Source organism: Neltuma alba, unplaced genomic scaffold (genome assembly GCF_004799145.2).
Source record: "Neltuma alba isolate B1F8T4 unplaced genomic scaffold, ASM479914v2 tig00007811_pilon, whole genome shotgun sequence".
Classification (NCBI taxonomy): domain Eukaryota; kingdom Viridiplantae; phylum Streptophyta; class Magnoliopsida; order Fabales; family Fabaceae; genus Neltuma; species Neltuma alba.
In genome coordinates, this window is record NW_021634870.1 from 1,421 (window position 1) to 71,169 (window position 69,749).

Below are 69,749 nucleotides of genomic sequence, written 5' to 3' on the forward strand. Positions count from 1 at the left end.
AAACAATAAAAATTACTACCACCTCCGATTCTAATTATAAGAGCCAGTTGACTAATTTGAGGAGATTAAGGAAGCAAGTTGAGTTAGTTATTTGTCTTAAATAGGTGTTGTCTTTCCTAAAATATTTTTACTAATCAAGTGTATTGACTAGAACTATCATTATTAGAATGGCTACTTTGGAAAAAAAAATATAAATATGAGAGATAAAGTGGATTGGGATCTTATATGTAGAACCAAAATAAAAGTCAAACAAGGTCTTATATTAAAGATCGGAACTAGTATTTTATTTACTTTTGAAACCGACTGTATCCGTGCAGTGTGAAAACATCCTTCAAAAAGCTCTCATGTGATCATGCATTCTTCCTCCCATGTGGCCGAACTGAACCCTAATTAATTAAATGACATGCCTAAAATAATTTTCACCCATTTTTCCTATCATGCCAAACATACATTAAATTTAATTTATTTCTGTTTTCATTTTCATTTCATCTGTGAACCAAATGGAGCCATAAAGAAATTTAAGCACTGATTAATGATTTGGGCACCTCTTAGAAGCATTTTTTAAATTGTCATCGAAAAAAGAAAGCACTTTTTAAATATTTTTCATGTTTTATGATATAAAATTCATTTATTTATGGCCTGTTTAGAATGACTTATAAGTAACTTTTAATCGTGATTTATGATTAATAAGATAAATATCTGAGAGAAGTTTTGTTTCAATTTACATAAGATATATTTATAAGTAATTCTAAATATGATTCGACCTTTACTTCCTATAATGCAAAACCAATTCTTTGCTGCCAATCGTTATCCCAGCCATAAAGATTAAGCCTGGGCAAACTTAACCCAACTCAATTTGACTACCATGGTCCCCCATTTTACCAGGTAGACTGGGCTATTGCTTAGTCGTATTTCGAATTACTATCTCCACATAGTTGACAAGTGTAAAAAAAAAATCAGTTGATTAATTTAAAAATTAAAAAAATAAATAAAACGCTTTAAATATTTATATTTATTATTATTTTTCTAATCTAACTGATTCAATTTATAAATTGATATATAATTTAATAGTACGTATAAATATTGCAAAGAAATCATATAACAGAAACTATAATTAAGTTATTAATTTTTTTCAAATTAGTCACTTGCTATTATCGTCTTATATTGACAACAGAGGATGGTATCAAAATGTTAACGATCTTTGTAGTTCTCCATAAGCAACGGACAAATGAAATCGGAAGTTTAATCTTCTATTTTCGTTATTAAGAATCTTAAACGTTGATCGATCTCAACAAAGGCTCTGCGTTCATGCTGCTATTCTTTGTTCATGTCAATGCTAGCCGATCGAAGGAACGAGGAACAAATCGAAGGAAAGGGACCTATTCAAGAAAACGATAAAATTAAACGAATTAATATAATCTTTAATCCCTTAAATTTGTTATCATTTTAGTTTTGGTTTCTAAGTTTCAAATCATATATTTTAGTCTCTCTAGGAACAAAATGATCCAAGTTTTAAAAAATAAATTAAGTTAGTTATTTGTAATAAATGGGTATTGTCTTTCTTAAAAATCCTTGCTAATTGAGTGTATTGCTAGAGCTATCATTGTTAGAAGGACTATCTTAAAAAAATACATGAATACAAGAAACAAAGTGGATTAAGATCTTATATTTAAGACTAAAATAAAAATCAAATAAGAGATTATATTAAGGACCGGAAGTAGTATTAACTCAAATTGGATACTTTCATATTCCAAACTACATAATTCGACGAGTTCCTCATACTAAACAATCTTAAAAGATATTCATCACCTTCATAATCCTCCATTTTGACACAATCATAATTTCAAAGTCGAAAAACTCACAATTTAAACAAACTCACGTGATAAGGATATAAACTCAATTATAACTCATAAAAATTTATTTTTATTAATAAATTGATATTAAAAATATATAATTAAATAATTAAAATGTAATTGAAATTAAATCCATTAATACTCATAATTTACCGTATTCAAGAAAAAAAATTTCTATAAAATTCACATATAAAATTACTAAATATAGTCTAAAAATTTAGCATAATTTTAAGAGTAAGTTGATGTAGGGGGTGTTTGGCTTTTTGCCAAACACCCCATTTTTTTTTAAAACCAAGGTTTTAGGCAAAACCTTGGTTTCAGATAAGCAGGTGGGGCGCAGCTTCTGAAGAGGGACAATTATGAGGAGGGACAATTATTGGCTACGGAGGGAACAAGCACGCGGGGGTACTCATCAGCTCAAGGGTACAATTATTTGACAAAATAAATCATTTTTTTAAAAACATATTTATTTATTTTATTAATATATATACACACTAATTTCTTATTATTTATATTATTTATGCCATATTTATTATGTTGCCAAAATATATATTATTAATAAATTTATTACTTCAAATAAACATATATTATGAATATATATTTATGTAATTATCATTTAAACTTATGTCCTTTTTAGTAATTTCTACATATCAAAAAGCACTTCTGACAATAATTATCCAAACACTCTCACTTTATCAAAATACTTTTCCAGAAAATCTATTCTTTCAAAATTTATTCTCTCCAGAATCTATTCTCCAGAAGCTATTCTGCAAACCATGGTTTTGTCTCATCCAAACACCCCGTAATTTTGTAAGTTAAAAAACGTAAAAACAACAAATTCATTAAGTAAACTAGTAAATTCAACCAGTTTACAAAAACAACAAGTAACATAATTTTATAAGCTGAAAATATAAAATATTAAACTCAAAAGTTAACTCACGAATTTGATAACAATGGATAATTCTTAGTTCTTACATCACCTCGGACACTATTTCAGAGGGATAAGGATATCACCATCAGATCAAAACATAAGCCCCTGAAGTTCAGTGTCGATGACACCTTACCCATAGATGCTAAATCGATAACATGTTCTGCAACAAAACGAGGAGCGAAAATACTGCGCCAGAATATTACAGTCACTAAATTGACCAAGCGACCCAGATCTCCCCAAAACACGTAACCCAGCATCTCCAACCCACCAGGCACATACAAGTAGAACTCTTGCCTACGGTTGTCAAAGCCTCAGATCTCCCCAGATAAATCTGCTTATCACTGCTGCAAGACCCGACAATAGGTTCATTTGGATGAAATACACACTCATTAACAGATCCAGTATGGCCAGGAAGCTTGTACAAGATGCGTCGTGTAGTGGTATCCCATATGTAGACCATTCGATCTGAGCTACCAGCTGTGACCTTGCTTCCATCGGGTGACCAGCTGCATTTCAACAAGTTCTTTTCAAAGTTGTGTTGGTGCCCTTCAATACCTTCACGCAGCGATTTTGAGGGGCATAAGGGCGCATATCCCATATGCAAAGCTTGCAATCCATGCCATTCGTAAGAAGATAGGAACCATCAGGACTCAATTGCATGCCAGTTATCATATCTTGATGACCCTGAAGTGTCATTACTACCTCACCTTTACGCAAATCCCAAACTTTGACATCATTATCAATACCACCGGTGAATACCTTATCTGATGCATCGGAGAAACTGACAGCTGTAATTTGGTATTTATCTGGAAATGTCTGGATGGAACCCCTTTGCCGCATATCCCACAGCTTAGCAGTCCCATCATCAGAACCACTGACAACAAGAGGCGGCCCCCTCCGAGAAGGGCAACATGAATTCACGTATGACAGATGTTCAGCCATCTTTTTTTATTTGTTTTCCTGTTTCCACATCCCATGCCCTCAGAGTTTTGTCAGGGCTGGCTGACACTATCTGAGTCCCATCTGTAGTCCAATGAAGATCTAGAACAGCGTTTTTGTGACCTTTTAATACGATGAAGTTTTTGCAATCCCCATGTACATTCCAGAGGAAAATTTCTCTGTCATGAGATCCAGATGCAATCACTGTTCCTGCTGAGTTGAACTTCATGGTGTATATAGCACTGTGATGACCTGTCAGCAACATGATTGGTGAGTCCAAACTTGATGTCCGCATCTTTCCATTTGGCCCAGGGGCTTGTGGAGCCCTATATGGGACAGTAGACCACTCCATTGGCCTTGAACCAACAGGTAACAATGCATTTTCACCTTCAGCTGGAACAACTTGCATGCTGTCCTTTCGTTAGAATTGAAGATAACTAGCCACTAATTGTATAAGCTCCGGTTGTTAAATGCTGAAAATAAAAATCAAAATAATCAGCAATATATTAAAATATCAAAAATAGGGGAGCCACATCGTTAATAAACAATAAACAGTGGAGCTCATCTCGTGCTATCACTGCTATGTGCGAATGCACAGAACACATGCTGGTTAAAAAATATTTTTTTCATTAAATAGTACTAACACCAAAACAATAAGGCTACAATGTCATCCTTGGACAATTGATTTAATTCTTCAGGCCTTCAATTTCCAATGTCATCATTGTTCTTGTTCTTGTTCTTGTTCTTCTTGTTTGTCAATAAGGAAGTGGTTTTATCGAAGAGAAAAGATAAGATATTACCCAACCAGAAATAAAACCTTGAATCAATAGAAAACGTAAAAGCATTGCAAAACTAATAAGTTTAGGATTTTTAAAAAAAAGAAATTCCAGCACTTGATAAAGAAGCCAAAAAATAATTATCTACCCAGGATGGTGAAAGAAACTTCTGACTATAGACTCTAAAATTCTATTCTACTAATAGAAACCACAAACTTGGGAAAAAAAAATGCATAGTACTAAAGGACTTTATGCTTCTTATTGTTCCCAAAGCCCTTGAACTTAATAGACAAGCAATGCTGCAGATCAGCTGAACAACATCTTTGCATATCAGATGCAAATACAAACCAGAGGATCCCATAAAATGCAAATTGCAAGGTTTTCTTCTCCAACATTTGGAAAGAATTAGGTGAAACAACTCTAAAGTATTAAGAGACACCCAATTATCACCAGAAAGGTCGTTCTAAGGTACTGCATTTGATAGAAAAATGATAACTTCTTTAAAAGCCTTCCTCACCCAAATCCCCTCGTAAAGAGACGAAAACAAACTTAAAAAGTCGATTAACAGCTTGTGAACCAAACAGGAATCTCACATATCAGACAAAGGTCATGCCTGCAAAGGATCATTTCTTGCAGAAAGAAACACCGAGAACAGGATCACAGAATGATGTATAACGTCAGAATGATAGAATATGTAGGGAAGCAGCCATGTCCTAATAAATGAACAGTTGACAGAAAACTGCGCTAAACAAATCAAAATAAAAGTAACATAGAAAAAGAAACAACTAATATAAAGAGCAGGAAGATCTGAAGCCTCTTTAGGTTTTCATTTCAAGCATGCTCAATCTTAGAAGTAACTCGTGAAAGAGCAGGAAGGTGTCATCTCTATCACAAATAGGAAACACGTTACAAGCCCAGCTAATGAACAGCATACATAAAATCAACATCAAGCAAGGCACTTAAAAAAAATAAAATATTGAGGGACTAGTTCAAGATTCAAGGGTCAAATCATATACTTTATCTGTCGTCAAATTAGTCATGATTAAATTAATATAATTTACATATTTCAAAATATTATATTAAAAATGATAAAAATAGTCGTCCATAATCATAAAAATAACAATTAAATCCCAATAAAGGGAAAAAATAACCATCTAGAACAAAGCAATATTCATACATAATTATAAAGCAAAGCTACACAACATTCATCCAAAAACGTGTGTGTGCGCGTGCGCGTGCGTGCGTGTGTGTGAACATTCATCCACCACAAAACATGCAATCACAAAAATAATTCAGAGAAACACATTTTCAGCAGCAATTACAACAGCAAATAATTGATAGAGCATTCAATCAGCATGCCACTTAACAACAACAATTAAAAAACTTTACAGATCAGTGGGAAATAATTCATAGCACCAAATAAGATATTCAGCCATCAAAGGATCCCGCAAAATATGCCAATACAGTATCTGGCAATCGAAGAACAAAATACAAGATATGCTAATACACTAGTCGGCCATCAAAGACTCGTACAGTAGCAGAGCTCACAAGCACAATCAGTAGCGTCTTCCATATCTTCCATGTACACGAAATTACATCTTTTCACATAATCAAAGCTGGGCGTACATAATTCGGCCATCTTCATTCTATATTAGTTCTTCCTGTTCGAGCAGAGTTATGTTATATTCTTCTATATTAGTTGTTCGTTCTCTATATTTCGCACAAGACTTCACTCGAAGGGAAAGAAATGCCAAAGATATATACACTAGCGATTACCTGCTTCTTTTTCGCAGAGTAGTACGAAGGTAGAAGGGTATACGCACACCGGCAAAAGAGAAAAAAAGGAGATGCCAAAGCCACCGATAACGACGAAACAGAAAGGAGGCCGGAGACGGCAACGATGGAACCTCGAGTTGAATGAAATATCGGGGGAGCTAGGGATTGTGAAATTTCTGGAGTGCGACTGCAAGGAAACCTGGCAGTACCGCCGCATGGGTTAACGAAATGAAAATGGGTAATGAATTTTTTTTTTTTACTCCGTTGTGGATATTTAAGTTTATATAAAATTTTAGTTTATTTAAAAAAATATCTTTTCAGTCCATTAATCTTAATATTCTTTACCCAAAATTTTGTAAAACATATTGCTATTTAGAAAAAAAATCAAATTTTAGACATTTAAAAGTATTTTGTTAGGAGAGTTTCCCTAAAAAATATTTTATTAATATTTAAAATTTCAATGTCAAAATTTTTATACACGATGTCGAAGTTGGAAATTTTAAAGACACTATAAAATTAAAAAATTTAAATAAAATCTTATGTAAAATTTTAAAAAAAATTCAATATGCACTTCTGCTTTAATATTTTTATTCGATTTTATTGAAGTAATAATTTTCTTACCATTCATGAAAATATTATCATTCTTAAGTTAATGGTTAGCTTATGTGTGTTTAGAAATATGTTTCTTCAAAATTATAAATACTCCTCCGGTCCTTATTATAAGACCCCATTTGACTTTTTATTTGGTCCTAATTATAAGACCCCAATCCATTTTGTCTCTTATATTTATATATTTTTTTCCAAGATAATCCTTCTAATAATAATAGTTTTAGCCAATATACTTAATTAGCAAGGATATTTTAGGAATGACAACACTTATTATTATAAATAACCAACTTAACTTACTTCCTTAATCTCCTCAAATAAGTCAATTGGGTCTTATAATTAGGACCGGAGGAGTACTATTTATGTATAATTATGAAACTTCATAGCCATTGGTTTGTAGAATTAGTAGAAATATAATAAAGTGTAATGGGTGAGAATACAATGTTATGTAACTAAACGAGTTTGTTTGGCATTAAAAACTTAAGTTGAAATGTTAAATTCATTTTTTAACAAAAGGTAAACAGTACAATTACCTCCTTCTATTTAACTTTTAAATAGATAAACCTCTTGGGAAAAAAAAATAGAAAAAGTGATTTTGGTAAGCTAAATGTGAAACAGCCATTTTATTTAGGAAGATTTTTCTAAAAGATAAAAAGTAATCTCTTTATATTACCCAAACCCAACTAAATATCTAAATAATTTTTTATATCAAGATTACATGTAATTTTCTTTTCATGCAATCGGCTATTAAAATGTCACTGATAAAAATTAAATTCTAGGAATTGAACGGATGGTTGAAGCAAATTTAAGGGTGGAAATTTTCGTTATTCCAAATCAAAATAACAAATTGAATTGAAATTGTTAAAAACTTAAGTTGAAATGTTAAATTCATTTTTTTAAAAATGGTAAAAGAGTACAATTACCTCCTTCTATTTAACTTTTAAAAAAAAGAGAAAAAGTGACTTTGGAGGTCCTACTTTCCCTTCCAAATGTCTGGAAGTCTTATTATTCTAGATTATAAGTTTGGATTGATAGAAGCGGATCATATTCTTGCTCAGTCCTCCTATCCCTTGTTTTTCACTTGACAGGAAATATTAGCGTTGTTTTATGGCTTTTTTTTTTTTCAGTGGCGTCAAGACAATTTCTTTATCTTATTTTCTTAAGTTTTTCGGTTTTCATAATAGTATTCTAACAATATTTAATTTGTAAAGTTTTTTTTGCTCAATGTCATCTTGTCTCGAATAAAAAATAACAATCATTATTTACATATTTATAAGAAATGACTATTTTTAGGGGAAGAAAACTACTTCGAGTTACTGTTGGCTTATGATTAATGTATCAAAATCACTTTTTTTCCTGAGCCACCGACTCATAGGCAGTGGCTTGGTTAAGGGAACCCACCGGAGCCGTAGCGAAAGCATGTCTTCATAGGGCAATTATTACTGCTTATGGACCCGAACCTGGGTGATCTATCCATGACCAGTAATAAACACTTCATTTTTGTTTGTTTTTGCAGTTTTTGTTCTGGTTTGTTTTCCTGTTTTGATTGTTTTGTTTGTTTCTTTTATTTGTGTTTTATAAAAATTTACCCTTAACTTTAGCGTTTCCCACAGGAAAAAGGAGACAAAGACATCAGCGCATGACATGAAAAAAAATGTTTTCTGGTGTACATATGAAAAAACTATTTGTTTGACACTGGTGAATGGAATTTTTTTTTACCATCGAAATTTATTGTTTTGGCCCAAAAAATTAACCATTTTTTTAATCAAACAATGCGAGTAAAACTTGAAAACTAAAATCTAATCAACATCAAACTAGCAACTCAAAAGAGAATATCAATAACGTAAGCGGTGCTCTAACAAGATTTTCAAGTAAAAAAATCAAACTTATAAACACGATTGTGATCCAAGCCTGCCCGAGTCAATTAAAACTCAGTTGACGGATATTTAACTACTGGGTTTATATTAAGGTTGTATATTTAAGACCAAATTGAAAATCAAACTAAGTACTACTACTCCTCCGGTCCTAATTATAAGACCCAATTGACTTATTTGAAAAAATTAAGGAAGTAAGTTAAGTTGGTTATTTATAATAAATAAGTGTTGTCATTCATAAAATATCCTTGTTAATTAAGTATATTGGCTAAAACTATTATTATTAGAAGGATTATCTTGGAAAAAAATACATAAATATAAGAGACAAAATGGATTGGGGTCTTATAATTAGGACCAAATAAAAAGTCAAATGGGGTCTTATACTCCTCCGGTCCTTATTATAAGACCCCATTTGACTTTTTATTTGGTCCTAATTATAAGACCCCAATCCATTTTGTCTCTTATATTTATGTATTTTTTTCCAAGATAATCCTTCTAATAATAATAGTTTTAGCCAATATACTTAATTAGCAAGGATATTTTAGGAATGACAACACTTATTTATTATAAATAACCAACTTAACTTACTTCCTTAATCTCCTCAAATAAGTCAATTGGGTCTTATAATTAGGACCGGAGGAGTATTAAAGATTGGAAGTGGTATAATGACAATAATTGGGTATGTGGACGTAGCTATAAACACCAGGCTGTCCCTCTTACCATTGTTCAGATTCTCGGGACCTCAATGATCTAAACTTGTGTTGGACAAGAAATTTTTGAAAAATTGTCGTTTATTATGATTGTATTGAAGCCATCAATTTAATTTTGGAAGGTTGTAATGGTAATTACTCCTTAGAAAATACTCCTCCGGTCCTTATTATAAGACCCAATTTGACTTTTTATTTGGTCCTAATTATAAGACCCAATCTATTTTGTCTCTTATATTTATGCATTTTTTTCCAAGATAATCCTTCTAATAATGATAGTTTTAGCTAATATACTAATTAGCAAGGATATTTTAGGAATGACAACACTTATTTATTATAAATAACCAACTTAACTTACTTCCTTAATCTCCTCAAATAAGTCAATTGGGTCTTATAATTAGGACCGGAGGAGTATTATCGATAACATTAAATTAGTTATGCATAGAGATTGGTAGGTGATAGAGGATAAGAACTTGGCCAACCATTTATTAAAGTTATTGTACATGGAAAACAGTGTTTTCATCCTTAGCATCCACCATCTTCCAAGCAAAAGGCGGAACTTGATGACTAGAGCTAGGTGTACTCTGCTGTTGTTTGTGCCCTTGAGTATTAACAGTAAGTAGAGACCTCGTGGGCGTTATGTTTTCACACTCGCACAAAATCGGTGAAAGAGCATTGTTTGACTTGCGAATACAACGAATGGTGATATGAGTATGACGGCGATCCAGCTAGGCTGCTCCAAAACCATGAGAATGGCATGCAATGTTTGAATCACTTCTCTGCAAACTCAAGTTTGCGCCCTTCAAACTGATGTTTGCAGAATCTAAAAGTTGAGCTCGCAAACTCCAGCTTGGGACGTTTCTTGGGTTTCTCAACAGGGCACCTAACATGTCAAAACTACTGTTTTAAAAGCCGGATCGAAGATTGAACCGGAAAAATCAGCGGGTCACGGTTTTTACGATTCAACCGATCGAACCGTCAGTCGAACCGTTAATATAATAATTAAATTAAAAAATAATATTATATACATATATGATAATATATGAATAAGGAATATAATATTAAATTCTAAATAGCACAACAAATATGTCAAATTATGAGCACAATAAGCAATAAATTAATATCTAAAAAAATTTTATAAACAAAAGAATAAAATTAGATGCATAAAAATTTAATTTATACTATATAAAATTTAATTATAAATTATTCTGTAAGCTTTATTAAGAAAAAAATTATAAAACATTTAATATATATTTCTTAATTTGTTTAGAAAATAGCGTAGACTTAATTATTAGGAGGCAGAAAATAATTTATTTAATAATATTAAATTATTTTTACAGCTCCTAATGCTTTGAGGCTTTGAGCCTTTCACCGAAGTTTTATTTTTGCTCCGTTTTGGTTTTTAAAATCAAATCAAAGGCACCCACGTGGTGAGAGAAGAAGTTCACTCTTGTAAGTTGTAACCTTATCTTTGTGATTGAAGTCGTGGCCATTCAACTTTCTGTGTTTCTGTCTGTCGCCACTGGTGTTTATGCAGGTTTTTCATTTTGTGATTATCATATCGTTCCAAAGATAGATTTCAGTTTGTGATTGAAATACATCTGAGTTAGTTATTTGCTCAAATTTGACCTCTATTTTCTCTGTTATTTTTTTTTGGATTTTTTCTTTCTTCTTCTACCCCGCTTTCTTCGTCATCTTCTTCAACTTTTTTTATTGTTCAGACCGTCCGGTTTTGCTATCCCTGCCCCGGTTTCCGACTCAAATACCGGTTCTGAACGGTTGAAAATGGTCTAACTATATAAACAGTCTAATCATGTGAACCAAACCGTTGAACACACTGGTTGGCAGCCAGAACGGTCCGACCGTCCTGTCCGATCCGATTTTCTCATCACTGGTCAAACAGTGGAGACGCCTCCCAATTCCCAAAGAAAAATAATTCATTGCCAGGCAATTTCAAATGATTATTGTCCAACTCAAGATGTCCCCCGTCGCTCGGATAAACCCAGACAATGATCCTTCTAAAACATAAATACGCCATACAAAATTAAATTCCTGTAAAGAACGTACACATAGACTATACGAAACTAACGCTGATCAGAATTCACATTCTAACACAAACAAAAAAATGAAAGTAAAATTAGATCTTCGGTACACAGCCAGGTATATGATATCACTATATTAGCTCTTGATGTTTCCAAAGAATCTTGAAAGGGGAACTGGACCATCTGCGTCTTCATTTTCATCATCCGCAACCTTGCTTCTTGACTTGTGCTTCTTCTCCTTCTTTGACCTCTTAGAAGTGGACTTAGATCTTCTCGATGCTCTCTCATCATCACTACTAGAAGAATATGAAGATGATCCAGAAGAACTAGATTCAGAAGACCTTCTCGAATGCTGTAACAGTAGCAGGGGAAATGAGCATGCATCCAACAGAATATGAACAACACAAATTACTGCCCAACATCGTTTGGATCATTCGAACAAGTATTCATTAAGCGATTCATCAAAAAGGCAACGAAATTGGATTTGATTATTGATCAATTAAAACCGAAAAAACAAAAAAAAGCAATATAAGCTGAATACATTTGCCGCCAAACTTTGACCGCCAATTATTTTGCAAAGTTCTCAACAACTTGCTATGAAGTGACAATAACATTTAAAATCCAGTTTGAATTTTCCCAACAGGGCTACCTGAAGAAACGTAATGCAATAACTAGCACGCCTATTGGCAACAGAACGAGTGTCAGTGAGGAAGTACAAGGTTTGGTAGAAAGCCAACTAGCACTCCCACCCCAGTCAGAGGAAAAAATAGAGAAGACATTTTAAAGGAAAAGAGACAAAGCATCAGATACAATTTTATTTTATTTTTTAGTCTTTTCTTAGATCTAAACAACAAAATAATCAGAACCTCCAAAGCAGACCTAAATGACACGAGATGTATGACAAATTCAAATCAATTCACAAGCAAGCCTTAAAAAAATATAACATTTGCAGGCCTTAACTTTCACTCTAAATGCCTCAGAGCATCTTTATTCTGGATTCATCAATCTGCTCTGGTAAATTCTGGGACCAACTCTGCACTGGGCATTCACTGTTTTGGAAAACGGTTCACACAAATTTCTTCTAACTCTGAGAAGCCCCTCGCTATCAATTGGTAGGAAATTCTCATACTTATTCACGATTTCTCTTCCGTTAGTGTTAATGTTATTTCTAAAGATGATTTTTGAATTTTAGTTCCTTTTCTGTTGGTTGGCTTACGATATGTAATCTTTAAACTTATTTCATTTAATATATTTCATTTTGTCGAAAATAAAAAAATTACACCTACACCATAATTAATCCAATATGCATCATGGTAATGAGAAACTACGAGGAAATATGGTCAGTAGTTACGGTCTTCAAAACACAAACGAAAAAGGCAACAAGTCATATGATAAAATGAAGTGTCAGATTAGAACAGGACTTCCCAGTTCTTATGTGAACAAGTTAAATTTAAATTGATGGCATCTTTAGGAGTCAAAGTACCTTTCTCTTTTTGCTGCTGTGCTTCTTTGGAAATTTGTACCTTTTATCTGCAAAGTACATAACATGTAATCATCGCCATTAAAAGCTGAAGATAGAGCAGAGCATCAGTAAAACACACCAAATGTCTGCACGTTAAACCTCCATACCTTTTCCATGTTTAGATTTGCTAGCAGAGTGATTTCTTCCTTGGGCAAGCTTGCGTGCCCTTTCAGCATCTAGTTGAGCTCTGTACTCTCTCATCATCCTATCCGCATCTGCTTCCAACTCCCCTTTTCTCATTTCTTCTTCCTAATGAACCAAATTTGTACCAATTGAGTATGTAATTTATATTGAAGAAGCACAAGGAATTAACAGCAAGGTTGCCCTACAAAATTGATGCAGAAAACATGCCTCAGGTTTTGGAAAATAATTAGTGGCTAGAAATAAAGCAATCCACGTTATACATGTCACACCACCAAGATGATTTGAATAACCAGAAATGAGAAGTCTTCAGCAAAGACGCCCTACAGATTTACACAAGCCAAGCTTTTTACTAAAATGAGGAATCAATCGTTCATACAAGAGACAAAAGCGTGGACAAATATAGAAGCATGGGGACATGCCACAATAGAATCCAAATACGCTATGAGAATAAATGCACTTTGATCACATCTAAAACAAAATAAGTGACATTTAGGTAACCACAAAAAAAAAAAAAGGAATCTCTTTCTTTGAAAAAAAAAAAGAAATTAGGGAAAGAGAGAGACTAAAGTCCAGACACAAATAAGGCCTGATATGAATAAGAGGGCACATGTTTAATGAGAGAGTGAGCACCCATCCCCTAAATTTACAGTAAGAAGCAAGATGATGGTATACGTAGCAGATGATAAACAAAGAGATGGTAATGACTAGATATGAAAAATGAAATGTAGAACATATCAAAGAAGGCAAAGATCAAAACCATGAACGAGGGGGGATTGAAATAATGAAAAAAAATCACCAAGACAAAATAATAATAACGGTTTGAGGAATGCAGCTCATATAAGGTTACCTAACATCTACTATCATCATTTTCCTTCTTTTTTTTTCCAGGTAAATGAGAATCAATCGGCACAAGTAATGTACGCAAAATTGGAATGCTTTTCTTTAATCTTTTTTTTTTTGGGGGGGGGGGGGGTTGAATCAGGTTATTTATGATGGTAAAAGAGGTACCTTCTTTTTCCTTTTAAACTCCTCCCAGGTAATTGTGTGGGAGGTATTAAGGCTAGCCAAACGAGCAGCATGCCACTCTGGTGAATGAAAAGAACCATCCACCTGCGACAGTCCTCATCAATAAAGGTCCGGGAAAAGAAGAAACACGCTAGTATAAAGCATATCATGTTAATCCATCAATGCACTGGAAAAATAAACTAACAAAGCAGAAAGAAGAAGGGTGAAGCATTGCCTTCAATAAAATTTACCATCATAAAGCTCTCCATTTCCACTAATACATTTAAAAATTATAAAAACAAATAAGAAGGAGGAGGAGAAAAAGAAGAAAGATTAGTTCTGTCAGATTTCCTAACAAACAGGCACCAAAAACTTCAATTTGATTATGAAAAGGTGTGCGTAAATTGTCAATCCAAGAAAAATTGCTCATTTCTTGGCTGTGCAATGCAATCAAAATATTCGAGTGATAACAAGTAAATCCTATTTCTGACGCTAGGTAGCTTCTTCTTTCCGTTCTTTCTAATCCAAATTTTCCGCCAAACAGTCACCTAAAGTTTCAATTTCATTATGAAAGTGTGTTTACAATGCCAGGCCAAGTTAAATTGCTCATTTCCTGGCTGAGCAATGCAATCACAACTTTCAGGCGATGACAAATAAATCCTACTTCTGAGACCAGGTTATTGCTTTCCCGTCTTTCTAAAACAATTTTTCAATTTTCTCCTTTATTTCAGAGTTAGCATAGGTGCAACTTGAAACATGATATTAGCTCATTTGAAATGTATAAGTTTGCAATAAATTTGACACAGTACTAATCCAAATTCCAAAATCCAATGCATTTACAGGCTTTTCCTTGTGATCTTTCTTTACCAGAACAACCCCAGGGTACTGCATTACAAGTCAAAACAAACATTTATAATTTACAACCCACACATCTTAGCAGCTTCTCAAACGGCAAAAAAAAAAAAAAATTGCATCTTTTGAACCACACAATACCAGTTAATTACATATTTTTACTTCCAATGTTAGTCTGATCCTGTTCCCCAATAAATATTTTGCAGTAAGCTAATGATACAATCAAATGTCATTCCTCTAACAGGGCAATTCTAGCTATGCTGATACTTTTGATAACCGTATTCATTCAATTCATATCAACATTAGCATTTCGAAGCAAGCTTACATTAAATAGTGATACTTGTAGCTAATGTTAATCGTAAAGGCTCAGAATTAGACATCTATGAATCTAACATCTAAGATCATCATAATAACTCCAAGAAGATTCTGTATGCTAGTGCTATTGGAACAGCTTTATACATAAGCTTGAACCCCATGCAAACTAATAACGCTTGTTTTATGGTCTGAATATGACGCCAATTTTCAAAATTGAACAGTTCTTTCCTTGATGAAGCATTTGGCCCTCCTTTATTAAAGTTATTCTCCTTGCTCTCAGATGCCAAACGCTTCTAATATATAACTAAAGTTTTCTGATGATATTGAGTCAATTCTTGATAATTATGTGATTCCTGTTCTACCTCTCGTCATTACTATCATACAAAGTGGGGAAAATGTCCTAATACATAAGTCAAAGGAGTTAATGGTTAATGACAACAACTACCAGTCTCACCATCTTAACATTCTCTTCTAAAGACCATCAGCATTCTAACTCTCACAAGGAGAATTATTTGACCAGAAAAAATGGTGTAGGATGAAGATGCATATTGATTAAAACTTCAATTTGGGAATTAGGACATTGTTAAATAATTAAATGTTAAGTTTCGTCTAGATCTAAATTTTTAAAGTTGTCAAGTAAAGATTCTAAATATTGATTTGTGCATGTTTATAACAATTTAATTTAATTATTATATCATTTGTAGCATTATAAATAGGTGCCTGTAGGTATTGTTTTGGGCAGCTCAGAACTTGATTTGTTTCATGGAACTGAAGGAAATTCTCCTTGACTATTAGCACTAGAGAAAAAGATTTTTGCTTCTATACAGCTAGCAGTTAGCTATTTCAGTAAAAATGCTCATTTTTATCCAAAGCTTTAACAATTTGGTACAAAATCCTCTAATTCAATATGGTTTCATTGCTGCTACAGACCCCATTACACAGCAACTAGCCTCTAGAGCCTTGTGTTCAGAAGCCTTAGATGTTCTTGCAGCAAACATGACTACTTTGACGGTCACTTCACAAGACCTACAAGGAGACTTTCTGCACTTTACAGAGGCAAAGTTGCTGAACCTAGCCATGTTGCACAAACTCATGCTTCGCATGATCAGGGTGATGATCCAAGTGATAATTATGATAATGCGCAGTGCAGTTGGGATCATTATTGGCTTACTCACACCATAATGGATTTTCCAAATTTTGAAAGAGGAGATCTGAGAGACTGGATCCTTAAAGCCAAAATGAATTTTTCAACATATTCAAACACCAAAGAAATAAAAAGTAGATGTGGCACCAATGTATTTGGAAGGTGATGCTTTGGATTCATGTGCATGGCTGATCAATAAACACGCCATTTTATATAGGATTAATGTGGGGAATGACATTAAGACAAATAAAGTTTTGAAAGGGAATTTGATGTGGAAGACTCTTGACGTGAACCAGGTGGAAATTAATGTGAATGGGGCCTTCCATGATGAAAAATCATATGGGTGGCATTGGAGTACTTAATGGTTTTGACGATCCTGTGAATGTTGATTTAACTTTAATAATGGAGTCTCTTGCGTTGAAAGAAGCTTGTGGCATGCTTCTTTTTTTTTTTTTTTTTTTTTAAACCCCTAGAAGAAATTATGGTTTTGAAAATGATTGTACTCTTCTTTCTTTTTTTTTCCTTTTTTGTTTCCTGGGGTCCTCCTGGAAGTATTCTACACGTTGGAGTCCTAACCAGAGTATTTTATATTTGGCAGCTTATCAAGAAATGAAGTATTTGGTTGGGTAGCATCAACAGCCGCAAAACGAATGCACCCTGAAAGGGAGACTTCTCAACTCTCATCCCTCTAGCTAAGATCTTGGTTGTGGACTCTAAGCAAATTTATAAGTATGTGAAGGAAAGGGATAGTATAGGCTGAGATTAACTGGTTCCCAGTAGCTAACCTAGTTTTGTTTGTTTTTGTAGTTTTTGTTCTGCTATAGGCAGCACTTCTAAGTTTGTATTGCTGCTTGTCTGCTTTGTTAGATATTGGTGAGTGTAATCTTTTTTTTGGGTAATTTCAATCATTTAAATTTACTGTTTTGCCCTAGAAAATCCATCTTATAATGAAGATCCTAAGTATTTATACCTGGCACCTCCTATATGCATATATACATACATCTTTTCACTTTTCTAAAACTCAATTGCAAACATTCAATGCCGTTGAAGATTGATAAAAAACTAGAGACTCCGAACTATTTAGTAGATATGTCTGCACAAGATATGAACAAAAGATGGCACAAAATCGGTGAAAGGAGATGGTTTGTCTCATCAAAAAAAGAATTGCAAGACTTTGTGAGCGTTTGAATCTCCTTTCTGCAAACTCAGGCTTGCATACTTTAAATTGATGTTTGCAGAATCAAGAAGCAACTACTTGTTGCTTCTGCATTTGAGCTTGTAAACTGCAGTTTATGGTGTTTCATGGGTCTCTCAACAGGGACCCAAACATCTCAAAAACAATGGATCAACAGACCAATTGAGGAATTTACTTGAAACTCAATTTCCTATCTTCAACTTGGGGACAAGTCATCTCAGTGTAATATAAGAAGTCCTCATAGACATATAGTAAGTTCAAAATATGAAGATCGGAGAAAGTGGTCCAGGACCAGAGTAATGGGATAGGTAACATAGTGGGGAGAATGGTTAAATGGCATGCGGCAGTGGAGGGGGAATACACTTAACAACCACTAATAAGCACTAACACTTACTATGATTTCACCCTTCCCTTCATTCACGAATGCTTCATGATACTACGATTTCACTCTTCCCTTGATTCATGAATGCTCCATGATAATTAATAACTATTTCCTTTGTAGTATTTTAAGTGCCCACAGGTGTTGATAGGGTCAATTCAGAATGTCCGTTTCGTTGTACTGAAGGAAATTCTCCTTGGCTGCTAGTCCCTCCATTTCAGAATACATCTTGTTGGAGGAATTTATTTGTTACATTTCACTACCTCCTGTCCTTAATCCTTAATATAAGAGCTAGTTTGACTTTTAATTTGGTCCTAGATATAAGAGTCCAATCCACTTTGTTTCTCATATTTATCATTCTTTCTATAGTAGTCCTTATAATAGTTGCACATATTAAATGCATCATCAAATAGTAGTTCTAGCTGATACAAATGATTAGCAAGGGTATTTTTAGGAAGACAATACATATTTATTACAAACAACTAATTTAACTAATTTTCTTAATCTGCTTAAATAGTATATGTCTTTTTTCAAAGTTTAAAGCAGCATTTATCAAAATTTTCACTATTATACCTCTATTTACTCCAACAACTTCAAAGCAGCATTTATTAAGCTCTAGGGGCAAATTTGCCAATGTAGTCAATATTCTTATGTATTAATTGTATTTCTTACCTGAGTGCAGATACCTTTAAAGACCTATATTTTGAAACTGAGGGAATAGTATTTAAGAGAGTGAGAGTATTGCTTCTCTAATGCTAATAGATTGCTATGTAAATATATATATATATATATATATATATTTTTTTCACCTTAGCCTTTATCAGGTTTAATCATACTGGCTTGGTTATTTCTTGGAGATTACTTATTTAAAGGGTTATAAATAGTCTTCTCAAAGACTTGTGCCTTCATTAGAACAATTACAATTATAACTACAATTTCTTTCTTGAATGTTTTGGCTTTCTGGTTATAAATAAATTCTGTTAGTCTCACCCGGCGTTTTACAAGGGCAATACTCATACAAAGTTGTTTACTTCAACAAGATAGCATATATGCGGTAGAAGCATCCATAAAAAAGCCGAATAATTGGTTGTTTGTTCAGTTCCAACAAATCAATACTTTGACAACGGTTGCTGCAGACTGCAGTTTAGTCTATTGAAAAAAAAAAAAAAAAATTATGAATGGATGGTCAGCTAGAATGAACTGATATCACCAAATGTGTCAGAAGAATCAATAGGTCCACAACACTATGGATACGAGAATGACCGATGTAATCCAGCAAAGCATCACAGCAGTCATCTATCGTCCAAAAGTTTTGACCTTATTGGACGAAAGAAGCGACAAGACACGGGATTCTTTTTTTCCAGCTTACAATAAGCACACTACACCCTTGAAAATGGCAGCCACGAATGTAATAAACTCATCAGTAGTCGCAATCGAATCCATAAAAATGATGGAGCGAGGTGAACAGCAAGGGAATCATTCAAGCACATTCCATTACTAATTAGAACAGACAATTCGGAAAAGGGTAGAGCGCCACAAAATTAAATAAAAAGCAAATGATAAATAGGAGATGAGTAATCCAGATTAAATTATGAAGAGTAAATAATGCCCGTAAAATTCAGATGGAAGAAATGTAACAATTTTACAAGTAGTATGAAAGGGTGCAGACCATGCCGTCTTCAACCTCCTCGGGCCCGGCAGAGCCGGCGCCCAGCCTGGCTCTCTGCATAGCTTTATAGGCTTGATTTTTGCCCATTAGGTTAGAACAGATAAGAACTGAGAAAGAAGGAATTGGAGAATAATATAGACCGCTATGATTCAATTATCAAGGGTAGATGCAGAACTAGAAGCCCCATGCCATGTGCATGGAGATTGCAGACGAGGAAGAGAGGAAAGTCATGGATTTTTGGCGTCGGGTATTGGCTCACCCCAATCGGTGAGAGTCGGATGAGGAGACGGGAGAGTTACCCAGGGTCAAACGAATCCAATGGATTCCAGACCCCATGCAGTTGGATTTATATGGAGATCATTTTTTGGCCGGTTGGTGATTCTAAGTTTCAAACGAATCAGGAAGGGACACAGTCCCGGGACCTGAGGCATGAAATCTTAGGAGCCGATTTGTGATTCAAGATGGGTCCAATAAAGTTTGCTCAATTTATTAAAACCCAAGAAAGTAACGAGCGGTGTGATTCAATTAAAAGGCCCACCATTTCCGGCCATTTTACCCAGACTACCTAAAAGAACGTTTCTGCTTTTGTTCTGCAGCCCAGGCCTGGCCCTTGCTGGGCACAGGGCTAGTGAAAATAATTAATAATTGCCCATGTGACAAATACTCCATATCCTTTTTTCTGTTCTGTCCAGTGACAAGTGCTACTTGTCCATGGGCTACATTTCTTACGCAACGTCCGTAATTAATTTGTTGTATAACAATATGTAACTGCTTGAAATATGTTATGGCAAGAGTTATTGCTCATAATAAAATTGTATTTCATTGTCTCATCAATAACAAAGCAATTAAATGGGTTTGTGTTCAGGCGGATAATGATTTCATTTTGCATGATGAATAACTAAACAATTTATTGCCACTCTTACCACTTTATTTGCTAGAGAGAGAAATATCGTTATCAATGTCAAGGCACTTAAATGCATTTACTCGGATTGATGGTTAATATGATTGTACTGTTACTTATGATTATAAGATGGGAAAATCCCAAAAAAGGACCTTAGAATATAGGAAATCTCAGATTGGGTCCTTAAATTTCGAAAATGACAGAATGGGTCATTGACCCAATCTGTCATTTGTGAAATTAAGGCGAATTGACAATTTTGCCCTCATTTGCATTCATTCACTGCAATGATTTAAGGAATCACTATAAGGGTTTAGGTGTTATCTAAATTCGTGTAGCGAATAACTACTCACTTTTTCATAGTCAAGTGTCTTGCTATTAACTACAACTAATGTTGTAATCACTAGAACAATGTAAGCATTACCTAGATTTGTGTAGAGAATAACTATTCATTTTGCATAGTCAGGTATCTTATTATTGTCAGGTACCTTATTATTAACTATAACTAATCTTGTAATAACTAGAACAGTGTAAGCGTTAACTAGATTTGTTTAGAGAATAACTACTCACTTTGTTTAGCCAGGGGCAAAATTGTCAATTCGCCTTAATTTCACAAATGACAGATTGGGTCAATGACCCATTCTGTCATTTTCAAAATTTAAGGACCCAATCTGGGATTTTGTATATTCCAAGAGCTTTTTCTGGGATTTTCTCTTATAAGATTACCGACTTGGTCCCTTTTTTTTTTTTTTTTACCAGAGCCCTATTTGGTTATAATTTATAGATTATAAGTTTGTAACGCTCAATAGGATTATTCACTCCAGACAGGGGAAATGGGAATTAGATTATTAGAGGTTTATATGCCATAGCCAAATATATTCTCTGCCGTTTCTTCACCGTCTTCCTTCCTCATCCTCATCGCTGGCTCCCCAACACCGCCACCGACGTGTACGTTTTGGGTCCGCATGCCCTGCTCATCCAACCCATGAGCATTCCCAAACAGCATCGTTTGGAATGAGACTAATCCCCATTTCCCCCCCCAGATAAAAAAGATATTTTTTATTTTTTAGAAGTGTTCAGTATTTTAAATTGATTAATTTTTATTACATTTAACACCTTAAAATATGTTTTCATAAGTGTCTAATATTTTAAATTTATTATTTTTAGCGCATTTAGTATCTCAAATATTTTCATCAGTATTTATTATCTTAAATTAATTAATTTTTAATGCGTCTAATACTTTAAAATAATTTTTTTCAGCACCTTATGTCTTAATTAATTAATTAATTTTTGTGTGTGCACATGCACTGAAAAAAAATATAGAAAAATAATTAAAAATAGGCAAAACTATAAAAACCTGATAAAATGAAAAAATTATAAAATCTTATTAAAAATCAATTAAAATTATAGAGATTTCAAAATTAGTTTTTTTAAATACATGATAATAAAAACTGAAAAGATGGATAAAAGATGTCAAAACTCAATTCAAAATTATTTTAAACAATGTTAACAAATCATAGAAATTTATTAGTTAACTTCAAAAAATTATACGACCTCCAATTCTAATTATAAGATCTCATTTATAGTCTATAAACAAAATTTTATAAATAGGATCTAAAATAGTGCCTCGTTTGTCAAAATGAAAGATACAATGATAACTCGTAAATGCTGAAAATTCGGGTTAGAAAAAATGATAACCTTGGTTGACAATCATTTAAAAGAATTTGTTAGAATAGTTATTATAAAATAATTTGAATTTCAAATTGAGATTCTCATTATTTTCACTTATGTTTTACAATTATATTTTCAATTTTTACAATTAAGATCTAATTTTTAAAATTTAATAATATTTTTCTTGTGGTTTGAAATTTTTTGTAAAAATTTCGGTACTGATATTAATTAAAAATAATTAATTAATGTTCACTTTTTTTTGGGGAATAATTTTCAACAGATCTTTTCTGTATTTATAATTTACAATAATGTTTTCTAAAAATAATTACGATCACAATTGCTTTCACTTTCAGCGCTACGATGACAGTTGACAAGGCACAGACACACAGTGTAAACAGCTCAGCTCATCTTGATCCCGCCCTGCCACTGTCATTGTCACCGTCAAGTTCAGATTTTAACGCCGCTCACACTATTAGCCTCTCTGTACACTGCTCGCACGCTATCCCGTGAACGGGGAGAGTGATCCTAAAAAATTCAAAATCTAGTCAGAATCTTCTGAAATTACAACATGTATATGCATGCATACAGGAGGGGCTCATATTACTGGCATTTGCCAATTGCTACCCATCATCTCATCAATAATTGAACAATCTCGCCATCCATTAACTACTAGTACAATAGTCAGCTCCCGAGAACAGAAAGAAGAGCTGAACTACCATTCTTACGGCTCCTACTGTTCCGTTCTCCTCCCACTCCGCAGTCCCTTCTTTTATTTCGTGTTTGCGTAGAAACTCATTTGAGCTCCATCGCGCCAGCAGGCATCTAGTAGTATCACTTCACCACCATGCCCCCCGCCTCCGAGGTCATCTGTCTCTTCTCACTTTTCTTCTCCCTCCAACTCCCTCTCACTCTCTCTTCCTCCGCCTCTCGCCGGATCCTCCATCAGCCATTCTTCCCCAAGCATTCTGTCCCTCCTGACTCTTCGCCGCAATCCCAACCCAGCACGATTCCCTTTTCGTCTTCTTCATCATCCTCTCCAACTCCGAGTCCAACACACAGGACTTTTTTCCCTTCTTACCATTCCCCACCAACCCCTGCTTCTCCCTCTGCTCTCTCCACATTTCCTGCCAACATCTCCTCCCTGCTCTTCCCCCAACCCTCTTCCTCCCACCGCCACCCTGCCCTTGCCATTGCTGTCTCCCTGCTCTCCGCAGCTCTTGTCGCCCTTCTTGTCTTCTTCATTTACTACCGTAAACGCACCACTCCTGACAAGGTTTCACGATCTAACAGTCTACGATTATGCCCTCCAAACACTCTTACTTCCGATGGTATTGGTAGTCATAAGCCTCGCTCAAATCCTGCACCAGCGCGGGCACCAGCTCCGAGTTCCTCTATCTGGGCACTGTGGTAAATTCACGAGAAGCTTGTGGTCGGCTGAGTATGGGCCCTTGTGCTGCACCATATCAAAGACTGGGGTCGCCCGATCTCAAACCGCTTCCGCCATTGCCGCCCCACAGAAACAGAGGGACTGGCGAAGATGAGGAAGAAGAGGAGTTCTTCTCTCCAAGAAGGTCTTCAGGCCGCAGACTGAGTCCAGTGCGTACTGGGTCAGGGAGAGTGCTCCGGTTGGGAATGGATAGACTTGGGATTGGGAGTAGAAGCTTCAATTCAACAACACCCCGCGCTTGCTCAAATTCTGCATCGGCCACTTCTTCCCCTTGTTTGAATTTTAGTCCCAGGCACTCTTCGGAGCCTCAGCCCCCGATGAGATCCTCCTCACCGTCTTCACCGGAGGTTAATTGGAATTTTCTAGTGTCAGAACAGAGGAAGAATTCTGAGGCCAGAAATGAGATAAATGTTCCAATCGAGAAGCCCCCATCTCCCCCGCCACTTCCGCCTCCACGCTTTTGGGAACGATCTCCAAATAACAATGAGGATACTCGAAAGCCAAGGTTGAAACCTTTGCACTGGGATAAGGTTAGGGCCTGCTCGGATCGGGCCATGGTTTGGGATCAGTTAAAACCGGGTTCTTTCCAGTAAGAGGAACACGTTCACTTCACGTATCCCTGTATTTGTAGCCACCCCTTCTTTTCTTTTTCTTTTTCCTTTTCTTTTTTAAGCCAAATGATTTTCGCTCGGTTGCAGATTGAACGAGGAAATGATAGAGACGCTTTTTATGGTGAATAATACCGCAAATTTCGCTATCAGAGATAATGCTCGGCGTCAAATTGTTGCTTCTCCCCCCTTGGAATACAAGGTACTTGACCCTAAGAAGTCTCACAACATCGCCATTTTGCTCAGGGCACTCAATGTGACTATGGATGAAGTATGCGAGGCCCTCAAAGAAGGTGAAATCCTTTTTGTTTCACATGTTCACTTAATACTGATACCCTTGTGTTGTTCACTGCATTCCAATGACAGACTCCCACTCTAGGGCCTTTGTTTTGCCTTTTTAAGTTCTGTAATTTTATCACACTTAAATTTGAGTTCCATTTTGCTTCTGGAAACACAACATCACTGGATAACTTGTTCGCGTTCGACTCTTTGCACTCTCACTTTATACTGCGCACTTCTCTTGTGGTCTCTAGCCACTGCCTCTATGTTTATTGCTGATATCAGCTTGATACAGTCATATCAAACGCCTCTTTTGATCCATAATATGCATGTCTGTCTTGTACAGCTATTTATAGCCTTGTAAACCTATATGTGTATCTGCTTCTTTCTCTCCGTTAGGCTTCAGATGCGCTTATCCGAATACATTGTGTTTCTATTTCAGTGATATGTTACAGCTTCCTTTTCTTGATAATAGGCAATTGGGATATGCTGGGAACAGAACTTTTAGAAAGTTTGTTAAAGATGGCTCCAACCAAAGATGAAGAATGTAAGCTGAAGGAGTTCAAAGATGAATCAGCCTTCAAGCTTGGTCCAGCTGAGAAATTTCTTAAAATCGTTCTTGATATTCCTTTTGCATTTAAGAGAGTTGACGCAATGCTTTACATTGCTAACTTTGATTCAGAATCAGAATACCTTAGGAAGTCCTTTGAGACTTTGGAGGTACAAATTATTTGCCCCATTTATTTCTCTCTCCATTAACAGTGAATGTGAAGTTGAAACAGTGCCCTTTCTGCGTTTCCACGTAGAAAAATTATCGTTAAGTTTTTTTTTCGCCCCGCAATATTTTGACAATTATATTCATAGAGAAAAATCCAGTTATAGTGGAATGGATTTAAACCCATTTACTGCTGCATAGATAGGTTTGTAAATTCTCCTTTTTCTGTCCGAGTGGATCAGTTGTGATGAAGATGAACTTCAACTGAATGGTGTTTTTTATTTTTCCCCCACAAGCCCGGGTCTTGAAAGAAGAAGTATGTTGCTAGCTGAAAATGTTTAAACAGAGTAGCAAATTATGCTCTATTGGTTCAGACAAGGAAAATTGTTCGGCTAATTGTCAGTACATACATATAAACGTTTAGTAACGGAATCAGTTATTTTGGAATGGAGGGTGTAAGCATATCTTTCAGCCTGTGGCAACAGTAGGGGTTAGATAAGTAAAGGTTCAATTGTTGAAAAATATTTTCGGGCGAATAAGGCTCTACGTCTGTCTATTTTGCCGTGCATCTTGATTTTTCTTATGCTTGAGTTTTAACATTGAGGATATCTTTCTACTTCTTTGTACTCGTCAACATGATCTGGTCGAACAGCCTTGATCAGTTGGTAGAAAGTTTTCAGACGTATAAATTTCCAACACTCAAGCTGATAGCAGTGCGCCATTAATGTTCTTATTGATTAAAATAACCAATTCCTTTCATTAGAAAAGAAATAAAACGGATAACCAATTCCATGTGTCGGTAGGTTGCATTTTGCACTTTAATAAAAGTACCTGTAGATCTCTTATTTCATCCTTTTCCACAGGTGGCCTGTGAGGAACTAAGGAATAACAGATTGTTTTTGAAGCTCCTTGAAGCCGTGCTGAGAACTGGAAATCGTATGAATGTTGGCACGAATCGTGGTGATGCGCATGCATTCAAGCTGGACACGCTTCTGAAGCTAGTTGATATTAAAGGGGCTGATGGAAAGACTACTCTGTTGCATTTTGTTGTGCAGGAAATGGTCAGAACTGAAGGTTCTCGAATATCCTGTGCTACTGATCATCACCAAACTGCTGAAAAGATCCAGCAGTCTACATTCCAGGATGAAGTTGAATTTAGGAAACTTGGACTCCAAGTTGTTTCAGGTCTGAGTGGGGAGCTCAGCAATGTACAAAAAGCAGCTACAATGGATTCAGAGATGCTTAGCGATGATGTCTCCAAGCTTGCCAGAGGGATTGCAGAAGTTGCAGAAGTTGAAAAATTGAATGGAGAATCACCATTGAGAGAGAATAGTGAAAAATTTTCGGAGGCAATGAAACGTTTCTTGAAGAAGGGAGAGAAGGAAATTGTTTTGATTCAGGCACAAGAGAAGAATGCTCTCTCTTCAGTGAAGAAGCTAACGGAGTATTTCCATGGAAATTCTTCCAAGGAAGAAGCTCATCCGTTTAGGATTTTTATGATCGTGAGGGATTTCCTTTCAATACTTGATCGTGTGTGCAAGGAAGTTGGGAAAATAAACGACAGAACTTTGGTTGGTTTCCGTCAATACTCAGAGCCTTCAAATCCCATCCTGCTACCAATGTTCCATGAGATTGTTGGTTCCTTGGATGATGAAACCTCCTCTCGCTCATCATAGCAATTGGTTGCTTTACCGCCTTGCATAATAAACTTATTCCTTGCATTTTTCCTCCATGTGGTCTACTTGGCTGTACTCAAATTATGAATGCCCGCCATCTGGAATTTTGAGTTTGTTCTGGCGTGTAATGTAAATGCTCGAGGTGAGAGCTAGTTTCTTGCGTCGCTGCACAGAGCCAAAATATAGAAGATAAACTGAACAGAATATGAATTCTGTTTGTATTCAATAATGATCAATCGTCTTGTACAGTCAGTGCTTACGTAGAGCAAGGACTTAGGCTTAAGATGACACATAAGCAAAGTAATTTGACTGTTCGACCAGACTTGCAACTGAACCATAACAGAAACAACGATTATTATTCTAATACGTAGGACTAGCGTTGCCTGGGTTCCGTCTGGAAGTGATAGTCATGTTCGAGTTTGTTCTGAAATATCTATATGGGAAAATTGTCCCCCAAAATTCATTTTTAGGACCTAAATTATTGATAAAATAATATTTCAAGGGCACCCACCAAATGAAAGGATCAGTGCAAGGGTGCAACTCTATTGTCGTCTTCTGCATGTACAGATATTAAATATCATGAAATGGACAATTTGTAGCGGACATCAGCAGAAAATGAAACGTCACAACTGAACACTCAATTGCATGGTCTCTAGTTGACCCTGATTTGCTTTTGACCACTAGATCACGTTCAAGCGGCCTCATGCATTATTCTTCAACTTCCAGCTGCAGAAGATGAGTAAGCTTTTACACCTTTACTCAGCAATTCTCATATCTCCTCTGCCCAACCAAGGGTGCTCGAAATTCAAATACATGAATAGATCTTAGATCCTTCCAACTCCAAACATAGCGCGGCCATGACTTATTATTTGTCCTCTAGACCAACAGATAAGTGCATCACATCTTTTGTTTTCTGAAAAAAAAGCTCTGACCCCGATGAAAATCTCCTGATTAGACACTAAACTTGGAGTCTTCAACATCCATGCGTTCCAGCACCTTAATTGCTTCCTCTTCTGTGGCTGGAACAACATGCCGAATCCTCCGCCCACCTTTTATGGCCTCCGGATTCACAGCAAATGTGAGGTAGAATCTGTTGGATACCTATTTGACGCGAAACAGCATAAAGTCATTGAGTACGTGAGTTCGACGTGGTGGAGATATGTTGAACTCAATATAGTAAAAAGCAAGGGAGAAGAGAAGAGAAGACTAAGATAGGTATTCATTTTTTAATTCTATTAAACACACACACGGGCGCACGTGCACAGACACACACACATCCTGTATTATCTTAAACATCTTAATTTGTCAAAATAATACCGGGCCGGACAGGAGTTTACAGGCAACAAAGCTCGAAGCTTTCTGCCTCTGTTTTTTCCCCAAAAAAAAAAAAAATCTCCCTTTTAATTAACAACTCAGATTTTTTTCCCTTGTTAAATACTTCATCTAGAGTTACTTCACCTCACTGGACCGGAGCTCAGGCTTTATAACATGTGCAATAACTTCAACATTGACCCGAGGTTCAGTCAGGTTTTCACGTTCAGTGTATAGAACACACGACTTGAGACGAAGAAAATTTCCAACATCGACCTGCATCAGCAAGTTGTTATCCATTTTGTTATTTTCCACCAAACACTTACTACTGAGGAGAGAAAGCATAGAACCATGTGTGTGTGTGTGTGTTGTGTGTAAAATAAGTACATGACGATATAAAGCATTTTAATTTCACCTATGTCGTAATCAAAGAAAAAGTCATTCCACTGCACTAAGAAGTTTTACTATAAATTGCACTTCAGATGCACTTTCCAGAATCAAGAATATATATAATCAAGGAAATCTAGCTGTGATAAGAAGTACATACAGCATAATATATGACAATATAAGCATTTTAATTTCACCCATTTCATAATCAAAGAAAAAGCCATTCCAATGAACACTAAGAAGGTTTACTATAGATTGTACTTCAGATGCACCTCGCAGAATCAAGGGGTAGAGCATAACAAGAACCCTGAGTGAAAAAAAATAACACAAGTATAATTAGAACAAAAAGCATCTTTAATCTAGGTAATTCACGAGGTATATACTTACAGGTTTAAAGAAATCAACATGGTCAACTTCTAAGAAACGTGGTGCTGCACCGGCAAAGACATAAGCTGTTGAAAAAGCAAGTTCAAACGCCCTTCTCATCAAAAATCCTCCAAAAATGCGACCATGGATGTTTCTTTGCTGTGGCTGGCAGATAAAAGAGTTTTCTAGGCGAGTATCTTTCATCAGGATGCTATCTCTATTAGCCAACGCTGGCATGTCACTGAAAATACGCCCTTCAGCCAATAGTGAACAGAGCCTAGCAGTGTCTCCATTTTGAACATGATTATATTCTGCTCTCTTCAGTTTCCTTAGTCTGTTCCTCTGTTCTGCTTCTTCCCAGAGAAACCTTTCGTGCTCAGTTTCAGGTGAGATCTGGTTAATCAAGGCTGACTTTCCAGTGGTGGAGTCACGAGCCACAAATGTGAAGTTTGCTACAAGAGCTTGTGAGTCTGAGGTATCTGCATTCCCTGCCAACATTCAATTTCAGGCACAACAACCAACAACAAGATGTTATGCAGAAACCGTTGCAGATTTAAAGGACAACATCACAAGCATAATTTTATATAAAACCATAGTATAATAAAAACAGAACAAAAAAAAATTTAATGTGCTATTGTACATGACTTATGATATAAAAACTGGACAGATTTTAAGAGACAGGAAACCAATCCAGTCACAGTTGGGAATGCTCTCCTATTGTGGAAGAGAATTTTATTTCATGCTTGTTCATCTTTATTTGTTTATTATTTTTAGAAGCAAGTTAATAGCGAGTTTGTAAGAAAATCAAAGCTAAGCCGGGAGAAAAAAAAGTCCCTGGCAAATGGAGGATGTACAACATACCAAATACTAAAACGACAAACACCTTAGCTCCAATACATGGGCATGCGAACATGCTTCAGATTAACTATCTATTAGAACAGCAAACTCATCTAGCTATTACAAGGGTGACTTTTTCTAGTGTAAAGGTGCATCTAGCACCTTTATCTTATTTTTCTGGTGAACCTAGCACCCTAATCTTATTTATTGTGCATCTAGCACCCTAAAAATTAGGGTGCTGAATGTAACTAAAAAAATAACATAGGGATGTTGGATGCATCAGGAAAATAAAATCTAGGTGGTAGATACACTACAAATAAGATCAGGGTGCTAGACACACCTAGGAAATAAAATTTGAATGTTGGATGTACCTTTGCCCTCTTTTTTTAATGCCCAAAATGTATCAGTGCCCACTTAGTGGGCATTGTCATGAACAATCAAAATGCCTAACATACCAACTTTAATGCCAACTATGTAGGTTACCGCAGCATTATGGGAACAATAGAACTTCGCAAAAGTAGTATCAAATAATTCGGTAGTTTTTCAAGGTATTCATGAAGACTACATATGTAAGGAGATTATTAAAGAACATTCGTGATGCAAATTACTTATGTATATCAACACTAACATCTCATCTGTCTCATAGTACGTACTGAGGGACTGGAAAAATAAAAAGCATCAAAGGGGAAAAATCACATCCCAAAATATATTTAAAATGGCCAGAGGAAGCAGCATTAATTTTGTATTGAGCTGGTAATCCTATAGCACCTTGTGTTGACTGAATGAGTTCCAGTTGTATCTCCATTGATGACCTGCCAACCCATGTAACAGCACCGTCTATAGTCAAATCAATGTCAATAAGAATTGGTTTCTTTAAAACCATTTTGTCAACGGAAGCAGTAACCAATATAAGGGGTCTGGTTGTGCCATCTTCATTGCATGAGTGCTGTTCAAAAGAGAAGCGATCAATTTAAATGGCTTTTTCATACAAAGTTGGAACGACACAGAGAAGAAACATTTTTCCCCCTTAAAAAAAAAAATCGTATTGAGTTGCTATATGATACTGTCCATTTTACTTGACAATAAATTGATGATTTGACAACAGCTGCCAAAAGGAAATTGGAAATGAAAATTAGGAGGGAAAAAGCTTGAGGCATAGGTGTCCCTGCATTAAGGAAATGCATGTCAAACAACTGGAAAGATGAATACCCGCGCGAAGGATTTGCTTGTCTCTTACGCTAAAAGATAAGCTTTTTGCCGGAGGGCCATGAAAAACAATTCAAGCAACGTAGTTCCAAAGGAAAACCATAAGGACCTGACAAATTTGCCATAAAATTGCAGTAATATGAAGTGACACCTTAAATGCAATGGTTCCGGCTAGAGCATCAAGGTCCTCGACCAACTTCCCCATCCTAATTTGATTCCAGGGGTTCTTGTACTGCTCTCTGAGCACGTAGTCAGAAGAGAATTTGTAAAAAATACTCGTCCTGCTCTGGGAAGGAGCTTTGGCAACGAGATGCAATTGTGAAGGCACAGGAGCATTCTTTTCAAAGATAGTGGATCTTGCTTCCCACAGAGCCTGTGTGGCAGGTGAATGGTACATGCCCGGCCATAAACTAATGGGTTTGCGGTTAGATGAGCTCGCATCAATAACAGGCAGAGATGTCTTGGGGTTCGTCGAATCAGAATCAGAAGGTTTAGAATTAGAAGAAGTAGGGTCAGCAATTGCATTAAAAAGAGAAGCTTTGTAGGAAATGTTCCTGAGGAAGGTTTTCAACTGATTCCCCGAAGGTGCGTTGGCAGTGAAGAAGAACAAAGAGGATCTGAGAAGTTCCTTTCTCATTTTGACTCTTGGAGATTGCATAGCGTCGATCCAACGACGACGATTGCACAGAAGGGAGGAAATGCCCTACCGGCGGTAAGTACTTTCGTTTTGGATATTGGTGAGCACCGGGGGTAAATACAAAATTCGGAACGAGGGAACTATATGGCTCATGGAAAGCTGGTGCTCTCCTCGCATCCGGGGATGTTTTCTTCGGTTAGTTAGAGTATAAATTTATTCTGAAAATTTTTACTTAAAAAAATTTTTTAGAACAAATTTATTTTAGAAGTTTAGAATTATAGTAATATTATCACTTATTATTAAAAATATTACTGTCAACGTAATTATTCTAATGGTCCACCTTAATTGTTTTGCAATAGGAGAAAATATTGATATGATTTTAAATTTTAGGGACAAATTTACTGAAAAATTTTTTTCGATATCCAAAATTTCTGAGTGAAAATTTTCAGAAAAAATTTACATTTTAACTTTTTGTTTTAATGAAAGCTGAATTGATTTACGGGGAAATTTGGGGCAGGGAGTTAGGGATGTAGTCCTTGTTATTTGAGTTTTTTTTCCAAAAAAAATAGAATAAATTCCTTATTAAAAAATTAATTGGCAAATTATTCATGAGAATTAGGATGATAAATTTCATAATAGAAAATAAATTACATATAGGAGAAGTTAAACTAGATATAAAAAAATAGTTTGCACAAAATATTATTTAGAGGTAAAAAACTAATTACTATAAAAAAAGATTATTTACGCAGAAGAGATTATAGATTAGATACAAGGAATATATGATAGAAGTGAAGATGAATTACACACAACAAAACATGAATGCCATGAAATTAAGTTGCAAAAGTTAAGTCTCAAAAAATTGCCAATTAATTTTTTAATAAGGGCTTTATCCCAATTTTCTCTTTTTTTATTTTACAAATTATTGTTATCTAAAAAATGCAATCAAGGTTGTCAAACTTGTGAGTTTAAACAAACTCGTGATAATGATATAAACTTAGATCGTAAACGCAGATCATGAACTCGTAAGAGTTTATTTGTATTAATAAACTGATATTAAAAGTATAAAATCAAATAATTAATATATAAAAATGAGAAAATTTTATTTAAATATATTTAAAATTTAAATAATTAAAATTATATCTATCAATGTTCATAATATATCATATTCAACAAAGAAATTTTCATAAAAACCATATATAAACTCACTAAACATAATCAAATTTAAAAATTAAGCACGAGTTTAAGAGCGAGTTAATAAGATTTTGTGAGCTAAAAACGTAAAAACGATAAACTCGGTAAATGAACTCGTAAGTTTAACTGAGTTTACAGTTATCACGAGTTTAAGAATGAGTCGACGTGATTTTGTCAGCTGAAAATGTAAAAACATTAAACTCGGAAAGTCAACTCACAAGTTTGACAATAGTGAATACAATACTTGATATTTCGTTTTCCTTATGTGTGCTTATATAATAGTAACTCTGATCTTTAATATAAAAGCCAGTTGATTAATTTAGGTAGATTAAAAAAATTATTTAGTTAGTCATTTGCAATAAATATGTGTTATCTTTTCTAAAACATCCCTACTAATTATATGTGTTAGCTAAAACTACCATTTGATGAAACATTTAACATGTGTAACTACTACAATAACTTTCTTTAAAAAATAGATAAGTATAAGAAATAAAATGGATTGAGATTTTGTATTCTTATATTCAGAATCAAATTAAAAGTTAAACCAACTCTTATATTAAAAATGTGTAGTAATTATTTCTCTCTCGTAATATTTCTTTTTGCTTACCTGGGGAGAATGATAATAAATTCCTGTCCGTTTGCAATAAGTTTTAATCTTATTATTATTCTTTTCGCCAGAAGTTTTAATCTTATTATAAAAATCAACATTTTTAATTTCAAATATCATAACACTGTATATTTATTTTATTAAGAACAATAATGAATCACTTATCTGATTGTGTTGTACACTGGGAGGGTTGCCCCATGGCGCATTCTGCTTGCACGTCTGCTAGAAACTATATTTATATACACACGCATATATGAGTAGATAGTGTATTAAATTCATTATGAATATTTTAGACATAAAAGTCTATAGCAAATTGTGTTTGCAAGAGAACGATGCGGGAAAATTCAACAAAATTGCCCTTTACACACGCAACTAAATAGTTTGGAGCTGCATGTTTCATGTCCATTTCTCTCTCCACGGGCTCTCTTCCACACAAAGTATTTATAATACTTTATTTCATTTTTAACTTTATTTATTATTTTTGACCTTCATGCCGTGCGCACACATGCATGGATACTGTTTTGATAGGAGGTGATTAAAACTGTAAATATTTCAATTTTACTTATTGTTAATAATCCCTTTCCAATGTGAATTTCACAAGTCAAACACTAGTTTTAACTTTTAATAAGAGTATGAAATTATCTCTTGACCTTATTTTCTTAAGCTTTTTAGTTTTCACGTTGGTGTTCTAATTATATATGGAATTCATAAAAAAATTGAAATTATTTCTATCCGTAAGCATCGAGTATGCCTAGCCTTGCTTCCCGCTTATTTACCTTATGTACTTCCCCATCTCTCGGAACTCCCTTCAAACTTTTTTCTCCTTCTTTATTTTGGCTCTCTTCTGTAGATCTCATTTCCATTTTCGTTCTCCTAATTTTTGTTTAGATACCACTCCTTCGTTCTCTAATTATGAACAACTTATGGTTATCATCCAATAGTAGTCATGGATGAGCGAATTGAAGATGATGATAGGGAGGTCTTGGCCGGATTGAGCACTCTTCCTCCTCATCGGAAAGCCCATTCTTATAGCCAGCAATTGCGGTTCACCTCCACTCAAAACTCCCATCAACAACTTCGTAAACATAGTCTAGATGAGAAACGAATACCCATCAATATCGGCTCCTTTTACAACTCGTACGAGGACGACGACGACTTTTTCCCCGACTCATCCAATAACCATACTATTGCAGGCGGTGATAATTACACGTCGCAGACTATTGACAGCGGTGGAAATGTCGATGACTTGTTACAATGCCAACCTCTACCGGAATTCATTGGGAACGGCGGTGGAATAGGGATATTCAAGGTGCCGATCCGTTCAGCTGTTCATCCAGGTCGACCGCCTTACCTCGAGTTAAGACCACATCCATTAAGGGAGACGCAAGCAGGGAAATTCCTTAGGAACATTGCTTGTGCAGAATCACAATTGTGGGCTGGGCAAGAAAGTGGGTTAAGGGTGTGGGAGTTTCATAATGCCTATAAATCTGGTTGTGGTCTCGGTGGAAGAGTAAGAAGGGGTGATGAGGACGCGGTACCGTTTTATGAATCAGCAGACACCTCTCCAATCGTATGTTTGGCAGCTGACCATGGAAATAGGTTGATGTGGAGTGGGCATAAGGATGGAAAGATTAGGTCTTGGAAAATGGATCAGTCCTTTGGTAACGCCTTTAAGGAAGGTCTTTCATGGCAAGCACACAAGGGTCCCGTTCATGCCATGGTCATAAGTTCCTATGGTAAGGCTAAATTTCTCATTTTTCTTCTCCTACAATTATTGGATTTGACAATTGGAAGCACATATATCATGAAGGATAGTTTTAAAAAAAAGAAATGAAAAGAAAGTTCGCTAGCTATATCGCATTTGTTTATGACAGTTAACATATTTACTTTAGTTATTTTAACTAAGTGCTCCATGTTGCTTTGGTGGGTAGGTGATATCTGGACAGGATCAGAAGGGGGTGTCATAAAGATTTGGCCATGGGAGTCCATTGAAAAGTCTCTTTCCCTTTCTCCAGAAGAAAAGCACATGGCAACCTTACTAGTGGAGAGGTCATACATAGATCTTAGAAGTCAAGTCACTGTAAATGGTGTCTGTAGTTTATCTTCTCAAGAGGTGAAGTGTTTGCTATCAGACAATGTTAAAGCTAGGGTTTGGTGCACAAGTCCTATGTCCTTCTCACTATGGTAAACTTTATGTCCCAATGACATTGTATTTTTGAGGTAGATGTGGAAAAATATGATAATAAAAATTTTCTTTGGTGTTAGGGAAATTTTGTGGTGACTTCTAATCCAAGTTTATCATAAGAATATTCGTCAGTATTACTTAACTAATCAGCATTACTTAACTAGTCATATCTCTCACATCACCCAATTGAGTAACTAGAGAATCAATCTTTATTTGCAGGGATGCCCGTACGAAAGACCTTCTAAAAGTATTTAACATTGATGGTCAAGTAGAGAACCGAGTTGACGTATCGCCTGTGCAGCAAGATCAAGCAATAGAAGATGAAATGAAGGTTAAGTTTGCATCTACATCCTCCAAAAAAGAGAAATCTCAAGGGACTAGCTTCCTACAACGATCACGTAATGCCATAATAGGAGCAGCAGACGCTGTCCGTCGAGTTGCAACAAAGGGAGCTGGGGCGTTTGTAGAAGAGGCTAAACGAATAGAAACTATTGTACAAACAAGTGATGGATCGGTTTGGAGTGGATGTACAAATGGCTTGCTAGTGCAGTGGGATGCAAATGGGACTCGTGTGCAAGATTTTAATCACCATCCTTGTGCAGTCCAATGCTTCTGCACATTTGGAACACGGATATATGTAGGTTACGTGAGTGGTATCATCCAAGTACTGGACCTTGAAGGCAATCTAATTGCCGGATGGGTCGCTCATAATAGCCCTGTGATTGGATTAGCTGTTGGCAACCAACATGTCTTTAGCTTGGCTACTCATGGCGGCATACGGGGATGGCTCATTGCTTCACCAGGTCCTATTGATAACATTATAAGATCAGAATTGGCTGAAAAAGAACTTATTTACACAAGGCGGCACAATGTCAGAATTTTGATTGGCACATGGAATGTCGGGCAAGGTAGAACTTCTCAGGAATCTCTTACATCATGGCTGGGATCTACCATATCAGATGTAGGCATTGTTGTTGTTGGTTTGCAAGAAGTAGAAATGGGTGCAGGTTTTCTTGCAATGTCTGCAGCAAAAGAAACTGTAAGACGTCATTCATATGTTGATGTATCTGACCCTTGATTAATTAGATGTCAATAGTAGTTTTTTTACTACAATCAGAATTGGAAATCAAACTCTAATAGAGTGGTGACTGGTTAAATTGTTGAAAGCACTCTTACAAGAAAAAAATATATGAATAGAATCTATAAGAGATATAAACCAACGGATTAGTTAATTAAGATTGAACTTGAAAGAATGTCCTTAGCATGTTATTACGCTTTTCTATTTAATATTTATATATGCATTTCATACGGCGACATACTCTCATATTTTTCTATCCTCTTGATACAATTTTCTCTCCTTTCTCCATTAATTTAATTTTATTTTAAGATTCATTTGTATATTTCAACAATTATTGGAGACAATTTATATCCATCATGTTAAATGTTGCGTACCAATTGTAGGTAGGACTTGAAGGAAGTTCGGTGGGGCAATGGTGGCTAGATACAATTGGAAAGGCCTTAGAAGAAGGAAAAGCTTTTGAACGCATGGGTTCGAGACAGCTTGCTGGCTTGCTCATATCTCTTTGGTGAGTGATTGCCAATTTGTCTATGTGAAATATTGAGGTTAATCAATATAATTATTAGCTAAAGTTCCTCATGTAGGGTGCGAAAAAATCTTAGAACGCATGTCGGAGATATTGATGCTGCAGCAGTTCCGTGTGGCTTTGGACGAACAATTGGTAACAAGGTTTGTGTAATTTTGCCAACTACCTACCTGACAAGATAATACATTCCTTGGTGTCAATATTAGGTGATATTAATTTATCCCCATGTTTTTAAACACAAGCCAGGCAATTCAACCAAAAATCCAACATAAAATAAAATTCAAACCAAAAACTAACAAGACCAGTTAAAAAAATACTACATCCGATCTTCAATATAAGAGCTACTAAATTAATTTAAGTACGTAGATTAAGAAAGTTTGTTAAGTTTATTATTCGTAATATATATAAGTTGAATTTCTTAAAGTATCCTTTTAATTATTATCACTCTTAGATAGAAACATTTTTAGTATATGGAATAAATAGAGATATTTTAGAGAACGAATTACAAATTTAAGAGATACAATGTATTAATATCTTATATTTATGACCAAATATGATTCCTAACTAGTTCTTATGCTAAGCATTCAGAGGTAGCAGATACTACTATAGTACTTCTATACTGAGACAAATTATGCTGTTGAGATAGACTTTCTGACTTTTTCGTATTTTATTTGTTAAAAAGAATATATTTCATTAATGTTATGTTTATTTATTGCATTTATGATATTATAATTATAAATTTAAAAACATATTCACTTAATTTTCACCAATCTAATGACGATTATTCAACCAGTAATTGTTAAACTAATGTCTAGGCCAATTCAATGATAAGTTCGATTTGTTTTTCATAGGATGATAAGTTCAATTTTGGAAAGAGAGAGTAACACTGTTTGAGAACAAAACATAAATTTAATTTTAGTTTAAGATCAACAGATCAGATAGATTCTGGGATTCCAATAAAGAATTAAAAGTCCTCCAATAATTTGATACTAATATTTTAAATTTGACATTGACATTCTGAAATTTGACCCAAAAAACATTTAATCCTTTACTATCGAGTATTAAAATAAATTGTCAAATTCCAAAATCCACTTATCATGTGACAATTTAAAAAATTTTCAAGTTTACTCTTATTAAAATTTTCTCTTTCTCTGTGTTTATAAATTATTTTCCCATCTCCCTTTTTCTCTGTTTCAACAAAAATTATATAAGAGTAAAATTAAAAGAATAGACATTAAATACATTACAAGTGAACTAAAACTTTTTTCTTACATGCGATATATATTTGAGATCAAAGTGGTATTTGTTTGTTTATGTTACAATTGATCTTCTTTGAATTCTACAACTTAAATATTTAAATAAATCAATTATTTGTTCGATCGCGAGGGAAACTTAGTGGTATTGAATGAAGGCCTTCATTCAATCATATGGTTTAGAGTGGATTGTTGCAATTCTTTTTTAAAGGCGCATCTTTGAAGTTTCATGGGAAAATTAGTGGTATTAAATTGGAAGATATTTTATAATATAAAATCAAAATAAACCATTAAAACGATTCCATGTCTGTAGGACAAAAAACGAGGGAATTTTGTAACTCTACATGGATATGCAAAAATTCCTTTTCTCTTTTATCAAATTGCTACTCATATTGTTAAATTGACCGCACAGGGAGGTGTGGGTTTGAGAATCAGAGTCTATGACAGAATAATGTGCTTTGTGAATTGTCACTTAGCCGCACATTTGGAAGCAGTGAATCGGCGAAATGCTGATTTTGATCACATTTATCGAAACATGGTCTTTAGTCGATCATCAACCGCTACAGCTGGTATGGTGAACTATACTTGTTTATTGGCTTACTTTCTTGCCTTGTATGAAATTATATTGTTGATTTTATTCTTTCGCCTTCTCCTCTCTACAGCTGGTGCCTCAACTGCTACTCAAATGCTTCGTGGTGCAAATGTGAGATTAATTTTGCATTATTGCATAGTTGTTTATATGTAATTAATTGCACCACTGTCATTTTAATAACAATTGTTAAAGCTTCATTGTGCCATGCGTGTATAGGCTATGGGTTTCAACACCGAAGAAGCGAGGCCAGAATTATCTGAGGCAGATATGGTGGTCTTCTTCGGTGATTTCAACTATCGACTATTTGGTATATCTTATGATGAAGCTAGGGATTTTGTTTCACAAAGATGCTTTGACTGGCTTAGAGAAAAGGATCAACTTAGGAAAGAGATGAAAGCTGGAAAAGTTTTCCAAGGAATGCGAGAGGCACTGATCAAATTTCCTCCCACTTATAAATTTGAGAGGCATAAAGCAGGTCTTGCAGGTAAACATTTGACACACTATAAATACTCCTGTTGGCTTCGATAGCTTGATTTTATATTTAGTTTAATTCCACGTTATATCTTCTAATTAGTTCAAAGATAGTTTTAGTTTTCATGATACATCATTGTGGTCTACCTTTTTGGTGGTGGAAAGAAATTCCTTTCTTGATGAGCCACATTTTTCATCGCTTGCTTTGTTTGCAATACATCGTAAGTTTAAAAACAGCAATCATTAATAGATGAAAAAATAAAATACAAAAATGCTTCAAGCCATAAACATGATAGCTAGCGACATAATCCTTTAATCCTTAATATAAGAGCTAATTAGGGAGTTAATATTGATCTTATATATAAAAACTATTTCACATAATTTTTTTCTAGATTAACTCTGTAGATATTCTCCTAACAATAATTAAATATGAAAAGGAGAGAGAAAATTAAGAAAGATACTTGGGTATTTTTGAAAAAATATATCATATTAACTAATTTAATTAATATCTTTAATATATTTAAATTAGTTAATTAAGAACCGAAAGAGTATTTTTGTGGCAAATCTGGTCTAAGCATACAAAAAACTAGATTTAAGAGTTTTTTTTGGGTAAAAGGACAATTTTATTTGATCATCGGGTATTCAGGGGTGTGCTCTCTCTGGTGGATTGTCTCTCATTAGTTCAATATATATTAATTACTATCTTTGATTCATAGTACAAATCACGTAAATATCAGTGGCTCTTAATGGGTAAGAGTTTTCCGTGAATTGTACAGCTATACTAAACTGATATTAACATCAAAGGATGTAGACTAAAGTAATAGCTAACCTAATAAAGTTGACCAATAGTCCAATACCAAACCTACAATATTGTTATATATAACATCTACGTTTAATTGTATATATATACTTGAAATATCTACCGACAAAGTTTTCAATTGAGATGGTAGGCAGTCTCACTCTGTAAAAAAGGAAAACATACTTGTTAAAAAAGCTTTAACTTTAAAGCTCCTCACTCAACATAAATTAATTTTAAACCCAAAATATTTTGAAAGTACTCTGAATTATACTTTAAAAAAAATATCTGTATGTAAAAAAAAAAAATAACGTCATTGAATTAATTTGTTATAGATACGTCATCGAGTGAAAGATTTTCCTTCATTGGTGGGATTTAATTGACAACGTCACTTCTTAATATTTTTTTAAGGATATGATTCTGGAGAGAAAAGGCGAATCCCCGCATGGTGTGACAGAGTAATGTATCGTGATACGCGGTCTGCTCCAACATCCGAGTGCAATTTAGAGTGTCCTGTTGTGTCATCAATTGTACAGTATGTCACATATGGTCATCTTTCGCTTTCTATCATCATTTTTCCACTTCAAGCTGTCATCTTAATTAATTAGCAATCAATTGCCAGGTATGACGCATGCATGGATGTGAATGATAGTGATCACAAACCTGTCCGATGTAAATTCAATCTGAAAATTGCTCGTGTTGATAGATCAATAAGGAGAAAGGAATTAGGGAAAATCATGACATCAAATGAGAAAATAAAATCCATGCTTGAAGGCTTGAATTGTGTTCCAGAAACCATCGTGAGCCCGAGCAACATAGTCCTTGAAAATCAGGAGATGTCATTTCTCCATATAACGAATAAAAGTATGAAGGAGAAGGCTATATATAAGATCACTTGTGAACGCCAGCATACGGTGACAGCCAGTGAAGAAGCGCCTACTTGCAATCCAAGAGGTGCCTTCGGCTTTCCTAGGTGGCTTGAGGTATGTGCTGTTTATGTTTCACTTTATTATTTATGTTTGTATGTTTTGGTTTTGAAAGTTGTCCAAGAAAAATGAATATGATCTTTATTGCATACGAGAAGTCTTGGCTAACTTGGTGGCTCTGTTGTGCGTAAAAATGATGCCAATAAAATTTATTTTTGATATTCAATTTCTGAAAATTTGAGAGAAAATAGCCCGTTTAGTTGAGTCATTCTAAAAATCATGCATGTCTAGCACATATATGACACCCTAAAATTTATCTTAATGGAGATTTTTATAACCATATTAGAAATTGTAATAGTATGTCTCATTTAGATGTTTTAATTAGTTTTAAATTAATTAACAAATACTGGTCAAAAGATACAGCGTTTCGTGGGCACACATATAAATGACGAGTTTCTCTACGAGAGCTGCCCTAGAAATATGCCATGCTCTATAAAATAAGCATGAGTTCTGAGTGGAATTGCCTTCCACGCTATTAATAATGTATGGTTGACTATATTTTACTCCGCAAGTATGCATTTTATTACAATCTTATTAATTTATAATTATGTGTTCATCAAATTTTTTCATCTCAATAATTATAAGCATGGCTATTGTTCCCCGGCTTGATTTTTAATGAGAATTTTTTCACAAATAAAAATAAAATATTTGTTAAGAATATTTCTCTAGTAATACATAGAGTTTGAGAAGCATGGAGTGCTTTCTAGCTATCACGCAATTATTAATTATGACGAAGAAGAGAAAATAGGATACAAACGAATCATTATGTATAAAGGAGAGGAAGGGCATTTATCTATTCTTTACATGGAATGTCAAATACTTATGATTCATAACCTTAATACACATCATATGCTTGGTTTCCATTGATTTGTCTATTAAAAATAATGTCATTTTGTAAACTATGTAAATAGGTCACTCCAGCTGCTGGCATAATCAAACCAGAGCAAAATATAGAGGTATCAGTACGTAATGAGGAACTTCATTCATTGGAAGTATCTGTAGACGGAATACCACAGAAATTATGGAGTGAAGACGCCCGATATAAGGAAGTGATTTTGGTTGTTCATGTCCAAGGTAGTTTTTCAAATAAAACTTATAGTCAAAGGATTCGTGTACGTTCATGCTTATCTGCGATAACAATTCGAGCTGACACAAAATCTAGCAGTGGGAGAAGAAACCAAGGAGGGATGAATGTCTAGACAAGGCTTTTATACGATTTTCACGTGATTTGATTGATCATCTGTATAATTTCAAAAATCCATGATGGATGATAAGCAACATAAATAAGAACATCATCAGAGGAAAAAACTGACCGAAGAAAGTCGGGAAACATCCAAGGCAATTTTCCTTTATTAGGTGAACTTAGGTTGTTGTTCATGATGTAAATACTCAATTCACTTTGATCAATGTAGTTATTCATCTTAGGATAGGTAGTGGCAAAGTCGCATCATATTGAGGGTAGGGACTAGGGAGATGCCTTCCTCAATTTTTGGTATTTGTATGATGTAATGAAACATTTGACATTATGACAACATATATTCCATCATGCGTTTTGAACTCACTGAAAACATTCATTAAATTTGCACATGACGTAATTTTATAAAGCCGTTTTAAATCTTCAAACCCCCGCCCCAAAATAATTATGAGTAACACCCATCTGTTATATATGTGCGTGTAAGCTAGTAAATTGGGCATCAAACTTCAATAAACATAATCATTCTTGGACATTTCAAAATCATGTACGCAAGAATATATCACGCTACTTCCAAGTTTTAACAGAAGGACTAATTGGGAGCTTAGGTTTGGTTCTAAGGGTGTGTTTGGATGAAACCAAACCGTCCTTTGGAAAAGTGATTCTGGAGAATAGATTCTGGGGAGAATAGATTCTGTAAAGAATAGATTTTGTAAAAAAGTGATTATGAGAAGTGAGAGTGTTTGGATAGTTGTTATCAGAAGTACTTTTTATATATACAAATTACTAAAAAAAAGACATAAGTTAATATGATAATTACAGAAAAAATAGATTTTATGATATATTTTAATTTGAAGGACTAAAATTGTTAATAATATATTTTTTACCAACATAATTAATAATACATAAGATAATATAATTAATAAATAATTAATGTGTATATATATTTATAAAATATAAGATTAAATATGTTTATCAAAAAATATGTTTATAAAAAAAATAACAAGATATATATCATATAGGCTCTCACACTCTCCCTTTTTTCTCCAAAAACAAAAAAATTTTGCTTTTTCCAAAACCATGGTTTTGGAGTCAAAACCATGATTTTGACCCAAAACCATGGTTTTGGTTTTTAGAGGGAGTGTTTGGGTGATTGACACCCCAAACCATGGTTTGGGGTGTCACCCAAACACACTCTAAATATAAGACCTCAATCTAATTTGTCCCTTATATTTTCTCAAAATTTTCCTGTTGATTGTAAAAAAGTTCTCACCAACAAATAATTTCAATCACCTAGTACACATAATTGAAAATGATAATTTAGAAAACCAACACACATTTGTGAAAAATAACCAACTTAACTAATAAGTATTATATGTAGTATTTAATATTCATCTTATTCCCTGAGACTAAAGCAATAGGCTAAGCTACACAATATAATAATAAGTCCTTGTGTGATTGGCCTTTTCCAAACTCTCCGATTAACCAAATCACATATTTCCCATCTCTTGCTAGAGAGGAATATAATCATAATGCCCCAATAGCTTACACAATCTTAATCGGAGGATCGGACAATAACAAGGCCCTAACATCAAACAGACCTTTTTTATGTGTGTTTATTTAATTTTGTAAAAAATATCATGGTATTTCATATGTATAATCTTTAAACTAAAATAATATTTTTCTATTTGTAAAAAATATTTATTTACAATTTTAGTCCTTTAAATTAAAATATATTATAAAATCTATATTTTATGTAATTATCATATTAACTTATACTTTTTTTTAGTAATTTGCACATATAAAAAGTGCTTCTGATAACAACTATCTAAACACTCTCATTTTATCATAATTACTTTTTTACAAAATCTATTTTTCATAAAATTTATTCTCTCAAGAATCTATTCTGTAGAAGCTATTCTTCAAATTATGGTTTGATTTCATCCAAACACCCCCCAAAGTATATTGATGGTATCATCAAAGTTTATAAAAGCTATCTATCTTTGGACTGCTTGTTTTGAAGCCCTTTGATTTTTTCAATTAAGGTGAAGTAAAATGTTATCTTCATTTTTGAGTTTGGATTTTGGTTTTATTTCATTATTATATTACATCCAATGTTTAGTATAAGAAATAAATAATTGATTTAGGGATATTAAAAAAATTAGTTATGTTAATTGTTTGTGTAAAATTATTTTCTTTAATCTTGCACATTAAAATTATTTGTTGATGAGAAGTGAGAACTTATTATAATTAATAGAGATATTTAAAAAAAATTAAATTTAAAAAAAATGACATTTAATATTTATAACCAAATTTAATTTCAAATAAATTCTTATATTAATGATGAAATACAGTATTGGATTTTGATGTGATTTGGAGTCATACGATTGAAAGTAGATCGAACTTGGCTTACCTTTTCAGTTACTTGAGAATGAAAATGTGGGTTTTTCTTTGAATTTGTTTGGGGATAATTCCACTTGAATTGCATTGTGATATTGGGATAAGAGTCTTTCCACTTCTTTTTTTTCTCTCCCTATTTTCATCCACTTCTCATTTCAGCCATGAGATTAAAATTTTAACAGTTCAGATTTTATATTTATAAAATTATGAATAAAATGTTAAAATTTAAAAAAAAATAAATAAAATCAAATAAAATTACTAAATTTTAGTCAGTATAATTTAAAACAATAATAAAAAATACTTTATAAAATTATTTTCAAAAGCATAAAATCTAAATCATTAAACTTTTAATCTTAATGGTTGAGATGAGAAGTGAATGAAAATAAAGAAAAAGAAAAGTGAAAAGACTTTTTGCCTGTAATATTTGACAATGTCACTGTTGATTATTATAATTTTTTTATTAATAAATACCTAGTTAGTTCGTCATGTGGCATATTTTGGTAAAAAAATATGAACCACAAATGCTCCACATTTAAAATATTAGTCATCCTTTAATGAATACTTTAAAAATAAAAATACCTTTTACATCAAAATTAATGGTCAATGCATTATCCATCCAAGAAGTAATATTAATACGATTTTAATAAATAATTTAGAACGCCACAATACTTCTTATGAGATAGTTTAGGATGAAAATTACCCTTTAACTCATTATTAATCTTAAAAAAATGATTGTGATGGAGACAAGATTTTATTTTCGTTTTTATGTGCTCTTTTTTCCCCCTTCCCTTTCTTCTCCCCGTTGTTTTTCTTTTTGGGTTGACATGGAGAAAAGGCGTTTGTTCTCATTGTTATTTTTTGTTTTCTTTTTCGGCCTAAAGGAGAAAGGCGTGGAATTAAAGAGGGCTGACCCAGAAAAGAAGTTTTAGGGAAATCGAGGCGGAGAATCGAAAAGCCGGGAAGGAGGAATGACTACAACCTTGCAATTGCCTCTAACTCCTACCACCGTTACTTCCTATCCCTACTTAGATTCCTCATGGAAATCGTTTGAATTACTTTGCACTGGAAACCCTAATTTTAATGGCTGTAACTTCTTCTCTCCGTCTCAGCACGGACGTCTACGGCGGGCCAGAGGATTTCTGTCCAGACGAACGGTATCTATCCCCATCTAATGTCGTGCTTTCAAAAACTCCCCCCTCTTTGTTTTGAATGAGTTGGCATGTTTAGGCTGATATATTTGTCGCTTCGTTGGTCTTACTGTCCGATGATAGAATGTTGTACGAAGGGTTACTAAATAATTTATTTTTTCCTATAACGATGAGGCTTATTCTGCTTCAAATCTTCATATATTTTGTAGCATATTGATTTGTACGGATGTCGGAAAGGTTCAGGAGGCTTCTGGAGTTGGATTTAATTTAAATTAGCAAGTGCAGAGCAGAGGATTGTAGTATAGATTGATCAGTCTAATTTGTAGCCCTGCATTGAATCCTGCCTATAGTCAGCAGCAACCTAGATGTATTAACGGAACAACTGATATGGCTATTCCAGATTTTCAAAATTTCAAATGGGATTTTTTGAAATGAAGACTTTAACTTAGTCGCATGTTGAGGCTTTATGAACATTTCATTCAGATTGGTAATTTGTTAAGCCAAGAATTTGCCCAGGAATGTTTATCTGGCGACACTTGAGTGTCGGCTAGATGGCCTTATGCAGTTAGTTTTTGGTGAGTTAAGTAGCGCCGCGTCATCATATGGTTTTTGATTATGGTATGACTCAGCCCTTTTCATTAAGCTGATTTATCCCGTCATTTTTTTCTTTTTATAGTTGCTAATTTGCTCTGTGCATGTGCGTGTACGTTGGTATGTATATATGTATGTATGGCCATTTAACAAGAACTCATGCAATCTTAATCTTGTACGATAACTTCTCCTTGTGGGTAGTTGTTTTTCGCTAATTTTTAGTACCAGGGACTCTTTTTTATGGTATAGTGGCTTTTTGGAGATATGAAGAGACATCAGGACAAACATGGCAGGAGAATGGAGAATGTGGTATGCATGTTTGGTTCCGATGAAGTAGGTATACAAATTCCAACACAGGCCCAATCTGTAGTGGAAGGCTCAGGGGCAGTTTTGGCATCAGAGTTCAAGCCTGTTCCTGATGTTGATTATCTACAGGTATGCATTATCATGCAGCTGCATTCAATATTTAAAGTCTCTCTGTCTCTGTTTTAAGCCTCTAAGCTTTGGAAAATCATATTAATACAATTGTCTACTTATAACCAGGGTTCGTTCTTCTGTGACGTACTGTATTTAAAGTATTTAGACGGACCAGCATTGTCTTTTTTAAATTTTGAAATTGCTTTTTGAAGCAGCTAAAAAATATTCTTAATTCGAAATTAAAATTGCAACTTTAAACTATAATTTTACAAGTTTAGTTGCACAATATCTTGAATTGCAATCTGATATTTGGCAGGAGTTATTGGCCATTCAACAGCAAGGACCTAGAGCTATTGGATTTTTTGGTACACGGAACATGGGATTCATGCATCAGGAGCTAATTGAGATCCTTAGCTATGCCATGGTTATAACTGTAAGATGACTTCACACTGGTGTTTCTTACAAGAGAATAACATACTTGTAGAGCTCATGACGTGGTGATGGAGTACATGTTCTTACCATATTTTGCTTATAATTTCCATGACTCTTTCTTACAACTACATGTGCATTTGTTGCTTTTAAATTTTGTTATTAGAAAAACCACATATATACATCTGGAGCATCTGGGACTAATGCAGCTGTTATTCGAGGTGCTTTAAGGGCAGAGAAACCAGAGTTACTTACAGTCATTTTGCCTCAAAGCTTAAAGAAGCAGCCTCCTGAGAGTCAGGAGTTATTATCGAAAGTAAGTTTTAAGTGTCTGTGCTTACTCAGTTCACACTTCAGCTTCCTCTCATTATGAATCAAGAATGTGCAACTGTTGTACTCGTGATTTTTCTTAGCCTCTTCGTATTTTTATCTACTGAACGTTGGTTGCTCTATGTCTCTATTTCTGTGGTTGTGAGTGCATATCTGTCTCTTAACATTTTATCCATAGTAATGAACTGTTATCACTCACGGGATGGATGAATGTTTGCTTTGAGAAGCTATGTTTGCAATGACAGCTTATCTTAAGAATGAGTTTGAGGAGGTTTTAATTGAAGAATGAGATCCTAACGAAGATTTTTCCACTGGATGCTAGATGATGCCTATGTTGCTAAAGCACTCAACTAAATTAGGTCTAACTATAAATGCAATATAGTGGCAATCTAGGTCGTTCTCCTAAGGAGTAATTTATGTGTTTTCTTTAGATATGAATCTATGTGATGAATAATGCAGTGGAATAGACTTAAACTAAAGTGCAAAACACTAAATCTAAATGCAATAAAACTATGCGATATGCAAATGGCCTAATCTATGTGGAAAATGAAACTAAACTAAATGAATGCAAATGTTATTTTTGGGGGGGAGTTTTTTGAAAGGAAAAAATTAAAATGATAAATAAAGAAAATTAACTAAAGAGCAAAGAAAATTGGTAAAGTAAAAGTGAGAAGTTTCTCTTCAAGTATGGTAAAGGTAACAACTTAAGATTCCATAGAGTTAACTTTCATAGCTCAAAAGGGAAGTAACAAGAGAGTGGAATTACTTAGTTTAATTACTTACTTGAAATAAGGGAAACTCTCTAGTTCAAAAACACTTAAACCATTAGAAAACTCATAACGTTATAAGGTTAGTTAATTAAACACTTAAAAAACCAATAACAATTTATCCGAATTAATTTTTGAAATTATGTTTAAAATTATCTAATTAAACAATAAGACAATTTACCTACTTAATTGAACAATTATGAGGCAAAAACCAAATTTGCAATTTGAATAATTAAATCCATAATGAAAACTCAATTATAAATTTAATTAATAATGCAAGGGTTCATAAACATAAAATCTAGCAAATATCTCAGCACAAATATCATTCAAATATCAATCCAATTTAGGAATAAAAATAATGACAATCTAGAACTAAATTGTCTCATGGGAATACAACTCAAAATTATTTAAAAGTAAATAATCTCAAGTTCTTGAACTAAAAAGATAAATGGAATCACTCCCTTATGATTTTCAAGTGTTAGCTCGATACTAGATTGTCTCCCAAGTAAGCTCAAGCTCTCAGCGTGAAATTGATGGAATAATGAAGGATGGGTGATAAGTGAACAAATGAAATGAGGATTAATGAGTGCAGGGGGAGGTGGCAGCCCCGTCTCATGAGGGAATGCTTCTGTTTATAGGGGAAGAAAGGGGCTTTTAGGTATGGGATTTAAGCCCCCATTTAAACTTAGTCATTGAATTGTCTTTGAGTTTCAAGAAATTGTTTTGCACTATTATATTTCCTATTTTGCTCTTCCCTGATCTAGAAAAATTTAAATGCATTATATTGAAATATAATATAACCCATATCAAAATTAAATACTAGATATGCACCTAAAATAAGGCAAGAAATCGGAAAACTTTCCAAAAATATGGGAATTAAATCTAAAGAAATAGGAAATATTAAATTCAAGCAAAAAATAGGAAACCACAAAAGTATTCATATTTTCGCCCAAAAATCCCAATTTTTATGAAAAATGCCAAAATCAATCAATTAATGTAATAATGCATAAAAAATCCATTTCAGCTCAAAATATCATTTAAACCATGAATTAATATAGGATAAAATATAAAAAAATTGTGCCCCGTCATTGCCTCTGGTAGGAGTTTGATTTGGGAGATCAAGATCGTTCAGCAATTTGGCTAGAGACCAGATCATTGATAGCTAAAGAATCTAGGGGGCCTCTATCTGAATTTTTTTTTTTAAAAGAAAAGAAACTTATTCTAATCATAAACGGTTTCTTTGGGGTTAGATTGGAGTCCATTTACTGCAAGTCAGCTCGTTTTGAGGACGAAGAAAAGAACAGCTATTAGGAGCATGTATCCAATTGTAGTTCCTGATCCTAGAGGGTTTATGAATGATCTCTTTCAGAGTTGTTGGAACATTAGTATGAGGATATTATGAAGGTTTCTCCTGAATTTTGTTTTTCTTTTCTTGGGGTAAGACTTTGGACGGCATGAACAGCATCTTCATTTGGATAGTTGATCCATCAGGGTTAATGATTGCTGGCCCTTCAGTCTAGTCTCAAATGATATACACACAATGCATGCTGTTATTCATTTCTTACGAATGCAGATAAATGCCTAATTTATCAACGTTGAGTTTTTTTTGTTTTATTTATTTTTTCTTGGGGATAAGGTGGTCGTCGGAGCTCACTTTGTTACTTGGTCAATGGCTATTTGAGAGTGGTTTCTTTGTCCTAATAGGAGCTTTAGATGCTAAAATTTGGGCTACTAAGAATAAAATTGTCTGTCATTCTGTTGTTTTGACTTCTGAGTGCCAAGAAAAATTAGAATATAAGTTAGCTTTGGCCGGATTTGATGGTTACCTTGAGATACAAAATTGTTCAGCAGGCCTCTTCCTCACCAACATATTAAGTGTCGATCAGTTATTTGGCTTTTTGTTAAATTTAAAATTTATATATAGTTATATATTTACTTTGAATAATCTACATTAAAATGTAATATTTTCTTACCACGGCGTGTTAAATTGCTGCATTAATATTCAATTAAGTCTAGGCAAACGAAGTATCAGCATGGATTTTTTTTTTTTTTTTTAATTTTCTCTCAGCATGTGGGATGGATGATCGATCTGTATGTGCTGAAAATTTCAACTTGGATATTACTGGGGCATGGAATATTTCTCTTGCAGGGAAAGGGAGCCATGAAAATGGATGAAACAGACATTTATGGATGGTATAGATTAACACTTGTTAATTCTTACTTAGGATAGCCTAGGTGCCTGCAGTACAGGAGATCCAGCTCTTCATTTTGAAGTTTGACATGTTAGCATATGTCTGGTCGTCCCTGGCGTAAGCAATATTTGGTTCCAACGAGTCACCAACCCTGCCCACCTAATCCATGTAGCTCATATAACTGCACTGGCCCAATTTCGATTTCCTGTCCACCACAGCAATTTTCAGGTCTTGACGCACTACAATTACATGCATTGTGCCACAAATCCGAACCTGCCCATTGTGGCTGTTTGATAGCACCCTTGTCTAAGATAATTCTTTTCTCTCGGATCTAGAATTCCTTCCTCATACTGTTAGATTACTGTAGATAAACTTGTTTCCGGGAAACTAGTCTTCTTATTTGTTTGTTCTAAGATTAAACGTCACCACCCCCCCCCCCCAAAAAAAAAAAAAAAACCTCCCCCCTTCCATGAGCTTGGGATACTATTCTAATCTAGGTTCAAAATAACTCCTTGCTTTCAAATAAAAGTCATGCGGCTGTAATTTAAATGATTTCGTTGGCTGTGCAGGTTAAAAATGTGATAGAGAAGCCTCACAACGACCATCTACCTCTAATAGAGGCCAGCAGGTTTATATGTTTCTTGCCTTTTCCTGATATCACATTGAAACAAGTTATCAGCATTGCCATCACTAAAAATCAGTGATCAGTATTAATGTGAAAATTGGTAATGCTGAAAATTAGATGTTACTTTCTAGGAATTATTTGTCAATGGTGTCTTATCATATGATAAATTCTGATTATAGCCTGATAAATTCGATGAATAAGGTTTCGGCAAGTTGCAACTGTTTTCTGCTTGTAATTAATTTTCTAGCGTCCTATCCTTTATGTAGAATGAATAGTGACACATTATCTCTGCCTTCCCCTCTTTGCCCCTTTTGGCGAGAGTAACACATTCTTTTGATGTTTCAAATTCAGGTTATGCAATATGAACATCCTTATGCACGTGCAGCAAGTCATTTGCTTTGCTTTCCATGATAGTAGGTTGCTCATGGAAACTTGTCAGGAGGCAAAAAACATGCGGAAGATTGTAACTCTCTTCTACCTTGACTGAGACAATTGTGATGCGTGTCTATACATTATATATTCGTAGGGATTGAGGAGAGACGGGATTGCTAAGGCTTGGCCATCCCTGAACCGTTTAGATTCAGGAGAATCCAGATCTCATTCTTGAGAACAGCTGTGCGCTGTGCCCTTTTATTTAAAAAATGGCATTGCTTCGATGTACTTATTTCGGATGCCAATTTTGATAAATCAAAGTCTGATTTTTCTATTTGTTTTTACTATGCTATTAAGAAATGAGATACCGAATTTCTCTGGATGTTTGCGAAGGCAATCAAAAGAGCACTTGATCAGCTCTTACTCTTAGCATAAGAAAGAGGAGAGTAGATTGTGTTAAACAGAAGTTAGATAAACATAAAGTATTAAATTCGATAATACTGTAAAGATACACACAATAAAGGATTGATTTTTTCATGACCTTTAAACGAAACATGCCATAGAATTTCATTACAATTTAGTTTCGTATCCATGATACTGAATATTAAACTTACTTGTTTTTTTATAATAAGTATGCTCAATTAATATTTACCAGCAATGAATTCGAATGATAGGGGTTAGTGGAGTGACTGAATGAGTCTGATAGACAAGAAATAAGAGTTCAAATCATTTTATGTATAGCTGGTAAAAAAAAATCATTTTATGTATAAAAATATTTAGACATATTTACAAATTTACAAATTACAAATAAAAATAAATTTATATGTAAATTTACGGAGTAATCAATAATAATATTTTGCGGATAAAAATTTCAGTATCTAAATTTACGGAACCAGAATCTTTGTGTCCGGATTAGCACCGCAAACGTGAGATTCGCGTGTGTGTATGTGCGTGTCGGAACGTAATCGCAATGATTATTTATTGCAATTGTAATAATGGGTCTTTTTAGACTAATGCTAGAAAAATTAACCTATTTTTAAATTGATTTTTAGAAAAGTAAAATTAGATAACGTGATTTGTATTTAAATTGACTTTTATAAAAATTAGTTAGTAAAGTAAAAGAGTTGTTCGGTTAATAATTGAATAAATAAGTTTGGTTTGTCAGAATGACCAAAATGAGTATGAATTTTATTAAATAATAAAAATATAAAAATATAAATTTACAAAATATAATAATTTTAAGTTATTATAATAGAAAAAATTATATTTAATGAATAAAACATATTTAAATTAGAAATCATAGATATTGAATAATATAATCTGCATAATTTATGTAAATATAAAATAAAAAATAATATTAAAAATAAAAATATTATAAAAACTGTTGAAAATTATTTTTATTTAAAAGAATATTAAAAATAAAAAACTAAAATTGACTGGGCAGCACAAAAAATATAAAGAGGGAAGCATAAGAACAGTATAAATATAAGAACAAAAATATCTTTTAATTGCAAAAAGCTGTTTTTGCACAAGTTATAAATAAGTTTTAGGTGTTTTTATAATTGTGCTTAAAAAACAATTTTTGATCTATAAATCAGATTAATCAATAGCTATAATAAGTAGCTTTCAAATTTATAAACTGAGTTATCACACTTATAAGTTATTTCTCTGGTCCTTAATATAGGAGCTAATTGTTAAGTTGGTTTTGGTTCTAAATATAAGACCCATTTATTATATTTATCAGTTTTCTCTAAATTATCCCTATGGATACTCTCTCAACCATAATCAAGTAAAAGAGGGAGATGAGGTATTAAGAGAGATGATTATGATGTTTTAGGAAAAATGTGTCACATTTCTTATAATTAACTAACTTACCTAACTTTCTTAATCTAATCAAATTAGTTAAATAGGTCTTATATTAAGGATTGGAGGAGTATTTTTTTCTCCCTCAAAACACCTCATCTACTAAAGGGGTGTTTGGCATTCTCAAAACTGCGATTTCAGAAGCACTTTTCCGCAAAACGAGGTAACCTCCTCTACATATTTACTTCGTAATCCCTAAAAGTATTTCTGAAACTATAATTTAGTTTTTATCCAAACACCCCTAGGACATTCTATCAGATACACTTAATACTTGCAGCCAGTCTCAGTCCCAAAAAAAAAAAAAAAAAGAGTTCTCGCAGCCAGTCACTAGTGTCTCAAACTTCAAAGCCAGGTCAAAAAAATACTCCTCCGGTCCTAATTATAAGACCCAATTGACTTATTTGAGGAGATTAAGGAAGTAAATTAAGTTGGTTATTTATAATAAATAAGTGTTGTTATTCCTAAAATATCCTTGCTAATTAAGTATATTGGCTAAAACTATCATTATTAGAAGGATTATCTTGGAAAAAAATGTATAAATATAAGAGAGAAAATGGATTGGGTCTTATAATTAGGATCAAATAAAAAATCAAATTGGGTCTTATAATAAGGACTGGAGGAGTATTTCAAAGCGGGGGGATCCATTTCCCTCTTCGGTTATGAAAGTATCTTCCCCTGACCCTGCAAATTATGAAAGATTTATAAATATATTACTTATTGGAGAGCACCGTGAACCCTAACTTTTTCCCTTGAACCGTCGTTCTTCTCATTTCTCAGCCCCGAGCTTGACTTCGAATTTGCAATTCACCATGGATGAAGAGTATGATGTTATAGTCCTAGGCACGGGTCTTAAGGAATGCATTCTCAGTGGTCTTCTCTCCGTCGATGGTCTCAAGGTTTTTAGATGCTTGCCTCTTGCTTTCTCACGTTCTTTAGACTCACGGTCTTTTGTACTGTTATTATACACTCATTAATTAGTTTATATTCGATGAGTGTACCTTTCCCTTTTGATATGGTTAAAAGTCTGAGATCCAAGCTGACAACTTCAGTTGGTTTTCTAACTGTTCAGATCCCGATGCTTAACAGCATCCTAGACCGAAATTCTACCTACTTTGAAGATTCTACGGCGATCTATTGTTTCTATTGCGTTTGAATATGTTATAGCTAGTAAAATTTATCAGCAGCTAAAATATGTCTCTTGTTATGTAATTGCATCCTTAGACTCTCGGCTGAACCTATCATCAGTCTTTTCCACTCTCTGAACTAAAGCATCATCTCTGAATATATTGAGATGGAACTAATTGGAAAATAATATTCGATGTTCAGGTCCTTCATATGGACCGGAATGACTATTATGGAGGAGAATCCACATCGCTTAATCTTGTACAGGTCCATTAATTTTAACTATCCTATATGCTGAGCTCCTTCTGCAATTTTCTGTGATCTTGTCATTTAAACTCGATGATTTGTCTTCAGCTTTGGAAGAGGTTCCGGGGAAATGACAAGCCTCCGGCTCATTTGGGATCTAGTAGGGACTATAACGTGGATATGATCCCTAAGGTTTTTCATTCGATTGTTTATTTGCTATTCATTTTTGTTGATCTGATGTATTCTCAACACACAGACATAACTTTGTTGTTCCATTTTTAATTAGTTTATGATGGCTAATGGAACTTTAGTGCGTGTTCTCATACATACTGATGTCACAAAGTATCTCTATTTTAAAGCTGTGGACGGCAGCTTTGTCTATAACAAAGGAAAGGTGTGTTGCATTTTTATGATGCTGGAGAAATTTTTGCTTTTGATTCCATGTATATGAATTAATATTAATTGCCTCACTGGTGGAAACCTTCACTGTGATAGATTCACAAGGTACCGGCAACTGACATGGAGGCCTTAAAATCTCCACTTATGGGTATATTTGAAAAACGTCGCGCACGCAAATTTTTCATTTATGTTCAAGATTATGATGAGAACGATCCTAAAACTCATGAAGGGATGGACTTGACACGAGTAACTACCAGAGAACTGATAGCGTATGTATATACTTATTTACTTGTCAGCACATGGTTAGATACATTTTTAATATTAGTTGATTTAAAACTGTAATTTGTGGACTTGATTTTTTGCATAACGATGTTCCATTAAATCAGTAATAATTACTGTCCTGAATATAATACTTTTAAATGGCACCTCATTTATTTGTCCGTGATATAGTTTTCTCACGCAAAACAGTGTTTATATGGCGATATGGTTATTAATGTTACAAGAGAGCGTCTTTAACATGAATGTTTATTTTCTTTCAGTATGTGTTACCGGTTGCCATGCCTTACTATGGTATTCATCAGGGATCCCATCCACCATAGTGTCATGGCAATTCTGTGGTTATCCCTCCCTATGACCTCCGCACACCATTAGTAACACTTCGCAGTCAAAAAGTTTATGCTTGATACTCTTATTTTGTAATTATTTTTTATTTTTAATATTTAAATTATGTGTCAAATGTGCAAATTCCTTATCCCATCTATCTGGAAATCTTGATTCAAACCTAAATTTGTATTTATTTGTGAAATTATTAGTGTGTTAACTATTATGAGTGCGTGTGTCATAGGGGTCCCGATAAAGTGGAAAGAGATTATGAAAGATAAAGTAGGAACCAGAATTGAACATAAATATAGAAAATAGGATTTTGTTAATATTAGGATTATTTTATTGAGAATATAACTGACATTAGAGTTTAACATTTTCATTTATTTTATTTTAATGAGTTGGCATTCTGGGTGACTTTTGTAGTTTAATATTGTTCAGTGATGTTTATCCAAGCTCTCCTCTCACATCCTGACGCACCCTTCTTTCTCTTTTGCTCGGTTTATCCCTCATCCTTTCAAATCTTTGTACTCTCCTTTCATCCTACACCAGGTCCTTTAGCCTCATAATGAGGGGCAAAGCCTTGTCATGGAAGAGTTTATGTACTTTTTGGTTTTCCTTGTTGACCCTTTGCAGAAAATATGGCCTCGATGAGAACACTGTGGACTTTATTGGTCATGCGTTGGCACTTCATAGAGATGATCGCTACTTGAATGAGCCAGCATTAGACACTGTCAAGAGAATGAAGGTGAGTTTTTTGGATTATTTTACGCCTGATCTTTTGTTTCTGTTGTTATTAATTCTTTGTTGACAGTTTTATTTGTCCGGTGTGTTTTTAAGGATTCTTTCTGGTTTTCTCTATCTGTAGCTATATGCAGAATCTTTAGCTCGTTTTCAAGGAGGATCACCTTACATATATCCCTTGTACGGATTGGGAGAGCTTCCCCAGGTCTTGTATTATTCTCTTCTAATCTCTCTATCTAGCATCAGGCTTCTGGTTTTTTCCTGAGTTTATTGTGGAACTTATTTTGCTTATGTTCATTTAGCATCATCTTTAATTTCCAGGCATTTGCACGGCTTAGTGCAGTTTATGGCGGGACATATATGTTGAACAAACCTGAGTGCAAGGTACAGACACTCTAATGATTCTTATAAAGATTATGTATGGAAATACCAGCTAGATGCAAATAAATTTTACTATTTGCTTTAGTTCATTAAGCTTTTTTTTTTTTTTCCCCCCGGGTGGAATAGGTCTTGAAGTGAGATAAAATTCCTTTTATCTTGTATTGATAGTTAGGTAGTTACAGAAGTTGGAGATTTAGTTAGTCAAGTTATTATGCAGGATAAGCTAACTGATTCCTTGCGTATATGAACATATTCATCTAATTAGTACAGTGCACTATCGCTTGAATTCTTTCGTGGTATTAGAGATCTGAATGTCTATAGGTCTATTGTTGCTGTACAATATGTCGCTGTTGGCTGGCACAGGAGATTATGGGATATCTTTAGGAAATCAACTGACCTGAAGCTTATGACATATAGCTAGCGCATGACTGGGGTTATGACATTGATGATAAAAGGTCTGCTTCTGGACGTGGGTGTGTGTGGGTCTTCCCCCCCCCCCCCCGGGGGCGGGGCCATGGGGGTGGCCGAACACCCCTGTAGCTTGGTACTCTATGGATCAGACAGTAGTATTTAGGCCTTCTATAGATGATATAGCTCACGTTCAGACCTTGATATCAGAACTTGGAATTTCCTGGTTACAACCTCCTATTGCCTACTATGACAATCAATGTGTGGTGTAAACAGAAAATGCCATTTTATATGCTAGGACTGAGCATATGGAGCTGGATATTCATTTCGTCAGAAGAAAAGTGTAAAGGAAGCAAGCTGCAAGTTGTGCCCTTCAAGGATTAGACAGCATATGTTCTCACAAAACCTCTCTTCCGTTATTAGTTTGTGTGCTTTTGTCAAGACTTAGTATAAGCGAACATGAAACTCATAGAGAAGGAATAACTTTATTAATTCATGAAGCAAGAATCTCACTTCATTAACTAATAAAGCCGTTGGTAGAATTTCCTCAAGTTAGAAACTGAAATATGTCCGACATTCCATAAACTGAAATTTCTTGCATATATTTCATGACACAACTGCTATGCAAATGGGTTATTGACAGCACATCATCTTAATTAACCTTGAAAGTTGACAGTACATCAGAGAACACTAAACTACAAAATAAGAAATCTGACAGCATTTAGGAGGAAGTTGTCCACGTGAATAACCTCTTTGTCCACAGAATCTGACACCAGTTTTGGAGATTTTCTGTGCCCACTGTAAACTAACACTCTAGCAGTGGCCTTCCATCAGTTTTAGGGATAAAGTGTTTGTTCTTATCCACGCTCACTTTGAGGGCCATCTGAGGGTAGCTAGGTAGTTAAGGAAGTTAGAGATTATGCTAGTCAAGTTGTTATGTTAGTTAACTGACTCTAATGTATATGAACATATGTATTTAATGAATACAATGTACTGTTCCCTCAATTCTTTCATTTGTCCATTCAGCTGCTTTTGTTTTTATTGAATTTTTCTCTGTGATTTTGATCTGTGTGATGACAATCTTATGATACGAGTACTATTTGAGGAACTGATTTTAAATTTGGCTGAATGCCAGGTGGAATTTAATGAGGAGGGAAAGGTCATTGGGGTCACATCTGAAGGGGAGACTGCAAAGTGCAAAAGAGTTGTCTGTGATCCATCGTACTTGCCCAATAAGGTACTGCCAATCAAAGCCCTATTGACTATGTTCAAACAATTTAAGCGGTGTGACTGGCTATTTATAACAAGTTGCATTTACACCTGGAACCCAAATTAGAATAAAATGATTGCACTGAACTTTTCTTTTTTTTTTTTTTTTTTGGAGGGGGAGGGGGAGCTGTGATGCTCTTGATAAAGGGAAAGGTGAATCCACTATCTTTCTCTAACTGAAATTTGTAACTGTGTCCACAGGTGAGGAAGGTTGGCAGGGTTGCAAGAGCAATTGCCATTATGAGCCACCCAATACCCAACACCAATGACTCTCATTCAGTGCAAGTTATTCTGCCACAGAAGCAGTTGGGCCGAAAGTCAGACATGTAAGCTTTTACCACCCCCCCCCCCCCAAAAAAAAAAAAAAAAAAGAATAGTTCAGTAGGTCATTGATATATATCCTGTTGTTAGGACCATCAATTGGCCTGACCTGAGGCTTCCTTGAACTAAACTCAGCTAGCCTGCTTTGAAAATATTGCTGGAAAGCACTCCTGAATTTTACAGAGAAGTTTGAAACACACACTAGCCTATTGTCTGTGCTGTAGACGCCACAAGCCAATAAAAGCAGCACCTAAAGAATCTAATGTGCCATTTTGCTCTGAAAATTATCAGAACCTGTAAATTGAGGTCCAAAGAGGCTGGACTAACTTATAAGAATGAAGAACATATTCGTATTTCATTTTCCCTGTAGAGACCAAAAGTTAGCGTAAACAATGTCTGCCTGATCATCAAACTGGTTGCCATAGTGTCTATTTCTAAACCATCAAAGGCTGAATAATTTCATACTAACCTAAATATTGTTAAGTTTACTGCTTACTGCTTCTGATTACCATAAATAATTGTGATGTTTGCTCAAGTGGGATGGGGAACCCTACCCCCAAAAGTTAGCTGTTGAGATGGGAAAGCCACCCTGTATAAATATTCCAATGAGCATCCCATGCCACTTAATGTGAGACTTAGGCACGTGCTACCTAAGTCTCCATCAATTAGTAAGTACATGACCTCGTATGCCCTTGCCCTGTATGCATTGTCAATTTTATCAAAGCTAAACCTTGCAAATTTTTTAGTAAATCTTAGTTGCACTTGAGCTCATGATGATTGATCAATCCTAAAATCTAGTTTTGTTCTACCGTCTGCACTGACTACTTTGTTTTATCTGCTGGGCAGGTACCTATTTTGTTGCTCATATTCTCACAATGTTGCCCCGAAGGGAAAATTTATTGCATTTGTATCAACAGAGGCAGAGACAGATCGGCCTGAGATTGAACTCAAGCCTGGAATTGACCTTCTGGGGCCTGTTGATGAGATTTTTTTCGATATTTATGACAGATATGAACCTGTCAATGAACCTTCTCTGGACAACTGTTTTATATCAACAGTGAGTTTATTGTATATGTTATAGTCAAAGATTGTGGGGTCTAGGCTATTTGACTGAAGTGGCCATTGACATGTTAGCGGGACATTGAGCAAGCGGTTGAGAATTCGATTATTTTCCCATTAAAAAAAAAAAACCACATCAAAAGTTGGCCACTTTTTTTTTTGGGGGGGGGGGGGGTGTTGGTATAATATTCATTGGCCTTCAAGATAAACTGTTCATTGTCAATTCTCACTGTGTAAGTTTGATACTTGGGCAGTAGATGGTAACTTTTTTTCTCCCCCAATTGTTTGACAGAGCTATGATGCAACTACGCACTTTGAGTCAACGGTTATGGATGTCCTCAGCATGTACACAATGATAACCGGAAAGGTCTGCCTCACACCATTAATTCACTTGTTTTCTGTGCTTGAATCAACCTGTTTTTGTTTGTGTTTGTTTTATCATACGCCAATGAGATTGCCAGAATTGGCATTATTCTAACACAGCAAATTGCTGTAAAAGTGAAAATTATATTTACCAGGTTCATTTCTACCACATTTTATAACTTAATATGATTTCACACCCTAGCTTGTTTTTCTTGGTCAAAGTAGCATAGCTAAGCACTGATAAGTACATATCTTCAAATGTTTTTTAATGGTGACATCTGGATCTCTGAAATCATGTGCCTGGGGGGCAATAAAAATCTATTTTAGCGTTGGATCCTTAAGCTCTCCTCAGAATGATATTTTTTGGGGCAAGAGCATGCTTTCTTCCATCCCACTCGCCGCACACCACTCCCGGGAAATAGAAAATTTCCTATTGCTTTTCTTTATTATAAGAGATGGTTAAATTATATTGCCCCTCCTGTTATAATAAAACGGATAGAAATTTCCTTTGAAAGTAAAACATGCTTTCCAACTAAATTCATTTTATTACAATATTTTGAGGATCAGATTAAATTCTTTTATTAAAGATGCATATGAGAATTTTTTTTAATCTTTGTTATTTAAATTGTTATATGTATGATGGTGCTTATGTTTCTATATATATATGTATATAATACTCATTATTGTTGAAAATAATTATTGTTAGTTCACATTTGAATTGGTTATATTTTTTACAAGTCTATTGTGAAATTTTTAGTGTGTATATGTAGTGCATAATAATTTTAAAACATGCTAAAATTAGAAAAATGGGTTATGGTTATTTTATATTATTTCTGGTTCTTAATATAAAGCTAGTTGACTAATTTGAGTAGATTAAGGAAGTTTGTTAAGTTAGTTATTTGTAATAAATATGTGTTATCTTTCCTAGAATATTCTTGCTAATCATGTGTATTAGCAAAAATTATCATTTAATAGAATTTTTAATATGTGCAACTATTACAAGGACCACTTTGAGAAAAATGGATAAATATGAGAGACAAGGTGGATTGGATTCTTATATTTATGATCAAATTGAATGTCAAATTAGTTTTTATATTGAGGATCAAAGGTAGTATCAATTATGTATTAAATATTTGCCACACTATGTATAGTTAATATCCAAATATTTTGGTCAAATGGGTATAGTTGTAACTTGATTTTTATTTCTAGGAAGTATATGTATTTTTTTCATTGTAGAAGGAATGGTTGTATTACTATGTTTCTCTTTCAGAGGTGGGTAATCATTTCATCCCATGCACAGCCTAACTATCTCCCCATTTTCGCATGTTACACTTGGTTATCATCATTTAAGAATACTTATTTTATTCAAAAGTACAAGACATTTTACATTTACGTACCAAATGGCTGAGTCAGATTCTCTAATAAAAAGAAGCCTTAGGTTGATCCTTTCATTTTCGGTGACACCACTGCATTGAGAGGGTGTGTGATTGTGGTTCCTAAGCTCCCCAATGATTTCGTTGCTAGTTTTGATTGAGAGGAAGATGAAGGAGGGAACAAAGAAAAGCAGAAGCATTCAATTAAATATGAGGAACAAGTATCAATGTTAATGTTCAGATAGTACCGATGACAAAAACCAATCAACTTATACATGAAAGAAAACAAATTTGCAAAATCAAATGAAAGATAAGAATTAAAAAATCACATAGAAAAAATGCATCTTTCCTCATTTACAAACTTCCCATGCAAATCCACCCAAGCCCAATGATGAACCCCATACATAGATTCATTCTATTTGCACTGTCGTGATTCTCTGAAGAAGGCAATGACAAAGCCAAACCAGTGTCATTGCTTGAGCTGTTTCAATGGATCCTTAGAAAGAGTACCGTAGCAGATCAAATCTTGTGCATTCTGATAGAGCTCTGCTTCAAATATGAATGCAGCAGTAGAAAATCAACGCCAGAGGATAGCAATTGGGAAATACTGGGGTTTTGCTATTATATGCTTTAGAACCGAATCAATGTTACAAAAGGGAACTTCCCTGATTCTGCCCAAAACCCCATTCCCTAATACAAAGTGGAAAACACAATGAACACACGGCAACAGCACTCTCCTCACTTCTATTTGATCCTCAAAACAGGGTGCTTCGAAAAACCAGATAGAAAATATTAGTAGCAACAGAAAGTGAAAAGTGACCCATGTGTCTAGCTGGAGTCTAGAGCCTCTACAACATTATTTCTCTGATCCTTGTGTCCCCTGACTTTCCATTTATAGGTTGGAGTAAAAAGTAAATGTACGTGGTGCATTTAGAGAGAGAGAGAGAGAGGACGGATAAATGTAATGATAAGATGTCTACCCTGTAGATTTGATGAATGCGCATTGTATATAGATTTGATCTTTATGAATATTATGATGTTTGTTTGTTAGTTTATTTATAAAATGCGTGAATCTGCATATAATAACTGAATTTCGAATCTGTATTCCTACTGGACTGGTTCAAATTTGAAAATTGTTTTTTAAATATTTAATTGTAAGTGATGAAAATATGAATATTGCATAGGCTTCGTTTGATGACTTGATTTCCGATTGAACCTGATGATGATGGGTGGTTTTCCTAATTTTGAGGTTAATGACTTTGCATCTTATAGATATGATCTTTATGAATATTATGATGATTGTTTGTTTCTTATAGTCAATTGGTTATCATGGGTGGATGTCGACTTTTGGATACTTTGTATTGCTCCTGGACCGGTGTAAGTTTGTAAACATTGGTTGGAATTGATTTGTGAGAATGAAAGTTGACGTGACTAAATTGGAGAGTCTGGTTGATTGGTTTTTGTTGCAATCGCCTTTGCATGCCAGTGGCAAGCTAGTTTCCAGCTGTGGAGCCTGGAAACGAACAGGGGATGGGCTTCTCTGATGCTTAATTTTACTGACTGAATTTTTACCAGGTTCTTGACCTCAGTGTGGATTTAAGTGCTGCTAGTGCTGCGGAAGAGTGATGAGAATTCGTTGCCTTGCTCAACCTTATTTCGTTGCTGATGGTTCCTGAAAATGCACGCTTGTTGTGGTTTATAATAAATTATGATACGATATTAATATTTACGGTTATAACGCTAAAATTTCTGTTGTACAATAGATTTGTGGCTGGGAAACTTTTTCCTCTCCGGTAGCATCGGCTGTTGGGGCTCCTTTTATTTTCTGTTCCATTATACGTTCGTGTATATGATGTGTGGTGTGGTGTGGTGTGCTGGCAGCGGTTTCGTGATGACTAAAGTTACATTTTTCTTTTTTGGGGGGGAAATTGGGAAAATTACTCGTTAAAAATTTTATTGCCCGGAAGGATCTTAGAACCAGGTACTCTTATGTCGACAAAATTTTTAGATTTTTTAATGAAACTTTCAGTCCTTGCTAAAAATTTTTGTCGGAGGTTTTTTCATCCAATTGGCTTAATTTTTCTTTAATTTTACTTAAAAATATTAGACAAATGCTTAATAAGCAAGTCTTTTTATGGAATACTTTTCGGTTCTTAATATAAAATTGAGTTGAATAGTTTAGAAAGATTGAGGAGGTTAAATAATAATTTAATTATTGCGTATGTTATAGGATTATTTTGAAATATTTGTGTGTAATTAAATTAGATTTTAGCTAAATTAGTTTAAATAAATAAATAAATATGTTTAAAATAATTTATCTAATATTTTTTCAAACTTTAAGAAGTTAGTATGATGAGATGTGAATTGAGGTTTTAAAAAAATAATACTTTCGGTTTTAATTAGAAAATTTGATTTGTAAACTATGAGTGGTGTTGGTGTTTTATAATTGGGACTGGAGGACCAGAAGTAGTAAATTAAAGTTATTCAGTATGATTAGATGTGAATTGGGTCTTTAGATGATAAATTAAAGTTGGTTAAAGTGTTCTACTCTACTTCTAATTTTTTAATTATGTATAAGATTTTAATTTAGACTTATTAACTTTAAAAAAATGTAAGCTGATTGTGGATGTAATAGTTAGCTTTTTTTATTTTTTGGCGTCTTTTCCATTAAAAAAAAAAACAAATGTATGGTGTAGTCATGAAGTTAGCATGATTAGGGTTAATTAAAAAAGATGTTTTTTGAAACAAAATGTAAATAAGATTTATGATAATATTTTTTTGTCCAGCCAAAAGATGTATTTTTAGAACACTTTTAAAATATTCTGCGAGGATGATACGCATACTACGTGTTCATGGGGTTAATTTGTGTGTCTAATTAGGTTTTATGTAAAGATCAAATTAATGAGTGATAAGTTGGCAAAAATAAAAACTTAATGAGTCATAAAAGGTAATGATAATTACTTTGATTTTATACGGTATGCTAGTTTACGGTAGATATATAGATAAAAGTCTGTCTTTACAAATTACTCTATTGGTCATATTTTTACAAGACAGAGAGAAGATATTTTTAGATCTTATTTATAAGGCACAGAGATAAATTTTTTTATTGTATGGGTATTCAATTTTACCCTTAATTTATTATTGTGTTGATTTTGTTTACATGAGGTATAATATATATTAAATAGGGATAAAGTTAAAAAATTGTTGAATTTTAAATAAGAATTACTGAATTTTAAGATTTTTCTTGGTATATGTGAAACATTTTGGAAGTGATTTAGAAATAAAATTAGGAGTTTCATTTTATTAATAAGTCATAATTAAATAATCAATAATCAATATTATCTCTGGTCTTTAATATAAGATCTTGTTTGATTTTTATTTTGGTCTTAAATATAAGACCCCAATCCACTTTGCTTTTCATATTTATGTATTTTTTTTCTAAGGAAGTCCTTCTAATAATAGTAGTTCTAGTTAATACACTTGATTAGAAAGATATTTTAAAAAGATAATACATATTTATTTATTACAAATAACTAATTTAATTTATTTTTTAATCTTCTCAAATTAGTCAACTAATTTTTATAATTAGAAATAATTCATAAATTATTGTTAGTAACAAACTCTATAAAAACTGAGAAAAAAAGAAAAGAATTTCATGGGTGAGAAAACGTAAGTGGTGGGGAATGGTCGACCGGAAAATGGGACTGCAGCGTTTCAAACGTCGAGACGCATTATTAGACAGAGAGAACGGCTTTATCGCAGAAGTGTGTGGAAACAAAAGCTTTTGACTTCCCCCGTCAATATCTATCCCCTTTCGCTGCGTTAGCACTAGTCTATATCTCTGGTCTTTGCGATATCAACCAAACCTCCGGTTTGAAGGAGATCCAATCCTGTTTTCGTCTCTCCTTCACCCGGCCAAGTTCTCGATTCCGAGCAGACACACATATACATACGTATTGAGTTCTACCATTATTGATATCCATCGATCCTTGCGTACAAAAATTATACCCCCACACCAAATTTACTTTGATCCATTAATTGTTATGTAGAGCTCTGCATCTATCCATCCCTTTTCAGTTCGCACCATTGTGCGCTCCTTATTCGATTCCAAGGAAAGCCATGGAAAACATTGCCGCGCAATTGAAGCAAGGCATCTCTCGCCAATTTTCCACCGGTTCTCTGCGCCGGAATCTGAGCCGGAAGTTCTCCCGTCAGTCGTCCTTGGATCCCAGACGCAACAATCTCAGGTTCAGTTTCGGTCGCCAGTCATCACTCGATCCGATTCGCCGCAGTCCCGGTCATGACAGTGACCTGGCGGTACCAGAGAACCTCGACTTCACGATGCAGTTGCTGTTCATGGCCTGCAGAGGGGACGTAAAGGGAGTGGAGGATTTGCTGAATGAGGGCATTGATGTCAATAGCATTGACTTGGATGGCCGCACCGCGTTGCATATCGCTGCCTGTGAAGGACATGTGGAGGTTGTGAAGCTCTTGCTCAGCCGCAAGGCTAATATCGACGCTCGAGATCGTTGGGGCAGTACGGTACTTTTCATTCTCGTTCCGCCTCTTGTTCCCAAATGCTTCATCCTCTGTGACTGAGAAATCTCTTCTATATATTCCTCCATTTTCATCTGGGATAGTTTTGTAATACGTTGGCAGGCTGCTGCTGACTCCAAATACTATGGAAATACAGAAGTTTACAATATATTGAAGACCCGTGGAGCTAAAGTGCCGGTATCATATTTTTTATTCACACTCATATCTTTATCTGTTTACGCATTTTGAAATTAGGCACTTACTATTTAATCTTGGATGCCGTTAGAAAACCAGGAAGACGCCGATGTCTGTTGCAAATCCTCGTGAAGTTCCCGAATATGAACTTAATCCCTTAGAACTCCAGGTCCGGAAGAGTGATGGCATTTCAAAAGTATGGGTTCTTTTCCTCCCACTTCCTCTTGGTAGCTTTTTCGTTACCTATGTGGTTCAAAAGGTTACGAGGCATTCACTATTGTATACATTTTAAAATTATTTCTGGTATGATTTACAGCATATAATTTGCAGAGAGTTGTTATCAAGACAATTAATTGGTCAACTACTATAATTGGAGGTGTCATTTTGTTTTATTACCGTGTGACAGTGGATGAGCTGTTTGCCATGCATTTTTTTTTTTTTGGTTTCTTTTGTTTTTTATTCCAGCTAACATTTTGTTTTTTCAGGTGAGTAATGATAATTTGTCCACCTTATGGTAACACTTGTGTAACACTTCTTCATATTGTTCTGGAGTGAAGTTGCAAATGCATGTCAGAACTATTGAACATCCAGATGCACTTTTGGAACTATTATAGCGTACATGAGTTCACTGCACATATATTCACCTAGCATAGAATCACTTGCTTATGTGGTTTTCCTCTCATGTTAGATCTCTCTTTTCACAGGGGGCATACCAAGTAGCTAAATGGAATGGAACTAAGGTTTCAGTCAAGATCCTTGATAAGGACTGTTATTCAGATCCTGATAGCATGTATGAACATGCCTCAACTATGATGTTTGTGTGTCTGTATGATGTGCTTCTTGCCACCCTCCCAAAATAGTTGTTGTTTATCCTGTTTGGCTCAGCTTTTGGCTGGCGGAAAATTAATCAGTACTTTTCACCTTGATTTTGTCAAGTATTATTCTAAAAGTCCACTTGTTTAGACAATTAGTTACACAGCAGTGACACTTACCTTAGCGTTTTCAATAATTCACCTAGAAATGCTTTCAAACACGAGCTCACATTATTGGAGAAGGTACGACATCCTAATGTGGTCCAGTTTGTTGGAGCTGTCACCCAGAATATACCCATGATGATAGTTTCAGAGTATCATCGTAAGGTAAGCTTATGCTCCCTTCCTCTATTAGTCTTTGCATTTGAGAGAGATCGAGAGAGAGAGAGAGAGGTGTATATCAAATAGAGAGGAGTGAAAGAATGCATTAGTGCTGGGGCATCTCGGTGAGATGAGAAATTTATTAGAAATGGCAATAATTTGGCTTTATGTTGTCTTGTTGGACTAACACTGGAAAAAGGAATCACTGAGGTCTATTGTTCTGCCAAAAGATTTGAATAATTCCATTTTTTGCCCCTCACCATAAGCAAGCAGATAAAATGTGGCTTGTTTTCTGTTCCTTGTCATTTTCAAATTGATAATGTCTTTTAATGTTTTGAAATTTGAATTTTTATTACGGTTAAAGTTGGTGTTCACTCTATTGTTTTTTAAATTAAGTTAATGAATGAAGTCAAACCTTTACTTTGTCCCTTCTCATGTTATATATAACCTGATTGTGCATGAGGAATATCTTCTAAATGATGCTGATGGACATCAATAAGTTGATTTTTTACTATGGATAATCCATTTGAAAATACTAATTTTTGCTTAAATATTTATGTATCTGACCTGAAGTCCCTGACATTTTGAGTGCCATCATTATCCCCAGTGAGTTTTTCAAAAGTTACTTGTATAGTTTGTGCATCAACAGGCATACGTGTTGATGCATACACAGCCTTAAAAACAAAAAAGTAGATCGGAAAAAAGAAAAAAGAAAAAACCAAAGAAACAGAGAGGGTTTAGTGTATTTATATACTTCCTGTTTAGATTAGTCAATAGAGATGACTTCGAAATTCTTTTGGAGAGTTTGTCTTATCCGAATCACTTGGCCAATGCTATAAATAAATTTTCAGGGTGATCTAGCAAGCTATCTTCAAAAGAAAGGTCGTCTATCCCCATCAAAAGCTCTACGTTTCGCTCTCGATATTGCTAGGCAAGTTGCTTTTTTTTTTTTTTTTTTAATAAATTTATTTATTTATAAATCAGTGTTTTAAAAATCTTTATGAATATAACTTTCATATGATTTTCATGTCAATCTTTGTACATGTCATTCTCTCTTATTGTGCATGCTCACTGATTTCCTAGCTTTGCTATGGGTCGTTTTCTCATATTGATAAAATTACAATGGCCCAAATTATTATGCGTTTATTGTCTATTCTTTGGTGTTGTTTATATATATGCATATGATAATTTGGTTCGTTTCTTTTTAACAGGGGCATGAATTATCTTCATGAATGCAAACCAGATCCTATTATCCACTGTGATTTAAAGCCAAAGTAAGACGACTTGATACAGAAGTTAATTTTATTTGCGTGTCCATTGCAGATTTGTTTCTTTCAATGAAATCGTTGTTCCTTTAATATATGAAATTTTCGTAAGGTGCCAGAAATATTTTGCTGGATAGTGGGGGACAGTTGAAGGTAGCTGGATTTGGTATGGTAAGATTGTCAAAGATTTCACCTGACAAAACGAGGCTCGTCCAGCCTGGGGCTAACATTGACCTTTCAAGTAAGTTTTTTTTTTTTTTTTGGGGGGGGGGGATTATCACTGATGTTCTGTTAGCTACCATACAGTGCTTCAGAAGTAGTATAAAAATATACTGAAGTTGATGGAACTAACTTAATAGAACTAAGGCAAATCACCTCAGTGAAAGATATGCCTTGACCCAGAAACTAAAAAGTATGCAGAAATTATAGAACAGTGCTAGGTATTATAGTTGCTAGCTATCTCGCACATCCACTGCATGATTTTTTCCCGTGACATCCGCCCACTTTTCCTTCAGTCCTTAAAAGCCTTCCTCATAACAGAATAGCCTAAACTCACT

General features: G+C 34.4%; 8 protein-coding genes and 1 pseudogene across 11 annotated transcripts in view; 6 read left to right on the forward strand and 3 right to left on the reverse strand.

The window, feature by feature from the left end:
• Positions 1 to 2,914: 2,914 nt before the first annotated feature.
• On the reverse strand, positions 2,915 to 6,487 carry LOC114753241 (U5 small nuclear ribonucleoprotein 40 kDa protein pseudogene; annotated as a pseudogene).
• Positions 6,488 to 11,381: 4,894 nt separating this feature from the next.
• On the reverse strand, positions 11,382 to 19,976 carry LOC114753246 (pre-mRNA-processing factor 40 homolog A-like). The gene is made up of 5 exons (XM_028941915.1): positions 19,730 to 19,976; positions 14,179 to 14,280; positions 13,134 to 13,275; positions 12,988 to 13,034; positions 11,382 to 11,856 (listed from the first exon to the last, which is right to left on the reverse strand). Exons 1-5 carry the CDS (start codon positions 19,814 to 19,816, stop codon positions 11,641 to 11,643), a joined length of 594 nt encoding a protein of 197 aa, XP_028797748.1. The 5' UTR covers positions 19,817 to 19,976; the 3' UTR covers positions 11,382 to 11,640.
• A 2,885-nt stretch (positions 19,977 to 22,861) lies between these two features.
• LOC114753247 (formin-like protein 1) lies at positions 22,862 to 23,658 on the forward strand (the record flags this gene model as incomplete). The annotated part of the gene is made up of 1 exon (XM_028941916.1): positions 22,862 to 23,658. A coding segment is annotated over exon 1 (516 nt), but the record flags the coding sequence as incomplete, so codon positions are not given.
• A 1-nt stretch (position 23,659) lies between these two features.
• LOC114753242 (formin-like protein 2) lies at positions 23,660 to 27,306 on the forward strand. Its single transcript, XM_028941908.1, has 4 exons — positions 23,660 to 24,334; positions 24,444 to 24,646; positions 25,108 to 25,352; positions 26,211 to 27,306. The coding sequence occupies exons 1-4, from the start codon at positions 23,739 to 23,741 to the stop codon at positions 27,021 to 27,023; spliced, it is 1,857 nt and encodes a 618-aa protein (XP_028797741.1). The 5' UTR covers positions 23,660 to 23,738; the 3' UTR covers positions 27,024 to 27,306.
• A 576-nt stretch (positions 27,307 to 27,882) lies between these two features.
• On the reverse strand, positions 27,883 to 31,874 carry LOC114753243 (acyl-coenzyme A thioesterase 9, mitochondrial-like). 3 transcript variants are annotated; one of them, XR_003740982.1, is made up of 6 exons: positions 31,282 to 31,874; positions 30,693 to 30,870; positions 29,109 to 29,575; positions 28,994 to 29,028; positions 28,482 to 28,610; positions 27,985 to 28,124 (listed from the first exon to the last, which is right to left on the reverse strand). XR_003740982.1 is itself a non-coding variant. In XM_028941910.1 (5 exons), the coding sequence occupies exons 1-5, from the start codon at positions 31,786 to 31,788 to the stop codon at positions 27,975 to 27,977; spliced, it is 1,422 nt and encodes a 473-aa protein (XP_028797743.1). In that variant the 5' UTR covers positions 31,789 to 31,874; the 3' UTR covers positions 27,883 to 27,974. The 3 variants fall into 3 exon arrangements, 2 of the variants coding, with proteins under 2 accessions (XP_028797743.1, XP_028797742.1); XM_028941910.1 differs by lacking the exon at positions 28,994 to 29,028 and having other exon boundaries at positions 27,883 to 28,124; positions 29,109 to 29,566; XM_028941909.1 differs by lacking the exon at positions 28,994 to 29,028 and having other exon boundaries at positions 27,883 to 28,124.
• A 2,637-nt stretch (positions 31,875 to 34,511) lies between these two features.
• Positions 34,512 to 42,651, forward strand: LOC114753249 (type I inositol polyphosphate 5-phosphatase 12-like). Its single transcript, XM_028941918.1, has 11 exons — positions 34,512 to 35,301; positions 35,497 to 35,749; positions 35,970 to 36,789; positions 37,212 to 37,336; positions 37,413 to 37,497; positions 39,020 to 39,176; positions 39,270 to 39,310; positions 39,416 to 39,683; positions 40,878 to 41,001; positions 41,089 to 41,449; positions 42,364 to 42,651. Exons 1-11 carry the CDS (start codon positions 34,512 to 34,514, stop codon positions 42,649 to 42,651), a joined length of 3,312 nt encoding a protein of 1,103 aa, XP_028797751.1.
• A 3,251-nt stretch (positions 42,652 to 45,902) lies between these two features.
• On the forward strand, positions 45,903 to 52,297 carry LOC114753245 (uncharacterized). 2 transcript variants are annotated; one of them, XM_028941913.1, is made up of 6 exons: positions 45,903 to 46,198; positions 47,033 to 47,218; positions 47,517 to 47,633; positions 47,796 to 47,945; positions 51,488 to 51,546; positions 51,895 to 52,297. In XM_028941913.1, the coding sequence occupies exons 1-6, from the start codon at positions 46,013 to 46,015 to the stop codon at positions 52,028 to 52,030; spliced, it is 834 nt and encodes a 277-aa protein (XP_028797746.1). In that variant the 5' UTR covers positions 45,903 to 46,012; the 3' UTR covers positions 52,031 to 52,297. The 2 variants fall into 2 exon arrangements, with proteins under 2 accessions (XP_028797746.1, XP_028797747.1); XM_028941914.1 differs by having other exon boundaries at positions 46,091 to 46,198; positions 47,012 to 47,218.
• A 2,181-nt stretch (positions 52,298 to 54,478) lies between these two features.
• Positions 54,479 to 63,911, forward strand: LOC114753244 (guanosine nucleotide diphosphate dissociation inhibitor 2). Its single transcript, XM_028941911.1, has 13 exons — positions 54,479 to 54,674; positions 55,105 to 55,167; positions 55,255 to 55,338; positions 55,433 to 55,540; positions 55,642 to 55,814; positions 56,782 to 56,893; positions 57,014 to 57,094; positions 57,211 to 57,273; positions 58,814 to 58,915; positions 59,149 to 59,273; positions 60,115 to 60,325; positions 60,620 to 60,694; positions 63,639 to 63,911. The coding sequence occupies exons 1-13, from the start codon at positions 54,588 to 54,590 to the stop codon at positions 63,687 to 63,689; spliced, it is 1,335 nt and encodes a 444-aa protein (XP_028797744.1). The 5' UTR covers positions 54,479 to 54,587; the 3' UTR covers positions 63,690 to 63,911.
• Positions 63,912 to 65,818: 1,907 nt separating this feature from the next.
• The window catches only part of LOC114753248 (integrin-linked protein kinase 1), a 9,262-nt gene continuing 5,331 nt past the window's right edge, over positions 65,819 to 69,749 (forward strand). The window contains exons 1-8 of the mRNA XM_028941917.1: positions 65,819 to 66,605; positions 66,723 to 66,797; positions 66,886 to 66,990; positions 67,499 to 67,584; positions 67,813 to 67,933; positions 68,779 to 68,858; positions 69,139 to 69,201; positions 69,312 to 69,433. Of these exons, the coding sequence (XP_028797750.1) occupies positions 66,183 to 66,605; positions 66,723 to 66,797; positions 66,886 to 66,990; positions 67,499 to 67,584; positions 67,813 to 67,933; positions 68,779 to 68,858; positions 69,139 to 69,201; positions 69,312 to 69,433 (1,075 nt within the window). The 5' untranslated portion in view covers positions 65,819 to 66,182. The remainder of the gene's footprint in view (positions 66,606 to 66,722; positions 66,798 to 66,885; positions 66,991 to 67,498; positions 67,585 to 67,812; positions 67,934 to 68,778; positions 68,859 to 69,138; positions 69,202 to 69,311; positions 69,434 to 69,749) is intronic.

What these genes read in the sequence shown, in the direction of transcription:
- LOC114753246 (XM_028941915.1), bottom strand. Translation starts at nt 19,816, where the DNA reads ATGGGCAAAAATCAAGCCTATAAAGCTATGCAGAGAGCCAGGCTGGGC. An exon ending in AGGAGGTTGAAGACGGCATG is followed by an intron (nt 14,281 to 19,729) that starts GTCTGCACCCTT and finishes GGACTGTCGCAG; the next exon opens with GTGGATGGTTCTTTTCATTC. An exon ending in AGTTTAAAAGGAAAAAGAAG is followed by an intron (nt 13,276 to 14,178) that starts GTACCTCTTTTA and finishes TTGGTTCATTAG; the next exon opens with GAAGAAGAAATGAGAAAAGG.
- LOC114753242 (XM_028941908.1), top strand. Translation starts at nt 23,739, where the DNA reads ATGGGCCCTTGTGCTGCACCATATCAAAGACTGGGGTCGCCCGATCTC. An exon ending in TTAAAACCGGGTTCTTTCCA is followed by an intron (nt 24,335 to 24,443) that starts GTAAGAGGAACA and finishes GCTCGGTTGCAG; the next exon opens with ATTGAACGAGGAAATGATAG. An exon ending in AGTCCTTTGAGACTTTGGAG is followed by an intron (nt 25,353 to 26,210) that starts GTACAAATTATT and finishes CCTTTTCCACAG; the next exon opens with GTGGCCTGTGAGGAACTAAG.
- LOC114753243 (XM_028941909.1), bottom strand. Translation starts at nt 31,788, where the DNA reads ATGCAATCTCCAAGAGTCAAAATGAGAAAGGAACTTCTCAGATCCTCT. An exon ending in ACTCATTCAGTCAACACAAG is followed by an intron (nt 29,576 to 30,692) that starts GTGCTATAGGAT and finishes GAATGTTGGCAG; the next exon opens with GGAATGCAGATACCTCAGAC. An exon ending in ATGTTGATTTCTTTAAACCT is followed by an intron (nt 28,611 to 29,108) that starts GTAAGTATATAC and finishes TTGCTGATGCAG; the next exon opens with GTCGATGTTGGAAATTTTCT.
- LOC114753249 (XM_028941918.1), top strand. Translation starts at nt 34,512, where the DNA reads ATGGATGAGCGAATTGAAGATGATGATAGGGAGGTCTTGGCCGGATTG. An exon ending in GACGAACAATTGGTAACAAG is followed by an intron (nt 37,498 to 39,019) that starts GTTTGTGTAATT and finishes TTGACCGCACAG; the next exon opens with GGAGGTGTGGGTTTGAGAAT. An exon ending in AAATGCTTCGTGGTGCAAAT is followed by an intron (nt 39,311 to 39,415) that starts GTGAGATTAATT and finishes ATGCGTGTATAG; the next exon opens with GCTATGGGTTTCAACACCGA.
- LOC114753245 (XM_028941913.1), top strand. Translation starts at nt 46,013, where the DNA reads ATGACTACAACCTTGCAATTGCCTCTAACTCCTACCACCGTTACTTCC. An exon ending in GATTTCTGTCCAGACGAACG is followed by an intron (nt 46,199 to 47,032) that starts GTATCTATCCCC and finishes TTTATGGTATAG; the next exon opens with TGGCTTTTTGGAGATATGAA. An exon ending in GTCAGGAGTTATTATCGAAA is followed by an intron (nt 47,946 to 51,487) that starts GTAAGTTTTAAG and finishes TTGGCTGTGCAG; the next exon opens with GTTAAAAATGTGATAGAGAA.
- LOC114753244 (XM_028941911.1), top strand. Translation starts at nt 54,588, where the DNA reads ATGGATGAAGAGTATGATGTTATAGTCCTAGGCACGGGTCTTAAGGAA. An exon ending in CATCGCTTAATCTTGTACAG is followed by an intron (nt 55,168 to 55,254) that starts GTCCATTAATTT and finishes ATTTGTCTTCAG; the next exon opens with CTTTGGAAGAGGTTCCGGGG. An exon ending in TTGTCTATAACAAAGGAAAG is followed by an intron (nt 55,541 to 55,641) that starts GTGTGTTGCATT and finishes TCACTGTGATAG; the next exon opens with ATTCACAAGGTACCGGCAAC.